General features: G+C 35.7%; 2 protein-coding genes, 2 non-coding genes and 2 pseudogenes across 5 annotated transcripts; 2 read left to right on the top strand and 4 right to left on the bottom strand.

The window, feature by feature from the left end:
* The first annotated feature begins 5,123 nt into the window (after nt 1-5,123).
* Nucleotides 5,124-8,654, top strand: LOC142613589 (copper chaperone for superoxide dismutase, chloroplastic/cytosolic). 2 transcript variants are annotated; one of them, XM_075785996.1, is made up of 6 exons: nt 5,124-5,450; nt 5,543-5,569; nt 5,838-5,910; nt 6,039-6,173; nt 6,669-6,892; nt 8,185-8,654. In XM_075785996.1, the coding sequence occupies exons 1-6, from the start codon at nt 5,202-5,204 to the stop codon at nt 8,446-8,448; spliced, it is 972 nt and encodes a 323-aa protein (XP_075642111.1). In that variant the 5' UTR covers nt 5,124-5,201; the 3' UTR covers nt 8,449-8,654. The 2 variants fall into 2 exon arrangements, with proteins under 2 accessions (XP_075642111.1, XP_075642112.1); XM_075785997.1 differs by lacking the exon at nt 5,838-5,910 and having other exon boundaries at nt 5,340-5,450.
* Nucleotides 8,655-16,588: 7,934 nt separating this feature from the next.
* LOC142612636 (nudix hydrolase 14, chloroplastic) lies at nt 16,589-19,744 on the bottom strand. The gene is made up of 7 exons (XM_075784750.1): nt 19,483-19,744; nt 18,946-19,051; nt 18,553-18,630; nt 18,133-18,225; nt 17,881-17,973; nt 17,676-17,774; nt 16,589-16,950 (listed from the first exon to the last, which is right to left on the bottom strand). The coding sequence occupies exons 1-7, from the start codon at nt 19,728-19,730 to the stop codon at nt 16,714-16,716; spliced, it is 954 nt and encodes a 317-aa protein (XP_075640865.1). The 5' UTR covers nt 19,731-19,744; the 3' UTR covers nt 16,589-16,713.
* A 5,355-nt stretch (nt 19,745-25,099) lies between these two features.
* LOC142614322 (small nucleolar RNA R71) lies at nt 25,100-25,208 on the bottom strand. The gene has a single exon (XR_012840400.1). It is a non-coding gene; the product is annotated as a small nucleolar RNA R71 (small nucleolar RNA).
* Nucleotides 25,209-39,084: 13,876 nt separating this feature from the next.
* LOC142614327 (small nucleolar RNA Z247) lies at nt 39,085-39,217 on the top strand. The gene has a single exon (XR_012840405.1). It is a non-coding gene; the product is annotated as a small nucleolar RNA Z247 (small nucleolar RNA).
* Nucleotides 39,218-42,289: 3,072 nt separating this feature from the next.
* LOC142611879 (geraniol 8-hydroxylase-like) lies at nt 42,290-43,956 on the bottom strand (annotated as a pseudogene).
* Nucleotides 43,957-44,845: 889 nt separating this feature from the next.
* On the bottom strand, nt 44,846-46,490 carry LOC142611586 (geraniol 8-hydroxylase-like; annotated as a pseudogene).
* Between the last annotated feature and the right edge of the window lie 25,599 nt (nt 46,491-72,089).

Below are 72,089 nucleotides of genomic sequence, written 5' to 3'. Positions count from 1 at the left end.
CAGTCTATATAGTTCGAAGTGTGGCTTGAATTTCCGTAAAGTCAGTCATGATTGATAAAATTTGAGTAGAAAAAGGATTCCTCATTACAAAGGAGAGATTATCCCTAGGCTTGGTTGTTTCTGTAAGGTAGAGCTATATGTATGTAATTGGGTTTAGGCTTCTTGAGAGTGCCTTTGTGCTACTTATGAAATCTACCTATTTTTGTAGTGAAAGTTTCTCCTTTTTGTTACCCATGAATGTAGGCAATTTGCTAAACTACGTAACTTCTTGTGTTCTCTATGTGTGTGCTTGATTTATTGTCTTTTATTGTTTTGGTTTGAATCTTGTGAGTGCTATCGCATAACAAGTGGTATTAGAACTTGGTAAGGGTTTTGATATCAGCTGCTGCCCAGCTGCTGCATCAGCTGCTGTTGATGGGGCATGCCCCAGCAGCAGCAGCATCAGCTGCCGCAGCTGGGCATGCCCCAGCAGCAGCAGCATCAGCTGCTGTAGCTGGGCATGCCCAGCTGCTGCATCAGCTGCTGCTGATGGGGCATGCCCCAGCAGCAGCAGCATCAGCTGCCGCAGCTGGGCATGCCCAGCTGCTGCTGCTGGGCATGCCCCATCAGCAGCAGCAGCAGCATCAGCTGCTGCAGCTGGGCATGCCCAGCTGCTGCTGCTGGGCATGCCCCGCTGCTGCTGCTGGGCATGCCCCAGCTGCTGCTGCTGGGCATGCCCCAGCTGCTGCTGCTGGGCATGCCCCAGCAGCAGCAGCGGCAGCTGCATCAGCTGCTGCTGATGGGGCATGCCCCAGCAGCAGCAGCATCAGCTGCCGCAGCTGGGCATGCCCAGCTGCTGCTGCTGGGCATGCCCCATCAGTAGCAGCAGCAGCATCAGCTGCTGCAGCTGGGCATGCCCAGCTGCTGCTGCCCAGCAGCAGCAGCAGCAGCTGCATCAGCTGCTGCTGCTGGGCATGCCCAGCTGCAGCAGCATCAGCTCAGCTGCTGCTGCTGGGCATGCCCCATCAGCAGCAGCAGCAGCATCAGCTGCTGCTGCTGGGCAGGCCCAGCTGCTGCTGCTGGGCATGCCCCATCAGCAGCAGCATCAGCTGCATCAGCTGCTGCTGATGGGGCATGCCCCAGCAGCAGCAGCATCAGCTGCCGCAGCTGGGCATGCCCAGCTGCTGCTGCTGGGCATGCCCCAGCAGCAGCAGCAGCAGCAGTAGCAGCAGCAGCTGCATCAGCTGCTGCTGATGGGGCATGCCCCAGCAGCAGCAGCATCAGCTGCGGCCCAGCAGCAGCAGCTGCATCAGAATATTCTTGTTTGTCATTTTATTCTATTTAAAGTCGTACGCTCTATTACTTTCATAATTGACATGTCATTTTTTACTATTTTTAGACAATAGTTTCCCTTACTTTTATTTGTTCCCTCAACTTGAAAGAATTATTTTTAATATAGCTTTATATATTTTCCAAAAACAAGAAGATTATGGAAGTACCTTTTCATGCTTGAAAAGTTAATATTGCAAGTGAAGGCTGCGTAATTGCTTTGGAACAAATCCAATTGCCAACTTTTAGAATTAACTTTCTGCCAGTACTAGAAAGGGCCCTTATATATATATATATATATATATATATATATTACTCAATGTACTAGAAAGAATAGATGTAGTGATGAATAAAATATTGAGGTATTTTGGCCTTCTTTCTTTTCTCATTTCATTTCTCTTTGAATTTGGAAACTTGTGTTGTGTTGGAACTTGTTTATTTTGGATGGTTGTGTTGTGTTGGAAACTTGTGATAGCAGGGAAAAATTCTTCAGTTCTGATAACAGGGGAAAAACAGCTAAAAAAGAGGGCAGTAAAAAAAAAAAAAAAGAGAAGCTATAGCCGCGTTTTAAAAACGCGGCTATAGTTTCTATGCAAGGTTGGCAAACGAACTGACAGAGGGCTATAGCCGCGTTTTTTATGAACGCGGCTATAATCTGCAGCCTGTAGCCGCGTTAATAACCGCGGCTCAAGCGGGTCTGTAGCCGCGTTTTCCAAAAACGCGGCTATAGACCTGACGCCTATAGCCGTGGTTCAAAAACGCGGCTTCAGGTCTGGTCTGTAGCCGCGTTTTTAAAAACGCGGCTACAGACCCCGCGGGTCTGTTGCTGCGCCGCTTAGGCCGCGTTTACAAACGCGGCTCTAGAAAACGCGGCTATAGGATATAGCCGCGTTTTCGGTGTCTATAGCCGCGTTTTTGAAACGCGGCTATAGACCCCGTTTTTTGTAGTGCATTATTGATGATGACAAATGCGATCTCTGTAAACAGGCCCTTGAATCAGTTCTTCATGTTTTATGGGAATGCGGGGTAGATCAGGACATTTGGGCAGGAAGCATGAGGCGTTTGTAGAAGGGAATAACTGATCAATGCTGGTTGAAGAGTTGATGCTCAGGTTGTCCGAGGAAGAATGGGAAATATTTTGGGTGTAGTGTTGGTTAACATGGAACCAAGGAACTTGATTATGCATGGTGGTAAAATACAAGAACCAGGCCGCTTGAATAAACGGGCACGAGAGTACTGGGATGAGTATAGAGAGGCGTAATGTCGACTTGCTATTCCAACATCAACGGCTCTTGCGCATACATGGAGTCCACCGTCTGGCTCGGCTTTTAAGATAAACTTTGATGCAGCGATATTCTTCAATACATCTTCCTTTGGTTTTGGTGCTATTATCAGAAATGGGATGGGTGAGGTCATGGCAGGCTTATCAGCAAGAGGCCCCTACGTAGCTAGCAGCGAGGAGGGCGAGGTGTTAGCGTGTCGGAAAGCCCTTGAGTTCGCTTTCGATGCTGGGTTTAGGGAGATTGTGCTTGAAGGTGATAATGCTACAGTTATGAAGTCGCTCTTGTCCCTATGGGTTAACAGGTCCAGGTTAGGTCACATTTATGATGATATCCGCACCTTAGCCATGAGTTTTAGAAGCTTGACTGTTAGCTGCATCAGGCGAAGTGCCAATGCAGTGGCTTACTCTTTAGCCCACTTTGCGAACCAATTAGAATCTGAAATTATATGGCTAGAAGAATCACCACCTCCAACTATTGAAGCATTGTATTTGGATTGTATTTCTCTGAATATTTGAATGAGATGGTTTCACTTTCAAAAAATTGTTCCCAATTATTTATACATTTAATAGTTTACATTCTTTTTGTTTGTTCTTATTTTGATTTTTTTTAATATAAAATTTATACCTTTGAAAACTTACTTTCCTTTTTAAAAGATGAAAGAATTAAAATATGGCTTTTTTTTAAACCCATCAAAAAGGAGAAAAATAAATCAAATTTAGCTAAAATACAAAGTACACCCTTCAAATTTGGGTAAATAGTCATTTTTGTCTTTAAAGTTTAGTAATTGTCATCTTAGTCCATTAACTTTGACATTTTGTCAAGTTGGTCCTATATTTTACGAAATTGACAATATTTACATATATGTTGCAATGTAGTTTTATTGGACTTAATAACAATTTTATAAATGGCAACGGGGAAGGACTAATTTAATAGAGACGTTAAAGTTTAAGAACCAAATACTAAAATGAAAAATATATATAAATAAATTTTAGAAAGAAAATTAATAATTTACTCAAACTTAACTAGTATAATTTTGAATTTTTTTTAATTAGTAATTGATGATGACGAAAATTCACTAATTAGTCGCGCGGTCCTCACGTACTCGAAACAACACCTGTACAACACAAAAAGAGAAGACTTAACAGAGAGCACCGGTGTGGTGCCGGCCAAAAAACCCTCGGAAGATCAAGTTAGAACTTTTCACAACCCTAGAGTGCCAAAACTGGAATGAATTATGTGTACCTTGATTTGTGAGAGTTTTGAGATATTTATAGTAGCGTAGGGTTGACATCGTGCCTTGGCCAAGAGATTCTTTCCTTCTAGGAGAGTACCACCTCTTGGGTCTTTTGTATTTCTTAGAGATCTTTTCCTTCTAGGGAAGATCATCATCAATGGCGTATATTACGGAGTCCTTCTCAATTAGAGTTCTGCTTGTATTTGGACTTTTAGAGGTACTCGTGAGACACAAGTTATTTCCATTTATGAGTCCTTGTAGACTAGGTAAACCAGATAAATGCCACGTGGCTTCTATATCCGTCCATTAGGTATCCGTACACCTTGAACCCGTCCTTTACCAGCCAACTGGCCCAATGTCGTCCTGTTGGTTCAGACGTGTCCGTCACTTACTTTTATCATCATCTTCAGTAATTAGATTTTAACCTTTTATAATCCATTTATTTTGTTGTAAAATATTTACATTTGAAAATATTTTAATGTTTTTTGTGTGACATTAAAATTTTTCAAGTTTAAATTATCAAAATTGGTGGTGTAATCATTAGAGGTAGTGGTTTGGTGGTTGGAGCTGATGATCGGACCATTAACTATGGCAACTAAACCATTGGCACCAACCTCCAAACCGGCAACCAAACAACTAAATGGGGGAAAACCACTATATATTTTTATAAAATATTTTACCATGTTTTATAAAATTTTACAAATGATATTAAAATCAATGAATTTTTTTTTTTTGGATTTAATGAAATTTTACAATAAATTAAATTCGGTAAAATATTGAAAATATTTTAGAATGAAATAAAGGAAAGTCAAAACTAAAATGTTGACCATCGCACCCTCTATAAGTATAAGTGCTTGTGGGGGTGTGGGGAGTAAGGGTCGGGATTTAAGTCTCTAGAAGAGAATTTCATACACATATATATTTAGATAGGCAAAACTTAGGTATAGTATTTATGTGCTATTTTTTTTTTTTTTTTGAGAGAGTTTCAACTTATAGCGTCTGCTCCTGATGATAGCTCTTTATCATTAGACCAAGACACCAATTAGTTTTTGGTGTAGGCGGGATTATGTGCTGATCTTTAGGTTCCCCTTTTAAGATTTTGCCATGTAGATTTTTCTCATGAGTTTAAAGTGTATTTTTTAATTAAATACTCACATACCTCGATCTTAAGTGAAAAATTTATGGAACAACATCTAAGATATTGTTCTTAAATTTTGTAAATTAGAATTTTTATGTATTAAAAAAAAAAAAACTAAAATGTTACAAATATGTATTGACAGCACAAAAGTGGCAAAACCGACTGACAAAAACAGGAACACAACTGAATCAAACGATAACGAAGGGCTTATTACTGCTGGTTAGCATAAAAGAATATAATGGCATTTCTGAGGTCAGTGGCCACAACATCCACTGCCATAGCAGTCTCTGCTCTCCCCGCTGCCTTTGCCTTCTGCTCTCTCTCTTCCTCTCAATCTTCTCAGTTCCCCAAAACCCAAAACCTCTCATTCCTCAACTCCACACCCAATCCTTCCCCAACTCGCTTTGGCCTCGTCAAGAATTTCGCTAACACGCCCTCAGCCCTTCACATGGACGCTGCCACATCTGTTCACAAACCCACCTCTCAGGTTCGATTTTCTCTGCAACCCATTTCTTCTTTTACTTCAATATTAATGGGTCTTTATTAAATTTTTAAACTCGCCCAATTTTTGAATCGCAGGGTGATGCTGACTTGCCAGAACTACTGGTTAGTTTTGTATTTCAATATTAATCGTCGTCATGATCATGATCATTATTATTATTATTTGATTAAGTCCTATCTTGGTCCTGTTATTTGTGAATTTATTGAGATTGAGATGATTATTAATATAGGGTTTTGCTCATCTGTATCAAGATTTTGAGTTTGCTACTAGACTTATTATATTATATGAAAACGCATGTTGGTGATAGAAATTAGGTAATTTTGTTGGATTATGTGTTGGAAATTTTAAACTTGGGTATTGGTTTGGTATCAGACCGAGTTCATGGTGGATATGAATTGTGAGGGTTGTGTCAAAGCTGTCAAGAATAAATTACAAACTGTTCATGGTAGGTGATTTGAGCTAATGTTTAATTGTTCTGGAAGGTTATTTTTATTTATTTATTTATTCATTTTTTTGCCTTATTCCGGCTTAAGTTATGGTATGTTCTTTGATATTCTGGTGAATTGATTTTAGGGATAAAAAATGTTGAGGCGGACTTAAGCAATCAAGTGGTGAGGATTCTTGGTTCAACGTCTGTGAAGACCATGAGTGAAGCTCTAGAGCAGACAGGTCGAAAAGCTCGATTAATTGGGCAAGGGATCCCAGAAGGTTGCTTGCACAAATCTTTGTTGAGGTTTTATATGTTTATTTATTTTTGGTGGGTTTGGGGGGGGGGGGGGGTGTGTGCAGTGAAGTCTATTGGCTTCTGTATATGAATACTATTGCTTGGTGTGTCATTGTTGGTTTTGTTAATCATTCACCTGGACTGGACATGTGAACTATGTAGTGAATCATTGTGCCCCCTTCAAAATGCCTTCTACCCCACATTATGAACAGGGCAGCCTTGTTTACTTAAAATTTCAATAGGAATCAATTACCATTAAAAATGCATCATATACTGGACACTTTTATCTTAAATTCTCAGTTCGCAAATAATCCTTCTTCTTTTTTTGTCTGCAAAATTGTTTCTGTTTTCCTACAATTGCATAATGATCCTGGATTTCTTGCAAGTGATAGTACATTGATTTCTCCTTGTTTTTGCTTGTGGTTGTCTTCTCAAAAACTTTTTAATGCTTCTGAAAAATGTTTCTTCTTGCTCTGCAGATTTTCTAATTTCTGCTGCTGTGGCTGAATTCAAAGGTCCTGAGGTTTTTGGCGTGGTTCGCTTGGCTCAAGTAAATATGGAATTGGCTAGGATTGAAGCCAGCTTTAGTGGGTTGTCTCCTGGAAAACATGGTTGGTCTATTAATGAATTTGGAGATCTGACAAGAGCTGCGGCCAGCACTGGCAAAGTATTCAATCCAATAAAGGGAGGAAGTGCAGAAAAGGTTTGCTTCACTCCTTCTCCAAAATTTATGTGATAAATGACCATGTGATAGTAAGTAGTAGTCTAACTTTCCCGACTATAAAATGACTCAGATTGTGTTGGGTTTAAAAGATAATATTCCTTTGTTAGTGAACATATAGCTCAATGGCCTAGACATACAATATATAGGGCTCACTTATTTTTCTGCAAGTGATGATGGATTAATATGAATTTTGTATTTATGTTAACCCACTAATTTCTGCAGAAGTGTTATGTCTTATAATGAATATGTTATTGTTCAGAAATAAGATGTATGGAATCATTTAGTATGTGGGGGGGGGGGGGTATATGGAGTCATTGTAGATTTGTAAATACTATATGAAAATCAGAATGTATATTTTAATTTCATTGCTTGTGATGCTATTTCATAGGGTGTGTCTGGCCTTAAAATAGCTACCCCCTTTTATGGTTAAATTCACCCTTATCTTTGGTAAAACATACTAATCAGTCCTAGTTCATGCTGGTAAAGAATTATAGGTATGGAATGTAGATTTATAAATTGTTTGATTTTAAGCTTATACTGTGATAGCTTTCCCTGTTGTTAGAATAATGGTTAAATAATTAGATTCACCTTTAATGGTTTAAGGTTTGAGGACAAGTTGTACTTTATCATGGTATTATGGCAGGTGGTTTGAGTTTGAATCCTATCTCCACTATACCTCCCATTTAATAAGTTCAAAATCCCATGTATTAGGCTCCACTTATAAAGGGTAAATTTGGGCCCATTCAATTTACCCCTAAGCTTTTCGGAAGTGGTAATTTGTCACCTATACTAAACACTACAACAAATCATCTTATCCCCCTTTGTTTTTTTAGCTCTTCTGTGGCACTATGGAGGTAAAGCAATCAGTTAGACTAGAATACAAGTGTACTGCCAAATTTTCTTAGGATTTGAGAACTTACATCTAGTGCTCCCCTGCGGAGTTCAATATAATATACAATAAAATCTTGAATTAAAGTGTACTGCTGAATTTGCTTTGGATTTGGGAACATGCATGAGACCTTCTTTGTCACTTGTGGTAGACGTTAATGTCTACCCCAAGTGACAGAGAAATCCATTTTTTATACCTGCAGCTATTGCATGCAATGAAATCTAAACCCCCAACTACTCACCAAATGGAATAAAATTCTGCATCATCAACTCTCCAAATGCAATAAAACCTAATGTCCAACATAATAAAGAAGACTCTCTCTCTCTCTCTCTCCAATCATATTATGATAGAAATTCTAATTAAAATAACTTATTCTTTTCAGCCACTTGGTGACCTGGGAACATTAGATGTTGATGAAAAAGGTGCGGCCTTCTTCTCAGGCATGAAAGAGAAGCTTAGGATTGCTGATCTTATTGGGCGTTCTATAGTGGTATATGGAACTGAAGAAAAATCAGATCCAGGTGTGACAGCTTCAGTAATTGCTAGAAGTGCTGGGGTTGGTGAGAACTACAAAAGCATTTGCACTTGTGATGGAACCACCATATGGGAAACAAGTGACACAGATTTTATAGTCAGCAAGGTGTGAGTATCATAAGTAAACCCAACAAAAACTTCTCCTAATATCATAGGCAGCTTGGATTCCTGGTGATGACATTGTAGTTTATGTGTTGTATGTTCTAATAATTCAAAATTTCACTGTAAGAAACAAAATTTCCTAGAAAAAAAAAAATGAAACAAAGAAAGCAGTACATTTAATAAATGATAAGAGCACAACACCTCTTCCTTTGTTGATTCGAGTCAGTTATGTAAGCGGGCTGCTGAAATTTTGAGCTTTGCATGCTTATCGTGGTTATGAAATAATAGCACATTTACACTTGCTGGAGTACTTTTTCTTGGATCTAAAATTCGTTTACTTGCCTATTTTTCTATTGCTTGTTTACCTCTCCTTTCTTTCTTTCACTCGAATCCAAAAATTAGTTTTTAAAAAAAAAAAAGAAAAAAAAAATTGTTAGATATATGATCTGAACCATTGAAAACTATTGCCCAATAGATGTTGCTGCCCCTGTCTTGATTCTGGAACTTTCCACACTATTGCTGATTAGGTGTCACTAACTCTGTCACGATAATATGGATTATGATGTTTATTTTTTATTTAATCTAAATCATGAAATGATCCAAATATCAGTCCTTCTTTATGAAGTTTGTTGAATATATGATTTGAACCATACACTATTGTTGAATAGATGTCACTACCTTTGTCACAACAATAAGGATAACCATGATGTTTATTATAGAAAAATGCTATGTTCACAATATTTTCACAACAAATTTTAAGTGGTAGGTTGTTATAGGTTGTTATTGGTGGGGAAAAAAAATAATTTCAGTGGTAGGTTCAAATTAGAACCAATATCAATTAATCATCTATGATTTGTTGTGAACGTAGCACTTCTCTTATTTATATTACCTCCCGTATGTTCATTTATTAGATGTAACACTTAGGAATTAGTAACATTAAATGGATTGAGGTGAGTGCAACTGAATATTTTCCAAGAAAGCTTCTTGGAGATATCTTCTAAGTTCATTTATTAGATGTAACACTTAGGAATTAGTAACATAGAATGGATTGAGGTGAGTGCAACTGAATATTTTCCAAGAAAGTTTCTTGGAGATATCTTCTAAACTTTCCCCTCTACACCTCCATGGGTCCTCCCTGCCCCTCCGTGAGTCCGTATCTTTTGTTCCATTTTGCTGGATCTTTCTTACCTCGTGGGTTCTCTTGGCCAATCTAGCCACTGCATCACTGATCTAGCTGCTGCAGGCCTGTTCACTTTCCACCTTCCCACTCCTGTCTCTCTCTCCACCCTTTTTTGCTCTAACCTGGGGAGGTTGAATGTGATTTATTCACTCTATTGGATCAGTAATGTTGCTATTCTGATGTGATTTAATTTTTCTGAGGTTTATCCTGCTGGTTTTTTTTGGGTTGAATTTGATTGCTGAGATTGATATGTGATTATTTGTCAAGATTGATAATTGTTAAGGTCTATTGGGCCATGCTTTGTATCTAGTTTATAGAGTATTTTCTTCAGAGTTAATGCTAAGTGTGCTTTGATGGGGTACATACTGAGTTTGCTCTGTGGGGTGGATTGCTGAGTATTAGTTATTATTAAGCTGGTTTATTGAAGTTGCTCAGCTGGATAAATTTTCCATGGTTCTGTTGTGGCTGCTTTGGTGAGGTTGTCTTTGTATTGCTGTTAATCTGTGGACATGAAGTAACTTAGTTGGAACTATTGAGACATCCATAACACCTCGACAGTAAGAGCCCTCAAGTCTCTAATAAAGAGGCATCACCCTGGATTGCTTTTTTTATGTGGAACAAAGGTTGGCTAAGATCGTATGGAGAAAGTGAAAAAAGTAGTTAGATTCTCAAAAAAAATTGTGATCAATGCAAGGAGTTTCACAGGGTTTATGAATGATGTGTACTAGCAGTGTAAATGCTAAAGTTGTTGAATTTAATTGCCATATCGTAGCAGTGAAAATAAGTGAGGGTTATGGGGATTGGATGATGGTGGGATTCTATGGTCCTTGTTATGCTTCCGAAAGGCAGAAGGCGTGGACTAATCTTAGTGCTCTACTGGGGTCCTTAAGAGGATCCTTGGACCTGCATTGGAGAAGATAGGGCAGAAGATATGCATGGCAAAATGAAAGATAGGGCAGGAATTCTATTAAGGAAATGTTAGATAGGGGCATTGCCAGTATGGAGTGGAGAATAAAATATCCTAAAGCCTCAATTACCCACCCAGGGGCTGTAAGGTCTGATCACAACCCTTGCAAGAATTCCTTGCAAATTGATTCCAAAGGCCCAGATTGGTACAAACTTTTTAGAAAGGAACAAGCCGCCAGACAGCTCTAAAGAAGTGGAATAAGGAAGTATTTGTTCATTGCCAAACAAGGATTAACATCCTTACAGATCAGATACGAGATCTAGAAGAGGGATGCTACTGAGCATAACTGTAAAACTGAAGCTTCTCTCCAAGCTGAGTTAAATGAATGGCTGCTAAGGAATGAGTTGATCTGGAAACAAAATTCTAGAGAAGTTTGGTTGAAGGAAGGGGATATACAGTGAAAGAGTGAGTTGAAGAGAGGAGAGTGGTTTCAGTTGGAGAGAGAGAGAGTAATGACTAGAGGGCTTAATGGTATTTAGGGAGCAAGCTAGTCAGTTTTGAAATATCTTGAATCTGATTAACATTAGTCCAAACCTTAGGGTAAGTTAATAAAATTTACCCTTAATTCTATTTCCTAATTTAGCTAAAGAAAATCTGGATCCTAAGATAACATGGATGATAAAAGAATTCTTGAACCTAAACATTTTGACTCGTAACTGCAATTACCTATAAGGAAGATGTTAGATACCCTATAACACCAATCTTTTGATGATTTCTTGTTTTCAATACATTCCAATGACTTACTATTTGAAAGGCAACTTAAACATTTGTCATTTCAATTTTTGGAAAAGATTTATTTTGAAACTATATTAAAAGTAAAGTATACATGCTTCAATCACTTTTTTTTTTTTTTTATAGAAAAAGTAAATTCCATGTATTCTCTCCTTTAGAAAGAAAAGGGTAAAATTAAGGGTTGCTGGGACCTTGTCGGTTTGATTTTAGAGTCCATGGGTTCAATCCATTTAATCTATGGAAGCACAAGTTTTAAGGTTTTTTTTTTTTTTTTTTTTTTTGTTGTCATGGATATATTGGGTTTATTTTGGGTGCAATCCTTTTCAAGGAAAATTTTTTTCGAAATTATTTGTTATTATTTTTATCTAAGATAGAATTCTAATCTAGCCTAATTTAAGTATATACGTGTAAAGATCTCTCCTAGAGGCTTGGATTCTGGTCTCCTTCCCCCCTCCACCCTACACCCCGCACACCATAAACACATAAAGTGACCATCATGCCAGAATTGCGTGGTAGTTTGATATTATTTTTTGAGATGGATAAACTCCATTGTTATGAAAAAGGGAAGTCTACTCTAGAAGGGAAATTTTATTTCCAAAGAGGTGAAAGTTCCATGGAATTTTGCAAAAGGGAAGGAAATCTTCAAAAACACAATTGTGAAAAATGGTTGCGGACACGACTTGGTCTGTGACCGTCTAATACTACACTGGAGCCATATTCTTTGGCATGATCCTAACAAGGTTGGTGACTAATACTATTGTGTTGAATTCGTCGTTGGCCAAAGCGTCGCCGTGTGTTAGGAGCTTTGCAAGTTGCTGATGATGGCATGAGGAATTGGAGTGCTTGGACAACATTAGGCCAGTCACTTGGCTCAATGTTTTCTTAAGACACCAATGGCTCCTTATGCCTATCTAGTGAAGCTCCTAAGTGCTCTTTGAGGGTAACAAGCCCGGTTTCCCTGCTAGATTCAGATTGATGAGCAAGATGAAGGGCAGCATGTGGAGGCACCTTGCTCCACATGATGCCCCAAGGCCATGGCAGTGGTGAGCCATGGTGGGTAGAGATGGTTCGGTGATGATGGGCAGCAGTAGGTGGTGCTGACCTTAGGTGATGGTTCATGGCATGGTGGCTTGGCTGGGTTGCATTGTGTGTGGGCTTGGGGGCTTGTGTGCAAGACAGTGTTGGGCTGCTGTGAGGAAATTAGGCTGTGTAAGGAATTGGGCTGGTTGGTGCTGGTAGAATGCATGGTCTTGTGTGAGTGGGCTGATAGCAGTTGCTTGGTAGACTGCATATAGACATGTTGTGTGGGTTGTGATGCTAATGAGAAGGGCTTGGACAAGAGCCAAGCTTTTAAAACGTGATGGGATAATCATGTGTGGGTTGTTGGAGCATGGGCAGAGGCCTCATGATGTGCTGAGTGATGAGCTGGCATGTGCAGAGTGTGCAGCAGCAGTTACCAGCAGTTCCTAGTTTGCTGGATGTTCAAACTTGCTGTGTAGGGGCTAGAAACATGGAGAGCAGGCCAAGATAGCATCAGTTGCAGGTGTCTTAAGTCAAACTACATGTGGTAGCAAGTTCTGGACAGGAGGCAGTTATTTCTATGCATATAGCCTAGGCTGTTGGGGTTGTCAACAGCAGAGAGTGTATTTGCCTTAGAGAATTTCGTGTGTATTCTCTAGGCTTCCTTTGTACTTGAATATTGAGTAATAAAGGTTGAGATTGATGCCCTATAAATACTGTGTGTATGTGAATTCTCTTAATAATTCTGTTTTGAGTGTTACTGCAGTGTGTGTGGGTGGTGTATTGGCTGAGATTAAGTGAGGAACTTAGTGCCATCATAGGCAGAAAATTTGAAAGAAAAATTGACCCTGTGACATCGTGTGAGCTCCCCGATTTCAAGTGGCTTGGGGTACAGTGAGTGGCTTGGGGTATAATGATCCTACCAGAGTACATAGAGTTTATTGAAAGGTTTACAATGGCAATCTAGATCTCACTTTATATGATTTGAGACACATGCATAGTCTGTTGTATTGAGGGGTGATGTGGCTTGGGGTTTGAAGTTGTCAATTATGGGATATTGGTTTCAGGTGGTGGGGTTTTTAGAAATGCACTCATAATAGGGTAGATGAGGCTGAAGTTCTTCATGCTAGTAATGTGGACCTTTGGAGAGAGCTTGAGAGAGTCAGGGGCAAGCTGGTAGCTAGAGAGTTATCACTTCCTTTTATAGCTAGAAGTTTTGGCCGTTGAGTTAACTAGTCGCTAACCCGTGTAATGCATGGAAAAACTATTGACTCTGAAAAAAAATGAAGAAATATTTAATTTTTATACTTTTCCATAATTTAGAAGTGTTGTCTAACGTTGAACGTTATTGAGTTACAAGTGTATAGTTTTCAAAACCTACAAAGCAATTCACAATTCTTAAATTAATAAAGCGAAACTCCCAATAGTTTTATATACATGCACTCAAAACTAATATAAACTGCAAATATATAAACAAAGACTATGATATGCAGAAGATACACAAAGTTTCAAATTTGAGTAGCAATATGACTTTTTCATAGTAATAACAATATAGACAATTCAAAACATGGAACAATATTAAAATTATAATACCTAATTCCGTTATCTTTTATATTGAATCCAAACAAATAATTAATCAACCAAAAATCATAACTTTTAATAAGATAACAAAAAATCCCATGAACCTAAATAAAAAACATTTAAGGTGAATAATTAAGATCAATTTACTGAGACGCAGATAATCAAGATTTAAAACTTCAAAAAACCACCACTTCTCCTTGGTGCGGTGGTCACTCTACAAGTATAAATGCTTGTGGGGTGTGGGGGCAAGGGTCGGGGTTCAAGTTTCCAAGAGGGAGCTTTACACACATTACACTTAGATTAGGGTAGAGTATAAATTCTATCTTGTATAAAAAAAAAAAAACTTCAAAAATTTATAGAATCCCCAAATTCTACTTCAAAACCAAACCAAATTCAAAAAAATTTATACATAACATACTAAATAAAAATTTATCGTTCTCTAGGCTGGAAGATATAGGTTGCAGTTTTAATTTTTTTCCAAAAAAATAGAGATGCTTTATCTGTCATGTACAATATATAAAAAAATTAACCCAAAAACCAAACTCATGAAAACAATGTCAATATATTAACCCAAATACTCAAAATGAAATCAATTTTAAACATAACAAAAGAATAAGATAGAAAGAAAATCTTAGGCACATATGAAAGCTAATAAAAAATTTGACATGAAAGATAAAATTCATTAATAACAATATAAACAAATATCCACATATGTTGAATTAAAATTTTATTAATAATAACAATATAAACATATTCGACATAAAATTCATTAATCAAAGAAGAAAGTTGAATCAAATTGCTTGCGTTTTTATTTTTACATTAGTCTCTGTTTTTTTTTTTAATCCTAAAGTGAAGCTAAGTTTAAGGATTTAAGGTGGTAACTGCTAAGGTTTTGAGGAGGGAAAAGAGACTCCTAATAAGAGTCCTCTTCTTCTTCTTCTTTTTTTTTTTTTTGGTTAACATGAGTCTTTTCTTTTTCTTTTTTGAGTCATATTTTCAATGTGAGTCTCTTTTTTTTCTTTTTCTTTTTTGAGTCCTATCAGAATTTTTTCTTTTATATAGATTATCAACGTTTTTGTTTGAGTTTAAGTTAGACTTATTAGAGAGATAGACTTTCACTCCTTATTAAGTTTTAATTAAACAAAAATAATTTTGTTTAAAAAAACGATAATGATGAGTTTGAGTTTAAGTTGGACTCGTTAGAGAGATAGAGTTTCATTCTTTATTAAGTTTAGACTAAACAAAAATAATTTTATTTTTTATTTAAATATTGTGCTGACGTAGAAAATTGTGAGAGCTTTAGAGGTTTCGGTTTTATATACATACATATATATATATATTCCAATCCAACAGTCACTGTTAGTTCAGTGTCACCTTAACATTTACAGTTTGTAATAGCAACGATGAAGAAGATTCACTGGAAGAGGCAGCCCTGCTTGACTTCTCTCTTGTTACAAATTCATCAGAAATTTTAATTAGCGTAGCTATAAAAAGAAAGGCAAAAAACTTGTTTTACATTCTGTGATTTATAACTCAAAACATGATTTAAAGTCAAGCTTTCAAGTTATAAAGACACATTATATGTAAAACAAACACCGCCCAAAAAGAAATGCAATTGCTTAACTTTTGTATCCAAGCGTCAATGACCGTTGAAGAATTTTTTAGAGAAAAGAAGGAATTTCATCAAAGTGAAGCGTTTCTTTGGCAATGTAGGGCGCGTGCATGCGTGTGTTTGAGTGTTTTGGGTCAGAATCGGCAGTGATGGCTTTTAGCTAAGGGAGAATGTAAGTTATTTGATGAAACATGTGGCTTTTGTCTTTCAGCTCCTGTTGTAACTTTTTGTTAAGGAAATAGAGGTTATTCGGTCAATAGAAATTCTCAATTTATCTTTGTTTATTTGATGTACAAAAAGTTTGCAAAAAAAAAAAAAAAAAATCCCAGAACAAACCCTATACTTCACCTAAAATTTGTCTTAGAAGCTTAAGGCATCATCACCCAACAGAGAAAACATTCTCAATCAAAATTTTTATTCAAATCGTATCGTTGTTCACGATTACAAGTGCACTACTTTAATACGGTTCAAGAATTTCACCAATATTGAAATATCTGATTAAGTTACAATTAAACCCATAAAACCCTCAAAATTAAAAACCAAATCCAAAATTCAAAGTAAAAAAGAAAAGAGCAAATTACCATTTTGGTACCTAACATTTCCCCATATGTCAAAATGATCTCTAATGTTTTTAAATGTTTCGGTTTAGTTTAGTATTGTGTCAAAATAATCATCATCATTAAGGGGTGAATGAAAAATGCCGACATGGCTAATAGTAACACTAAAAAATTATTTGTGCGCCACATATGCTGCCACATGTACTATCACGTGGCCCAAAACTTAAAAAAAAAAAAAAAAAAAAAACCCTAAACTAAACTAAACTAAACCTAGATGTCCCTCAATCTTACCGAACCTAGTCAGACTTTCAATGCCAAACCACCAAATCGCTCATTGCCACTCACCACCACTATCCTTGCGGTGGCCTTGAACTAGTCATCCCCTTTTTCACTCCTCTCTTCTCACCCTCTCTCTCTCTCTCTCTCTCTCTCTCTTTCTCTCTCAAACTTGTTTTTTCATTAACAAGTTTTTTCTTCTGCATTCCAACTTAAAAAAACTTATTTTCCCAAAAAAACAAATTTATTGAGAAATTGGGATAAATAGTTTCCATCAGTCCATAAAACAGAATTTGGTGAGGGTTCTAACCCATCATCAAAAGCCTCTAGTGTTTAGAAATGTTAGTGGATTAGGTCTTTGATTGAAGCAGTAGCCCTTCTCTCATGGCCATTTCGTAGAGAGCAATGGCTGTTAGAACCTTTGAATCAGCAGTCATGCGCCACAGATTTTTATACAAAACCACACGGACCTTAATGAGCTCACCATGGTCACGAAGACCCGTTTCTTTTCCTTGCAGCTGCATGATGATCTCTTTATCCACGTGCCCCCGGTACAAAAAGAGGCTAATTTCTTCATCACACCCACCCTAACCATGGAAAAGCAAATGAAAATGATAAACTGAACCACAGAAAAGAAAATTCCCCGGAGGGTTGTAAGGATTGAGATGGTCGAATGGATACATGTTACCAACAATCATTTTCTTATGAGAAAGTTATAATATACAAACACACACACACACACACACACACACACACACACACATATCTCGCTCTAGATCATACTAACCAGGAACCATTCCTTTCTATATATTAACATGCAAACCTTTTCCTGCTCAATTATTTTTTGATATTTAACAAAAAAATATGCAACTCAAACACTCACGTATTATTCAGGATAGAGTTGATGTACAAATAATAACTCACTTAAACCAGATAATTCGAGAATGGAAGCACTTGCATGATTTTCATTAACATTAGATACACTAACCCTACTCAAGTAGTTATGAACTTATATCAGGACTTGATAGAATTATTAAAAGTGTAATTGATGGTCTCCTTGTTAGTTATGTCTAGATCCAACTTTTATGAGCACACGGTTCTCTTAAGCAATGACTCCTGGACTTAAATTCTTGGAATGCCAACAAAATCAATAACTTAAAGAATTTAACGTTATTAACAGTCTCCGACCATCAATGATACTTCCCTAACAAAAAAAATCTTTAAATATTTGTTTCTCTATGCACTAACTCCTCAACCCAAACTTGAAACAATGAAAAGGTATATAGCCAAACAATGACCATTGACAACATACCGGAGAAGGAAAGACTCTACATCCTGTGGATGGTTCAAGGAAAGCTGTAAGATCAATCATGTCTTCTAAATTTAATTGTATTCCAGTCTCCTCCTCAACCTGTCATAATCAGAAGATCAAAGTCATATTAAAACTTAGCTAAACTAGTAGATGTGTGTGTGTGTGTGTGTGTGTGTGTGAGAGAGAGAGAGAGAGAGAGTGAGACCTCCCGCGCTGCAGTGCCAACAAAATCACCCTTGTCATCATCCAACATTCCAGCAGGCAATTCCAAAATATGCCTCCCAACAGGGACCCTAACCTTAGACATGTGAGAACTTTTAATAAGGTCTGGGTTAAGTAAACTTAGGGTCCTTATATTAAATCAATTCCTAATGTGTGTGTGTGCGCGTGCGCGTGTTCGTTCATATGTAAAGCTTCATAATAAACACTGACATACAGCAGGGGAAAAAAATCCTACCTGTTCAGTAAGAACAGTATAAGTTTCACCCTCTGACTCCAAGAGGATCAATATGGCTACGGCTGGTCCTCGTGCAAATACGATACCTGGAACCTAATCACATTTTAGTTCAAACAGAAACAAGAGAATGATAGCACTAGATGAACCACATTAAGATTGCCACCAGAAATGAGATATATTTATTGAGGCTCCACATACAAGGCCTCAGGTTCATCTAGCTACAAAAATAAATAAATGAGGAATGACCGTTGATCACCAATGAGGCTATTCTATTGGCCTTAAGTAATAAAACAAGATGAAAAAAAGAAAAAGAAAAAAAGAGAGCCAAATTGAACATGGTTAAATATTTAAAATTTAAGTTAAAGAAAAAGAACCCAGATAATTAAGATTCAAAAGCAGTGCATGGATATGTTTAAATACCTTTTTTCCTGTTCCCTTATCAACAATGTCAGCTTTGAATTTGAGAAACCCGACACGCTCTCCAAACATATCTACTCCCTAAAACCAACAAGAAAACATCAGAATATATGTATATCTTAGTGACATATTGGAAGCATCAAAAGATATAACAAATCCCTGGGTGATTATTCAGTAGAACTAGCACGAGAATGTATTGCAAATTAGAATACATGCATGCATGCTTTTGTTTTTTTAATCGGTAAATTACATAGACACACACCTAGTGGGTTTCGAATTCACAACCTCACTCTCCACCCATTTCTAGTGGAAGGATGAAAGTGCAATTTGAGTCAGAACTCATGAGAATACTTACATACAGAAAAAACAAACAGACATATAATTGAGAATAGCTACCTGGAGAAGTACACGTTTAAGAGACATGGCATTGTTAGCTAAAATTCCAGTTTCAGTTTGCAAGTTCTTTAACCACTGCTTGAACAATGAGGAATTAATAGCAGTCCTGCAACATCAAATCACACCAAACGCCGTACATTAATAACTAAGGGCCCATTGTTGGCAAAATTAAATTTTAAAAAAAAAATGAAAAGAAAAGGAAAAGGGGTCAATTTGGCAACTTTGCAAAAAACTAATTTTGTCAAATATATGGGTTTTCTCTCAACAGTTGTAAGTCCAAGGTAATGTAACGATCTAAATAAATCCTTCATATATAGCAATTTAAACATCTTAAACTAAAGCTTCGTTTGGTTGCACGGAAAATGATTCATTCTAGTAATACTTTCTTGGGAAAAAGATTATCTTCTTTTTTCTTTTCTTTTTCTTTGAGGCGAATCAACAATAACGAAACTATTGAAAATTAGCAAACTTTTCAATAGTATTATAAAATTAACAAATAAGTAAAAAAAAAAAAAGGGTAAATAGAGAATGAAAGACCTGAATTGGGAGTCGGAGATGCCAGGTGCGGCGACAATCTGGACGGGTTCAGCGAGTTGAGTCGGGAGGGTGATGGAGTGAGTCAGAGGGGATGACGACTCGGTCTCGGTCGACATTTTGCAATTGGAAGAGAGGGATCTGAGTCGGTAAGGATGAGAGGAAAGGGATAGTATTTTGGAGAGAGTGCGGAACTGTTGATGTATAGACATCGAACTGGAACTGGATACTTGAACAATGTGCAACGCCATTTTCGATGCGTGGATTGACCATTATAAGACATTTATTAAAGAATTGTGTCAATTATTAAATAGTAGCACAATTTTTTATTAAATGATTATTATTTTTTTTAAATTGATATATTTTTTTTATAGAAAATATAAAAAAATTAGTTGATTTTTATTTTTTATATATAAAGTTTTTAAAAATTAATTAACTTTCACTGGTACTATTGGATTTATGTTCATTAGCATGTGATTCTGTTTTGGATTTATGTTCGTCATTAGCTGATTCTCAATAAAAAAAAAGAAAAAGAAAAAAAGTTCATCGCTAGCATGTGATTCATTGTTCTAGAGTTTCAACCATATACATGTAGTTAGTTCTCTTTTGTTTTATAAATGTAGTTAGCTATACTGCAAGTCTTATAATTTCGTATTTATCTTATGACTTGGCTGCTATCATATGATGATTAGCTATTAGATTAGTTTCCTTTCAGTTATTAGAATCGGTTAATTAGGTTTTTGTTTCCTGTTTATATAACTGAGATAGTCTTGACAAAAAAATTAAGAGAAATGATATGTTCACAACATTTTTACAACAAATCCTAAGTGGCAAGTTATTACTGATTGTTATTGTTGGGACAAAAAAGTAATCGTAGTACTAAATTCAAATTTGAACCTATAATAACTAACCACCTATGATTTGTTGTAAAAATGTTGTGGACGTAGTATTTCTCAAAAATTAATCCCTATTAATATAGTAAACTGTTAATAGTAGATAAAAAGAAGTAATGTTAATAGTTGGCTCGAACTAGAACTATTGAAAGCGTGTCAATTCAATATGCATGAAAAATTATCAGAATTTTTATCTATGTTGCAATGCTCTATAAAATTAGAGTATTGTATCATTATCCGTGTGAATGAAGAATTCAGTTTTCACTCAAGCACAATACATATTCTCTATTTTTATATGGTATCAAAACACAAACCAGCACTTGTTTTCCTCGGTAATCTCTAGTTTGTTTGTCTTTATTTTCTTTGATTCCAAACAAATCTTTTCTGTTCTTTCTGATTCAATTTCATAATGCTTTCCCATTCAGCATAGTAGATAGTTTTACTTGCCCTTTCTTTTGAATCAATTTGGTTGTGGTTTGTCCCTTTATTCATTGTAACAAGTACATAAGGTGTTGATTTTACCTTCTGTTCCTATTCTTTGATTGAATTAGCACAAGTTTTACAATTGATTGCAGATTTCCTAATTTAATTTTAATACTTCAAGTTTTTCCTTGTTGTTCCAAACCTTAATTTTTGATTTCTTCCAAGTTACTTCCTTTTCAATGTCTTCTTCAAAATCTGAATCTGCTTCAAGTCCTAACAATCAGTGTGGATGTTTCGAGTCACTCTTACTTGCAAAATGGTTATAATCTTGGTATTGGGCTCCTTACTCAACCTTTTACGGAGGAGAAGTTTAATACATGGAGTCAGTCGTTCTATTCGCGTGGCTTTAATTGCTAAGAACAATATCGGATTTGTAGATGGAACTACTCTACAACCCACAGACCCTTCCAATCTGCTCTACAATTCCTATACACGTTGTTATACCATGGAATTGTTTTTATTGCATGTAATGAATTATGTACATTCTCTTTTAAAATGTGTACCTATTTTTTTTTGAGGGACCTTAAAATGTGTACCTTGAATTTATAAAATTGGTACATTTTTTGAGAAGTTGTGTATGTTAACATTGAATGTATAAAAGTTATGCACATTTTTTGATAAAATTGTGTATGTTGAATGTACAGAATTGTGTATATTTTTTGAAAAAAATGTGCATTAAAATTACATAATTGCATACATTCTTACAAAATGTGTACATTAAATGTACAAAATTGTATATATTCTTTGAAAAATATTTGGGATGATAGTGTTTGGAATGATGTTGAATTTACTATCTATGGACACAAGGGGGAAAAGTGTCGAAGTCGCCACCTAGTTAAATGGTCTAGGAACCATGAATATAGCGTCCTTTTCAGGAAGGACCTTTGATCTTACTATCAAAGTTTGGGTTCAGAGTTTAGGTACGTTCTTGGAAAGGTGTTAGGCACCCAAGATCGCCCAACTTTAAGGTTGTCCTTCCATCATTGTGTCTCATGTCTTAACCCTATTAAAAGCACGTTCATACGTATTCAGATCATTACCCAGAAAACCCAAAAAACACAAAAACAGAGTAGAACTTCAAAACAACAAACTAACAACCTACGCACATAGAAAATGAAAAGAACTAAAGGGCTAAACTAAGCAAACATGTATGAACATAAATCAAACCAAAAATGAGACTAAAACAAGAAAAGAAGGACAAAAAACAAGAAGGAAAGCTAGAAAGATACCTTAAAGCAAAAGCTCCTACACTTGATTTTTTACCATTCTCCTCAATCAAATCTATCACAATTAAACTAAAAGGATTGGGGTAAGAAAAGGTTCCAATCAAATAAATAAAAAATGACTTGAGGGTATTTTGTGAAAAACTTCCTTTTGATTTACTATTTTCTAGTGAATCTTAGGTTTTTCCCGTAGGATTTCTGTGTGTTTTTAAAATGTACCATGTAAAGCTTTTTATAGTGGAAAAAATAGGGCTTGGAACAGCTCCCTGACGATGTGAGATTCGTTTTAAACCTCAAGCATTATTGCAAAAAACTTGCCTTTCTTATGATTCTGAAATCCTAGTTGCGTACACAGAAATGTGTCTGCATACGCATGCTTTGGCCCACGTACGCAAACTGAGAGCTACTTTGGTCATTTTATTTCCAAAAATAGATTTTTGCTTATTTAAAAGATTATATTTTCCATTTTAACACTTCTCAAGTCAATTTAATATCTTATTGGGCTCCAAACTGGCCTTGGGCCTTAGAGTTCGAGCATCATTGGAGAACAAGGGCCCGAGTCGTAAGGAGTACAAAATGTGATGTCTACACTATCTAATACTATATTTTTGGTCAGCACGTTTGATCCGAAATCAGATGCTATTCAAGAACTAAAGGAGCTGATTTGGAGAATACTGGAGCTTGCAGGAAAGCCTAATCTTTCAGATTATTTTCCTACTAATCGCTAACCCATGCGATACACGGAAAAACTATTGACTTTGAAAAAAATTCAACAATAGGTAAATAGACATTCTGAAAAAAAAAAAATTAATTGGAATTAATCCAAACAAATAATTAACAACCAAAAATATAGCTTTTAATAAGAAAACAAAAAATCACATGAACCTAAATAAAAAGCATTTAAGGTGAAGAATTAAAATCAACCTACTGAGACGCAAATACTGATGTGCATTGATAATAGCTTAATTTTGCATATTTATATCATTGTTAGAAAGCATTATCATACTTATTTTGAGGTAATTCATGCATTTTATATTTGGTTTTGGAATAATGGTGAATAATCAATTTTGTGCTTAATTGAATCTTATTACGTGAATTTATCTTTTGTAGGAGAATGGAATTAAATAAGTGGATTTGTGCAAAGAAGAAAGCTAATGGACTTTACTTTTACAAGGGCCATGATGAAGTTAAAGAAGACCAACCCAATTAAATTTAAGTCCAATTGGAGCAAGGAATCAAAAGAAATTTGCATCAAATCCAAGTTCAATTCGGATTAGGATTCCAGCATGCATATCAGTTAGTATTTTTAGCATAACTTTCAGCTCAGATGTCCAATTGAGATGATTCAAGTTGGGCTGGAAATTTACTTAAAGGGCTACAACTTTGTAGTTTATTAAAAGTCAGAATTCTGACGTTAAATGGGCCAAAATTGTCGGTTAAGTGAAGCCTAAAAATCTGGAATTTTCCCCAAACGGGAATTCAACTTGTAATAGGATTCCTTGACCTATTTAAAGGCTCTTTAGGGCAAAATTCAAGGGGCGAGTGCTAGGGCTGGGGGCTGAACATAGAGAGTGCGGCTACTTCTTTGGTTTTCTTCCATGACAGTTAGTTTTATTTTATTTGTCTAGTTTAATGTTTAGTATTTTATTCTTGTGTTTTATTTTAATTACTATGAGTAGCTAAATTTATAATTAGGGTTGAGGATGAAACCTTGTTAAGGATTATTAGTAATATTTATGTGATTTGATTTTTTCCACAATAGTTGTTCTTTAATGATTTAAATTGTTCTTGCTTCATATCAATTGACTAAGATGAGATTCTAGATATGAGTTCAATCATGTTTTTCTCATGATTTAGGATTTGTCTTAATTAATTGAATACTTGGTTTATTAATTCTTGATTATAAAATTGGATATCGCTTGTGATTTATCTGTCAATGGATACAATTTATGATTTGATTTTTAGAATTGGATATATCTTGTGATTTGTTTGGCTATAGATACAATTCATGATTTGATTTTATACTTAAGAAGCGAAGAAGAACATGCTTTTGATTTTAAAATAAGGATTTTAATGAAAATATTTTCCATGATAGCAAGATTGATTTCTAGATTATCATGTAGGGAGTTTGGAAAAATTAATGATCATAAATATATGCTGATATGACTTACAATGCAGATTTCAAAACCTTAATTCCTTCCCCTTGATTGTTTACATCTTTTTATTACTTAGTTTAACTATTTGCTTAATTTTATCATTTGCTTAGTTTATTTAATTTCAAAACAACCAATTTTTATTAAACTAGATTAGGATTAATTTAGTTGAGATTTAATTAATTTTCCTACATTCATTTAAGTCTCTGTGAGTTCGACCTCGTTCTTGTCAAACTATACTTCGGTACGGTTCGTACACTTGCGAGTATTTTAAAATTTCACAACAACTTTTTGGCGCCGTTGCCGGGGACTTGGTTAGGAAAATAAATTAAGTCTTAATTGAATTTTTTCTTCTACTAGTTGTAGTTAAATTTTATTTTAAAAAAAAAACAAAAAAACAAAAAAAAATTATTTCTTTGTGCATGGTGTATGAGAACTTGGATACATGATAAAGAAAATCGTCTTGTTAGTTTTGATTATTCATCCACAATGGGAGAAACAGGAGATGATTCAAAAACTCTTAGGGAGTTGTTCTCACCCATAACCACCAACCCTCCATCTTGCATAGTCTTGCCTGCAACCACTGCTGCACATTTTGAGTTAAAGTCACAGATAATCCATCTTCTTTCTACCTTTCATGGATTGGATAGAGAAGATCCTTATATGCATGTGAAGGATTTTCTTGAGATTTGTGCTACTTGTAAGTTCCAGAATTTCACTGATGACTCTGTTTGCTTGCGTTTATTCCCTTTTTTCTTGAAGGATAAGGCAAAAGCATGGCTTAATTCTTTGTCACCTGGATCTATCACTTCATGGGAACTATTGGTCACAAAATTTCTCTCTAAATTTTTCCCAATGGCCAAGACCGATGCTTTGAGGAGAGAAATTGCAGATTTTTATCAAGATGAACAAGAGAAATTTTATGAGAGTTGGGAGAGATTTAAGGATTTGATCTTAAAGTGTCCCCATCATGGTTTTGAAACATGGAGACTAGTACAATATTTTTATAATGGTTTGACTCAAGCAAATCGTAACATGATTGAGTCCATGAATGGTGGTGGATTTTTGAGTCTTGTAGATGATGAGGCATATAAATTTCTTGAGAATTTTTCTGAAAGTTCACAGTAATGGGATTTTTCCAACCGTAAAGAGAGATCTGCCCCTGCAATTAAGAAAGGAGGATTGTATGAAGTCAGTGAAGATTTAGACATAAAAGCTAGGTTGGACAATCTCACTCGTAAGGTTGAGGCTTTAGCTTTAGGTAGAGGGATGAATTCTGTCAATCAAGTTCAAAGTGAAACATGTTCTATTTGTGCAAGTCCTATGCATACAACACAAATGTGTCCTTCTATAGCTGGGTACCCTGATTTTTATACTGAGTAAGCAAATTCACTGAATAATTATGGAAAACCATTTGCTAGTCCATTTTCAGAGACATACAATCCAAATTGGAGGAACCATTCTAATTTCTCATGGAGGCAAAATCAGCCTCCCACAAATGTAGGTGGACAACAAGTGCATCAACAAAGTCAATTTCATCCACCTACTCAAGCATATCTTCCCATTCCTCAATCACCTCCTCAGTTTGTAGCACCACCAAGACAACAATCATCTTTGGAGGAGTCTCTCAAAACTTTCATGCAATCAACTAGTCAAGCCATTCAAGAGATGAAAAGTTCCACCCATTTGCATACTCAATCTATTTCAAAGTTGGAAAATCAAGTTGGCCAGTTAGCAACCCAAGTTGGAGAGAGGGAAAAAGGAAAGTTTCCTAGTCAACCTATACCTAACCCAAAAGGACAGTATGCCATCAATGATTCTTCTAGTTCTACTCATGAACAAGAACATGTTCAATCTATTACTACTCTTAGGTCAGGTAAGCAAGTTGATAATCAAGTAAAAATGCCAGAAGTGGAGGATGATGAAAATATTGTGTTAAAAGAAAAAGGAACTCATAGTTCACATGATGATCATAGAGAAAAGAAGGACAACCTACCCGCCATTCCAATTTAGGATATTAGTTCCCCCCTTGATAAGAGGTTTGTTCCTAAAGCTCAATTTCCTTAAAAGTTAATCAATCATCAGAAAAGTGCACAATTTGGAGACATTTTAGAGGTTTTTAAGCAAGTGCAAATTAACATTCCATTTCTTGATGCAATTCAGCAAGTTCCTACTTATGCCAAGTTTCTAAAAGATCTTGTAACAATGAAGAGAAAGACAGATGTCCCTAAAAAGGCATTTTTGACAGAGCAAGTCAGTTCAATTATTCAGAATAAATATCCAGTGAAATGTAAGGACCCAGGATCTCTTACAATTTCATGCAAGATTGGAGATCGCCTCATTGAGCGAGCTTTGCTAGATTTGATGGCAAGTGTGAACTTAATGCCATATTCAGTTTATTTATAGCTAGGTTTGGGGGAGTTAAAACCAACAACCATGACACTTCAATTAGCTGATAGGTCTGTGAAAATCCCTAGAGGTATTGTTGAGGATGTGCTGATTAAGGTGGATGCATTCTATTTTCCTGTTGATTTTGTTGTGTTAGACACTGAGCCTGCTCTAAATGCCAATACACAAATCCATGTCATTTTGGGTCGCCCTTTCTTAGCCACATCCAATGCTTTGATCAATTGTCGAAGTGGTGTGATGAAGATTTCTTTTGGAAATATAACTATTGAGCTTAATATCTTTGACATAAGTAAGCAAGTACCAGATAATGAGAATATATGTGAGGTTAACATGATTGGGAACCTAGTCCATGATAATCTTATACAATCAAGCTGTGAGGATCCCCTGAAGGATTGCTTAACCCTTTTTTATTGCAATTCAGATATTGAAAAATCAATTGAGGAAGTCAATGCATTGTTGGATTCTGTTCCTCTCTTAAGTACTGATAACTGGCAGCCAAACGTGGTCCCTTTTCCACTTTCTTCATCCCCACTCCCATCTATTGTAGAACCACCAAAGTTGGATAACTTTTGGGAACACCACTTGATAAGTATACCTCAAGAACACAAGGAAGCTATAGGTTGGAAAATTGCTGATATTAAGAGTATTAGTTCTTCTATGGTTATGCAAAGAATTCACTTGGAAGACACTACAAAAGCTTCCCAACATGTTTTTGATCCAGGTAAGTTACAATCTCATTGGACTAGTCCATTCATAATATGCATTATTTATCTCCATGGTGTTGTTGAGGGTTGGATGGTCCTGTTTATCAGGATTGATCTCTAATTGTGTTGAATTTTTTTGCAAAAAAAAAAAAAAACTTTTTCTTGTTTATTTTCTGTTTTTAGATTAATATTTGTGTTTATTTTCTTGTTTAGTGTTATTCTCTTTTGTTCTAGCTGATATTTGATAGAAATTAAAATTTATAACAATCAGCTTGATCAAGGTATGTCTCCTCCTTCTCCTTACCTTACTTGTTTCTACTTGGGTCTCATGTTGCATACTATTTTTTTGCTCTCCTTTTATTCAAGACATATATTTGAGAGTATCATTTTTAACATTGAGGACAATGTTTGGTTTAGGTTTGGGAGGGATGTACATAGATTTCTATCTTTTTGTTTTGTTTAGTTGTGTTAAAAAAAAAAAAAAAATCTTTTGCCTAGCTTGAGGTCTATGTTTTGAGTTTGTTATACTACTCCTGCTCAAATAATTTCAGTGCTTTCATGCTCAATTCATTGCACATGCACGTAGCCACTCAAACACAACTTGTTGTTGAAGGATAAAAATGATTAGAAAATCTTGATGATAACAATGTGGAGACTGTAACCCTTGTGAGTTTTGAGCCAATCATTATTTTTTGAGGGCTATTTATTGTTTTTAATCTTAAAGTTCATTTGGAAGTGAATAACATGTTTCCCTTGTTGTAGTCTCATTGTTCTTTCTTTTGGCCAAGATGAAAAAATCTAATTTTATGCCACACTTGAATCTTTTGAAGTCATTGATGTTGAATGAACTATACTAGTCTTTGAGAGATGAGATTATGCCATTTTTGTCTACTTTGAGCCATATATGTGTTTTTCTTTTTCTTTCTTGATACATTATCGCTAGTCACCCCGTTGAGCCTTTTAATTAGCCATACTTTCTTAAAGCCCTTATCCATAGTGTTTCAAGATAAAATTTGATCAGTTTGTTTCAATATGGTGGTTTGTGTGAGAATTCAAAGAAGGAAGAAAAAAGAAGTCAAAGAAAGAAAAAAAAAATTCAAGAACAAGGAAAAAAGAAAAAAGAGAGGAAAAGTGTCAAAAAAGAAGAAAATAAAAAGGGTTCTCATCAAATTTTGAGAAGTGAGATGTAAGAAAGGAGTACTACTTTGAAGAAGAAGAGTTGAAAAAAAAATGTTGAATGGAAATTCCAAAAAGTGTTGACATTCCAACTATCTTGAAAACACTTCTTATATTTACCTTCACCCATTTTTATTTCATTCCCTTTGCTTTTACCCTACATTACGTCTTAATAAAGTCCTTATTTGATCTTGAAGATTGTGTAGTTCAAATATTGATATGACTGAGAAGAAAAAGGTGTGGTATAAATTCTTTTTGGCATCCTTTCATGAGACTACTTGTTCTTTCTTGATTAAGCGTTTTTCATGTATTTTATATGTGAGGTATTTGATTTTGCTTACATTATTCTGCTCACATATGTTGTTGAGAGTGTTACACCACATTTCAGAGTGATTTCATTTGTTGAGTGATAACACCGGAAAAATTTGAGTTGAAGCATACTTTCAAATAGAGATTCGAGTCAAGTTTATTCTAAAACTAAGAGTATGTTTGGGTTGGCTACCACTTTTCACTCACATTGAGTTTTGATGGCATGAGAAATTTCTTTAGCATTTGAAGTGTTTTTGAACTTGAACTAATCCTCTTTGCAAAAGGCAATTGAAAAAAAAAAAAAAAGTTTGATTTTCTTTGTTTTGTTTATTTTAGTATTCATTCTCAGAATTTTGTGGGTATATTCCCTGCAAACCCTCACGAGACTACAACTCGTCCACTAGTGTAAGCTAGAGGTTTAAAGGCTTGTTGCATACGCTAAATGCAATCGAAATTTCCAGCGAAAGTGGATTAGTTAGGATTTTCTTTTTCTTTGTTTTTTATTTCTTTGTTTTGTTTTACTCTTTATCTGTTTTGCTCGAGGACTAGCAAAATGTAGGTTTGGGGGTATTTGATGTGCATTGATAATAGCTTAATTTTGCATATTTATATCATTGTTAGAAAGCATTATCATACTTATTTTGAGGTAATTCATGCATTTTATATTTGATTTTGGAATAATGGTGAATAATCAATTTTGTGCTTAATTGAATCTTATTACGTGAATTTATCTTTTGTAGGAGAATGTAATTAAATAAGTGGATTTGTGCAAAGAAGAAAGCTAATGGACTTTACTTTCACAAGGGCCATGATGAAGTTAAAGAAGACCAACCCAATTAAATTTAAGTCCAATTGGAGCAGGGAATCAAAGGAAATTTGCATCAAATTCAAGTTCAATTCGGATTAGGATTCCAGCCTGCACATTAGTTGGTATTTTTAGCATAACTTTTGGCTCAGATGTCCAATTGAGATGATTCAAGTTGGGCTGGAAATTTAACTTAAAGAGCTACAACTTTATAGTTTACTAAAAGTCCGAATTCTGAAGTTAAATGGGCCAAAATTGTTGGTTAAGTGAAACCTAAAAATCTGAAATTTTCCCCAAACGGGAATTCAACTTGTAATAGGATTCCTTGACCTATTTAAAGGCTCTTTAGGGCAAAATTCAAGGGGCGAGTGCTAGGGTTGGGGGCTGAACATAGAGAGTGGCTACTTCTTTGGTTTTCTTCCATGACAGTTAGTTTTATTTTATTTGTCTAGTTTAATATTTAGTATTTTATTCTTGTGTTTTATTTTAATTACTATGAGTAGCTAAATTTATAATTAGAGTTGAGGATGAAACCTTGTTAAGGATTATTAGTAATATTTATGTGATTTGATTTTTTCCACAATAGTTGTTCTTTAATGATTTAAATTGTTCTTGCTTCATATCAATTGACTAAGATGAGATTCTAGATATGAGTTCAATCATATTTTTCTCATGATTTAGGATTTGTCTTAATTAATTGAATGCTTAGTTTATTAATTCTTGATTATAAAATTGGATATCGCTTGTGATTTATCTGTCAATGGATACAATTTATGATTTGATTTTTAGAATTGAATATATCTTGTGATTTGTTTGGCTATAGATATAATTGATGATTTGATTTTATACTTAAGAAGCAAAGAAGAACATGCTTTTGATTTTAAAATAAGGATTTTAATGAAAATATTTTCCATGATAGCAAGATTGATTTCTAGATTATCATGTAGGGAGTTTGGAAAAATTAATGATCATAAATATATGCTGATATGACTTACAATGCGGATTCCAAAACCTTAATTCCTTCCCCCTTGATTGTTTACATCTTTTTATTGCTTAGTTTAACTATTTGCTTAATTTTATCATTTGCTTAGTTTATTTAATTTCAAAACAACCAATTTTTATTAAACTAGATTAGGATTAATTTAGTTAAGATTTAATTAATTTTCCTACATTCATTCAAGTCTCTGTGGGTTCGACCTCGTTCTTGTCAAACTATACTTCGGTACGGTTCGTACACTTGAGAGTATTTTAAAATTTCACAACAAATACCAAAAACCTCAAGACTTAAAATTTCAAAATTTATAGAATCTCCACAATCTACTTCAAAACCAAACCAAATTCAACAAATTTATATATAACATAACAAATAAAAATTTATCGTTCCCTAAACTTGAAGACATAGGTTGAATCTTTGATTTTTCTCCAAAAAAATAGAGATGCTTTATCAACCATGTACAATAAAAAAAAAAATTAATAGAAATTCCAACCCAAAACCCAAACCCATGATTACCAACATGAGTCTAACATATCAAATAAAAATTTATTGTTCCTTAGACTGGAAGACATAGGTTGCATCCTTAATTTTTCTCCAAAAAAACAAAGATACTTTATTGGCCATGTACAATATAAAAAAATAATTAGTAGAAATTTTAATCCAAAAACCAAACCCACGATTATTAACATGAGTTTACTTTTTTTCAATGTTAGTTTTTTTTTTTGAGTCCTATCATAATTTTTGTTTTTATATAGATTATCAATGTTTGAGTTTAAGTTTAAGTTGAACTTGTTAGAGAGATAAAGTTTCACTCCTTATTAAGCTTTGATTAAACAAAGATAATTTTATTTAAAAAAATGATAATGATGAGTTTGAGTTTAAGTTGGACATATTCAAGAGATAGAGTTTCACTCCTGGTTAAGTTTTGATTAAATAAAAATAATTTTATTTTAAAAAAAATGATAATGATGAGTTTGAGTTTAAGTTGGACTTATTAGAGAGATAGAGTTTCACTCCTGGTTAAGTTTGAACTAAAAATAATAATTTTATTTAAATAAAATGATAATTTTATTTATGCTAACCTGAAAAATTGTGAGAATTTCAGAGGCTTCGGTTTTTTATTTTTTATTTTTTATAATGATAATGATGAGTTTGAGTTTAAGTTGGATTTATTAGAGTGATAGAGTTTTACTCTTGGATAAGTTTGAACTAAAAATAATAATTTTATTTAAATAAAATGATAATTGTATTTAAATATTATGCTGACCTAAAAAATTGTGAGAGTTTCAGAGGCTTTGGTTTTTTTTATATTTATTTTTTATAATGATAATGATGAGTTTGAGTTTAAGTTGGATTTATTAGGGAGATAGAGTTTCACTCTTGGTTAAGTTTGAACTAAAAAAAATAATTTTATTTAAATATTGTGCTGACTTGAAAAATTGTGAGAACTTCAGAGATTTCGGTTATATATATATGATAAAGCCATTTGATCTTCAAGGCATAAGGAGGACTATCAAGGTTTCTTGTGATTGACTTCATAGGTTGATTGACAAACTGATTGGTAAACGTTTGAAACGTAGAACATCTAGGTTGTACGTTTTTAGATCTCTTAAATACAAACAGATTAACCTAGTTATTTAGCCAAGAGATTAACTTAGGTAAATTATTCAGATCTAGGTTAATATAAGTAAATCATATCATTGAAATAATGCGGAAAGTAAATAACACAACGATATGAATAAATGGGAATTCCCATATTTCTTTGATGAGAAATGTGAAAGGAATAAATAAATAAATAAAATAAGAGAGCATTCCCAAGGGGAATGAAATTCTGATAACCTAGGAAAACCAAACTAGTAAAAAACTTGGGGAGAATTTAACCTAGCTATCCTCAAGGTAAAATAGATCCATTATGAAAGAATTGAAGTTTTACAACAGCGACTTAGACCACTAACATCCTATTGCTACCTTGAGTAGAAAACTTACTACCACGACCACGTGATAACTCCGAATCCACAGACTACTTTTTTCTTAGATCCACAGCATTCACAACTATACCACTTATTTTTCTTGACGCTCTTTATGTTACAACTAAAACGATCACCAAGCTCTCGACATCAATCTCGATTTTGATAACCTTAAGTGTGTATAAAGGCAAACACCTCTAAATCTCACAAGAGATTCACACACATGGCATAAACAACAACATCAAAACGTGGCTAGGGTTTTTCCTTTTATATTTAAGGCAAAACTTAAAACCCTACACGTCATATGGGCTTGGGTTGAGTTGGAAATTCTGCAGAAAAAATATTCTGCATGAGCTTTGATCAATCGAGTCTAATTTTCGATCGATTGAGCCTTGTAGAAATTGAACAGTAATTTTTTGCAATTACTCGATTCCAACTCTACACATACATCACTTTAAGTAGCCTAAATCTAAACTCTAAGTTTTGATCATGGTTTGCCAACATTACATATTGAAATTCTAAAACATTTAGATCCCAAATCCTTAGAACCTAATATAGGTCACCAAGGTGTAATGACTTTTTGAATGTCCTCCTTAATCTCAAAATAGAACAGGGCCATGAGGAATTTTGCCTTGAGTATATCAAAATATTGCTAAGGGTAATCATCACTAAATTGTGCATATGACAAAATACAACTACTTTGGAGGTTATAAAAAAGTAGGGATGGCAACAGAGCCGGCTCAACAACTTTAGGGACCTTAAGTGAAAATTTTAAGTGAGGCTTTTTTTATATATTTAATATTAATTAAATAATTTTTATTGAATTTATTTTTATTTTTATTTTCATTATACATTTATAATGAGAAAAGATTTATAGATAAATAAAACACAATTTATAATTAAAAAGGATAATTTAACTAAAAATAAAATTTAAAGAATAGAATAATAGAATCTGGTTATTGCAATTTTTTAAAAGTTGTGACCACTTTATACTTTAAAGTCTAAACCTATACAAATAAAATTAATTTATTACACAGTTTAATAAATTAGTATCACTATAATACAAAAATGAGTTTATTTGATATACATCAATTATTAATTGGTGTGATAACTTATAATAAATTAATAATTGATAAAGTAAAAGTTTGCATTAAAAAAAAAAAGGTAAAAGATATAGTGGGTGTGTGCATATACGTTGAGTGTGAGTGTGAGTATGGGTGTGGGTGTGGGTGGATTAGGGTTTGTTTGAATCACTATAATTTTAAGTGATATCACTCATTTTTCATCACTGATTTTCCAAAACACGTGGGTCCTATCGAAAAAATCTTGTTTGGCTTGCTTTTTGGGTGATGTTTCCATCACTCAAAACTCAAAAATTTGAGTGATGGATGATGGAAACTGAAAATAGAATTTTAGTGTTTTCAGATTCTGAAATATGAGTTATGGTGGCAGAATGTGAGTTATGTGACCAAACAATAATTTTGGAGTTTTTGAGATAAAGTGAGGTTTGGATTATGAGTTATGGGTTTTGAGTTTGAGTTATGAGTCATGAGTATTGAGTTATGAAAACTGAGTTATGGTCAAACTAAACGAGCCCTTAGTGTGTGGTCGTGTGGGGGCCAACTATGAAGTGTGAAGAGTGCACTATGGGCTTATGGTTAATGACTTGTTAGAATCAGCATGTGCTTATGTGTAGGTGTGCACCGTGCAAAGTGCAGTACTGTGGGCAATGGGTTGTGCAAGAGAGCAAGACTAGCGTGTTGTCCTATCAAGCTATCAATCAAGCAGATTAAAAAAAATATAATTTAAAATATTTAAATTGAATAAAAAGAAAACTTTTCAATGTTAAATATCAGAAAGATAGATAGGGAGAGAGGGGTTATCTCTGCTATGTCCATACAACCCCACTTCAATCTTGAATCTATTGTGAAGGGCAATGAAAAAAGAAGGACTGAAGTTATAGAAAAAGATCAAGAATCAAGATGAAGAAAAGAAAGGTAAGAATATAGATGGAGGGGCATAGGAGAGATGAGAGATTTTTTCTTTTGTTTTAGAAATTTATAATCTCTATTTTATAATATTTCAAGACAATTACGTTGTATTATTAATGATTTTGTTTCATATTAATTTTGACTTTAGCATATTTTAAGAATGAGTTAATGAATTTGTCTCCTAAAATACAATTTTGTTAGCTGAAGTTTGACTATTATTGTTTTTTCCTTATTAATCTTTTGCATTTTAGGATACAATGAGGCATTTTTAATGCATTTTATTGACCAATAAATGTATTTAATTTTTTTTTTGTAATTAAATATATATATATATATATATATATATATATATATATATATATATATATATATTTACAAGTGGGGCCTTAGGCGATTGCATAAATTGCATCTAATGTTCAACCGACCTTGGATGGGAATTTAGACCCCTCCCTACTTGCCTCACCCACCCCTAGGGTTGTCCACAGGTTAGTTTGGGTCGATTTAATTTGGACTTAACTTGGAATCGACCTACACAGATCGGGTGGAAGATGACAAGACTCGCAACTGACCGCAAATCACCATAGGTCAAATTGGATTGGTCTTGGGTTGATGATTGGCTAGTTCGGGTGAAACCATTTAAGGAGTGATGGTGATGAAAATCTTTAAATCTTCATAGAATTTAAGCAAGATGTCATCGGAACTAAGTGAAGAGCATGACATCCCAAATCTAAGCTAAGGGGAGCACAACGTGGCCAAATTTAAGTAGATCTTCTCCAAATGTGGCTGAATCTAAGTGGATTTGCACCAAATGTGGCTAGATCTTCGCAGATCTGTGCCAACATGGTTGGATCTTAGTGGAGGAAGACCAAATTTGGCTGGATATGAGTGAAGGAGGCTTCATTGTTGTCAGATCTAAGCGGAAGAGGCTTCATTGTTGCTAGGTTTGGGTAGATTCAGCCTTAATTTGAAGGGTTTCTCGATTAGGTCAAGTAGATCAGGTTTTAGAAGAGGGAACCCGCCACTTGACCCATTGGAGTCAGTTTCGGAGGGTTGAGACTTGTCACTAACTGCCGGAGGAGTCGAATCAGGTTGCAACGAGTTGGTTCTAGTCGGGTTGGCTGGTTTGCCGAGTTGCTTGGATAGCCCCTACCCATCCCTAATGGGATGGGTTTTACCTATCCTGTTTGGCAAATGGGATGGGGACAAGGTTAACTTCTTCTTCCTTGTATCTCCCCTTATACCTGTCTCGTTTATATTTAAACAATTAGGGAAAAAATTATAGGTTTTTTTATATGTGTTTCAAAATTTAAATTTTATGTTTTCTTTTGATATTGTATTATTGAATTCATCTTTTATTTTTGGTTTTAAAATTTAATTTGTTTATCTTTTTCTTGTTGTTGTATAGTTATGTTTGAAATGTTTTTAAATACTTGAATTGTTGTATTATTATGCTTTGAGAAGATTTTATAATATTAGACTCTTTTTTAAATTTATGTTTTAAGATTTTTAATTTAATTTATGAATTTTGTTTTATATAAACTAATAAAAATTGAGTGTGGCAAGAGGAGGTAGGGTTGGTGCCAGCAGGGACAGGGCAAAGGAGAAAAAAGAACTTGCCCATACTTGCACCATTCTCTCTCTTCTATTTTACATCCAAACATATATGTAGAGAGGAATTTTCTTTTTATCCTTTCCCTTACTCATTTATCTTCTTTATCCTTCCCTTGAGTGCAATTAAGCATGTTTTAGAATTGCAAGGAGTTGGTTTAGTGGTTTCTTAAGGTTTTATGATATCTATGAGATTTTGAGTTTGGAACCTCTTGCTAATATCTGGGGGTCACCCCATGGGATTCCTTCTTGTAATAACCTAGTGTGTGTGTGAGATAAATGGATTGCATACTCTTGAGCAAATAGTCAGATACTTGAAAAGGTCCAGATATCATTGTTTGTCAAGAAAATAAAACAAGTTTAGATACAAACTACATAATCTTCTCAACTCAAAAAATGAAAAATGAAGATACAGACTACGCTATATACTGGTATTGGGTACATGTACTTCTTAATACAACATGTTAACTCAGTACACTTAGTGTTCATTTGTTAACAGCTTATTTGCTAAAAACTTTTTACAAAATATGCTAAAGTATACTTGTACTTTGAATTTTTTTGAAAAAGTAAGAAAAAAGGGGGAAAAAAATGAAGTTTAAGATAAAAACTAAAAACTAAAAGTTGAAACTTGAGACTAATGGCAAACAAAGTCTTAATTTCATCCTAAATGTATAACTCAGTGGACTTGTGGACTTATGACTTCTTCAAGAAAAAAAAAAAATCTCCTTTTTGAATAATATAACTTAAAAAAAAGGTTCACATGGACACTTAAAAACCAAATGATCAATTAGTGTCTGAAAAGCAATTTAAGTATCGAAGTTAAAAATAAAAGTAAGGAAATCAATATCTGAAAAGCTATTCAATCATAATTTTTTTTTTTTTGCGAATTTAATCATACAAATCTTGAATGCAAGTATTACAACAAAGCAAAAGAAAAGAATGCATTAAACTGTCTTCAAAATTTAAAAAAGGGAGGCTTGAGTTAAATTTGGTTTGTTTTGAAACTTAAGATGTTTTCCTAATTGGTTGTGATCTTGAAATGAATAGAAAATATTTTTCTATTATTTGGTTAAAAAAAAGTTATTACTATTTCTTGTAATTCTCAAATAACTATATGGATAAAAACTTTTATTCACAGAAACTAAGTGAAGATGAAATAACATTTTCTACTTTCTGGACCATATGGAGAATCTCATTAGAAATTAGACACCAAAGTCGAAATTTACTTAAAAAATTAAGTGAGAAATTGATTCTTTCAAGAAAAAAAATTATGTCATTTAAGAAAAAAAGTCAATGATCGTTCAACAAGTGGTCAAAGATAATTGTAAGGAGAGAAAAGTTGCTATTGGGACAGATTTCATTGTGTGGAGTCTGTGGACATTATTTGTGGTGTTTTATTAAGTATATATCATTTTGAAAAAAAAAATTCTGCTCCATTGGGTTTGTTTTGACTTTTAAGTTCACCACAAAATATTTTTGTTTACTTAATTTTTCTGTTGAACCAAAAACCATAAAATGAGCCAAAGAAGGCATCATTAAGAAAAACCAGAAAAAAGCCTTGTAATCCTTCTTAAACTCCCTTATGTCTTCTTCTTTCTTCAGATCATCACACAATCTTTATATATATATATATATATAGAGAGAGAGAGAGAGAGAGAGAGAGAGAGAGAGAGGATTAAGTTCCAGTTTTACACTATCTTAATAAACTCCTCACTCAAATATTCAGAAATTGGAGACCCCTATCGCATTTTTTTTGTTTAAATACATTGTATCAGGACTTGTTCATTGGTGGACCTGATACAACTACCACTACAATGGAATGGGCAATGACTGAGCTTCTTCGCAATCCTGACATAATGGCCAAGGCAAAGCAAGAACTTGGTGAAACAATTGGATTTGGACAAAGCATCAAAGAGAAAGATATCCCACGACTTCCCTATTTACAAGCTTTGCTTAAAGAAACAATGCGGCTTCATCCAACAACACCTCTTCTCCTGCCTCATCGTGCTGAGATGGATGTAAAAGTTTGTGGATACACCATTCCTAACCACACCCAAGTGTTTGTGAACGCATGGGCAATAGCCCGAGACCCTATGTACTGGGACAAGCCAACACAATTTATACCAGAAAGGTTCATGGGCAATGAAGTGGATTTTATAGGCACAAATTTCTCTTTTATCCCATTTGGTTCTGGGAGGCGGATTTGTCTGGGTTAACTCTTGCTATAAGAATGTTGAGCTTGTTGTTAGCTTCTCTCATTCACCGCTTTGATTCGAAGCTTCTTGATCAAATGGCATCAGAAGGTATTGACATGAGCGACAAATTTGGAATTACAATGCAGAAGGTTATTCCACTTGTTGCCATTCCTGTGGTCATTGCTAAAGCGTAATAGTTCATATCTCTCACACACCGCCTGTTTAGAGATTTTTTTTTTCTTTTTTTTTTTTTGGGTTTGAGAAGAATTTTTTTTTATATATATATAAAAAATGTATTTGGTGTTTTTTTTTTTTGGAGCGAGAGTTTTAACCTATGGAGATTGAGCCTCAAATCTCTTATTTAATTATTAGAGACTTTACCAGTTTAACTAACTGGACTTACAAATGTAATTAGTGTTTGTGGACCTTTATCTAAGTTATCCTAATTTTTTTTAATGGAAATTATCTTAATGTAGACTTATCGTCAGTTTGTATTTTATACTGAGCCTCAATTGATTGTCTTGGTTTTATCATCTCATACTTTTGGTGATTTGGGTGCCTTGTAGGAGTGTCTCTAATAAGTAGGTTGTGTCATTTTGTACATTATCTACTTATGGACTTATATGGAGACTTGCCGTTTTACACTAGTATCATACAAGGAGAAATTGATGTTGACTCACATCCAACTATGTCAATCACTTGGTGATTATGAAATTAACTCTTATATTCTTGCTGGTCTTCCATCAGAATATAATTCTCTTGTGACCTCTGTTACTAGCTGGTTGGAATCGGTTTCTCTTGATGAACTCTTTGGACTTCGTTGCAATTTGGCATGACTTTAGCAAATTTTAAATTTTGGACTTTGAAACAAGTAAGTTCCTATTTGCAATTTTGGACTTTGAAACAAGGAGGTTCCTTATGTAAATAGTGTTTGATAGGTAGATAGTTTAGTTCCTTGTGCCATTCCTTACGTAAATTTTCAATTGCGCCCAATGTGGAGCCCACATGTCAGTAAGAGAAATGTCTCATACACATCAAGCACATGATACATTCATGGTAGTTGAAGGAAAAATAAATTTATAAATAATGTACATGGTAGTTGAAGGACAAAAAGAATCCAAAAATATGATAATGATTACAAACATGGATTTTCAAAAATATGATTGTTCAATTAAAAAAATTTCTCATTAAAAAAAGTCGGGTTTTAAAAAATATGCTTGCTATGTTCAGATGATCAAATGAAGATACATTTGGAAACTTTTTGATGTTTTATAGAAAACTATTTGATCAAATGAAAAAATATGCTTGCTATATAAAGAAAACATAAAGAACGAATAAAAAAAAAATGAAGTGGTAAAATAATAGAACGTTTGATGTTGGGTGTATTATAAAGTGAGTTGTTAAAATAGATAAAGTAACTTTTTGAGATGCTAAATGCTATATTTTATAGCATTCTTGATATGAATGCTCTTATAGTCAAAGATTAAAAACTTTTTTTCAATGAACAACAAATAATAGAAACAGGAAGAAAAAAGCATAGAAAATGAAGAAGGCAAAAGCGGTGCATGTAATATCTACGCCAGCAGTCAATTTGTGCCTTTTTTGCATTATTGCAGTGTCATTGTGATCTGATTTGGACGAGGCCAAGCTTTTGCCATTTGATATCAATTTTAGTCTCTTGCAAATGAAAGTTGTATCTTGCTCTTGCTTGGTTGGTTGAATTTTCTTCATTCATGAAGGAAAATACACATTTGTCTAGGTTTTTAAAATTTTTTTTTTTTATATACAATGATAGAAATTCTACTCTATCCTAATCTAAGTGTATGTGCGTGTGAAACTTCCTTTTAAAGACTTGAACCCCGACCCTTATCCTCCACACCCCACAAATACTTATTCTTGTGAAGTGACCATCGTATCAAGGATGTGCAGTAGCAGGGCCGGCTCAACAACTTTTGGGGCCTTAGGCGAAAATTTTAAGTAGGGCCTTTTTATATTTAAAAATTAATAAAATAATATATATTGAGATGTGAGATGTAATATATATTGCTGTGCGCCTGTGCAGTGTAGATGTGAGATGTCTAGCCCATACTCCTATGGCTAAGTGTAAAAGAAAAAGACGTGTCCTACTCCTATCATAGCAAGGGTCCAATAAAGAGAGGGGCAGAAAAGGGTCCTATCATAGCAGAATTTAGTATCAATATTTTCCTAGCATGTCCTATGACTAAAAACGTGTGCCATCAATCAATTGTGCAGTGAAATAAACTAAAAATATATATAATTTAAGTTAGATAAATAACAGATTGTAGACTTATCATCTTCATTTTCGGAAAGATAGTGTGAGTTTGGGAAGCGCGTTTTGCGCATTAAAGTGCGGCTGCGTTTTTTTTAGTGGGTCCATGGGCACTGTTCATAGGACTCACAAGTACGGAAAACAGCAAATCTAAATTTAAAATTGGGTCCCATGACACTATTCACACATTTAAAAATTATTTTGCTATAGTGTTTTCAGTTTTCAACAATAAGCGGTATCCAAACAGACCCATAAAGATGGGAAGAAGATTACCTCATTTTTAGTTTTGAATTTGCTGTGAATTGAAGAGAATCAACAAAGAAAGATTTCAAGTTAGACTGAGTTTATGGAAAAAGATCAAGAATCAAGATGAATTTGAAGAAAAGAAAGGTAAGAATATAGATGGAGAGGTAAAGAGATAGAGAGATGAGAGATTTTTCCTTTGTTTTTGAAATTTATAATTTCTATTTTAGCATTTCAAGACAATTACGTTGTATTATTAATGAATTTGTATGGTATTAATTTTGATTTTAGCATATTTAAAAAAATGAATTAATAAATTTGTCTCCTAAAATTTAATTTTGTTAACTGAAGTTTGACTATTTTTGTTTTTCCGTTTTTAATCTTATGCATTTTAGGATACAATAAGGCATTTTTAATGCATTTTATTGACCAATAAAGGTGCTTAAATTTTTTTAATTAAAATATATAGATAAATATATTATATATATAATTTTTTTTTACAAGTGGGGGCCTTAGGCGATTGCATCACCTATTGAGCCGGCCTTGTGCGGTGGTACATTTGTCTGTTTTGAACTTTAATCGGTGGCTAACTACGTAGAAGATTCTAAAACAATCAAATCCTTTTTTATTTAGAGGTAAATAACTAAATATTGTTCCAGAATCCTTTTTAATGAATTATTATTGGATACTCTGGAAGTATACTTCCTCTCTCTCACATGGGGTTGGAGTATACTCCTGAATTATTTAATAAATTTTCATTTTTCACATTTGTACCAACAATCTTTAGAATTGTGTGCATTTATGCAAATGTTTTAAAATCCAAAAATGTGATATTTATTTTACACTGAAACGTGAAAATGTTTTTTATTTTATTTGTATTTTTATTTAAGATAGAAATTCTACTTTAGCCAAATCTAAGTATATATGTGTGTGAAGCTCCCTTCTAGAGACTTGAACCTTGGCCCTTACCCCCCACACCCTACAAGCACTTATACTTATGGACTGATCATCACATCAAGGGTGTGCAATGGTAAAACGTGAAAATGTTAGTATGTACAAAAAATGTGCAAGAAGCTAGGTATGATAATTATTACAATTTTATTGAATAGATATTGCTCTCTTGTATGATAATAACGTTGAATTTTAAGCCCCTTAGATAGGCGAGAAATAATAATTACTAATTAAAGGAGGCTGGTATGTGTAAGAGAAGTTAGGTGGGATAACTTTACACTTTTATGGAATAGATATTGCTTTCTTATATGATAATAATGTTGAATTTTAAGCCCTTAGAAGGACAGACAATAATAATTACTAATTAGAGGAGGTTGGTTTGGATGGAAGGAGGGGAGGAAGAGTACATCAAATTGTTACACCATGATAGGAATAGCTCGTAGGGGTTTTGCCTTCTATAAGGTTAAACCAAACTTCTCTTCAAAGTAGATATCTTCGGGTTTAAAATCACCTTCAACTTTCCAATCAAAGGTGTGTATAAGCAGAACCAACATCAAGTGTAACATTCTTAATGCCAATGGTAATCCAGGACACATTCTCCTTCCTGCACCAAATGGAATAAGCTCAAAATTCCTTCCCTTGACATCAATTTCTGATCCCATGAACCTCTCTGACTTAAATGAGTTTGGGATTTCCCATATACTAGCGTCCCTGCCTATAGCCCAGATATTTACAAGCACTTGTGCACCCTTTGGGACTAAGAAGCCTTGAATTTCTACATCTGCTCTAGCTTTACGGGGAAGCAACAGCGGAACCGGGGGTGTAACTGAAAGGTTTCTTTAACTATTGCTTGTAAGTACGGTAAACAATCAATGTCAGATTCCACTACTGCATTTCCTTTGCCAATGATTTGCTTGAGCTCTGCTTTTGCTTTTGACAAAACCTCAGGGTTGTAGAGTAGCTCCACCATTGCCCATTCCAATGTGACCAAAGTTGTATCATTGCCCGCAAGAAACAGGTCCTATTCAATCAATAAAAAGAATGCGATTATAGATCATCAGATCCATTCACGAGACCACAAGCCACAATAATAGAATGTACATAAATGGATAATTATCCAAAGACAAAGTGCATAAATGAATAAATTTGTAGTTATTGAAGAAGAATATAAAGAAATTGCTACCACAAACAAACGTTCGATTTGAGTTTTGTCAATCTCCCCTGTGCTTTCTTCACTGATACGGAGAAGGGTATCTAGCATGTCATTGTTTCTGATAGAACCAAACGTTTTTCTTTGCAGCAACCTTTGGCTAATAATGCCGCTAAAGAGGTCTATCATCTTCTCGAAGTAAATTGTCATCTGGCGCCGTATGCCTTGAGGATCAACCTTCTTAAGCACAAGAAAATAGTCGGCCAAGTTTGGACGTGAACCCACTTCTAGGATACTATGGACGAGCTTGCTTAACTCTCTTCCTGTGGCAAAATTGGGGCCAGCCAAGTCTACTGAGAAGATGGTATTAGATAACAAATTAAGGGAGGTTTTAAAAGCTGCTTTGCCAATATCAACTGCATCTCCATTTAGACGGTTATTTTGGATATCGGCAAGGAGCTCTTGCACTTTCTTTCGCCGGAGGTTTTGGTTTGCATCAAGTATTTGATTAGCAAATAAATGGGACTTGCAAATCCTTTGAAGGTTTCTCCATTGGGCTGAAACCGGTAGCCAAGGCAAGCTTAACTCGTGCTCATTGCCAGCTACGATCGACTTTGGAATGGTACGGTTGCAGAAGAATTGGTCATGTTGTTGGAGAACTTCTTTCGCCCTGTCTGCTGAAGAAATGACTACTGTGGTTTTCTGGCCTAGCTTTAGAGTCATTAAGGGGCCATGTGTATTGGCAAGTTTAGCCATGGACTTTTGGGGTTTGTGACCAACAAGCTCTAAAAGGTTTCCGATGATTGGAAAAGGTTTAGGTCCCGCTGGAAGCTTTTTGGAAGTCACTTTACTTCTTCTTGCAATTGAATAAAAAGCTTGAATTATGGTCCCGGTGAGGCAAAGACATAGTATAAAGCTCAAGAAATAATCCATCTCTCTTAGCTCTTTTTGCCCAAGTGAAAGCAACTCCTAGGAACCATTATGTTGCTAGATATATAGCACGGATTACTTCAAAAATAAGGTTAGGATATCAACTGATGTGTCATTAATAACAAAATAATAATAATAATTCAAACATTAATTTATTAAACTTAACCCGACCAGCCAAACCTAACCTGACTTGCCCATTCTGCCACAATTAAATTTGACCAAGTAGATTGATTGTGTACTCTAGGATTTGTAGATTCATCATCTCTTATGTCTTCTTATTTGTTATTGATATTTAAAAAAAATATTATTTTGGTTTTTAAATTTTTTTCAAAAGTTTATTTTTTGTCCTTAAATTTTAAAAAATTCTTTTTTTGTCCTACAATTAGTGAAAAATTTGTTTTTCTTTCCTAAACTATTGAAAATGTTTCTTTCGCCTTTAAAATCTACAAAAAATTTGTTTTTCGCCCCTAAATTATTGAAAAAAGTTCTTTTTTTATTCCTACTTTTGTCTATAAAATATTTTTAAAAAAAACTCTTTACAAAATTTAAGGATAATTTTTTTTTTTGAAGTTTAGGGACAAAACAAATTTTTAGTAAAGTTTAAGAATCGAAATAAAATTTTATGCAAATTACATTTAGTCAACATTAAATCGATCCAAACGACAAGTGGATAAAGTAGTATAATTAACCCTTTTTGGTTTGATAATTATCACAAGTGGGGAACAGATATTCAAATCATAATTCTTCTTTTAAAAGAAGATTAAGTAATGTTATTAAGTTACAAGACTTTTAATATTTCTTACGTAAATAGATTTTGTAACAACAAACCTATGAAAACAATAATTATATATTTTTATTAAAATATACCAACATGAAAAACTAGGTTTATTTGTTAAACCATGATAGGAATAGCTCACAAGGGTTGAGCCATCTGTAAGGTTAAACCAAACTTATCGACATATCCTCATGCTTAAAGCCATCTTTAAGTTTCCAATCAAAGGTGTGAATAAGCGAACCCAGCATCAAGTGCAACATTCGTATTGCCAATGGCAATCCAGGACATATTCTGCTCCCAGCACCAAATGGAATAAGCTCAAAATTCCGTCCCTTGACATCAATTTCTGACCCCATGAACCTCTCTGGCTTTAATGAGTTTGGGTTTTCCCATATGCTGGAGTCCCTGCCTATAGCCCATGCATTTACAAGCACTTGTGCACCCTTTGGGACCTTAAAGCCCTAAATTTCTACACCTGCCTCAGCTTTACGAGGGAGTAACAGTGGAATTGGAGGGTGTAACTGGAAGGTTTCCCTGACTATTGCTTGCAAGGATGGTAAACGAGAAATATCAAATTCCTCTACTGGGTTTCCTTTGCCAATGATTTGATTGAGCTCTTCTTTGGCTTTTGATAGAACCTCTGGGTTGTGAATCAGTTCTGCCATTGTCCATTCTAATTTAGCAGACGTTGTGTCATTACCTGCAATAAATAGGTCCTATTCCATAAAATTTAAACCAAAGTGAGACGATGTTTTAGACCATAATCCAGATTCATAAAAAGTACATAGATGAATAATTCATTCAAAAAAATAAGTACTAAATGAATAAATATATAAATTACTGAAGAAGAATATAGAAAAAATTGTCACCAGGAACAAACGTTCAATTTGAGCTTTGTCGATCTCCCCCATACTTTCTTCACTAATGTCAAGAAGGGTATCTAACATATCATTGTTTCTGATTGAACCGGGTACTTTTCTTGTCAGCAACCGTTTGCTGATTAAGCTATCAAAGAGTTCTATCATATTCCCACAGTAAATTGTCATTCGGTGACGTATGCCTTAGGGATCAACCTTCCTAAGCATTGGAAAATAGTTTGCCAAGTTTGGTTTTCCAACCTCTTCCATGATATTCCATACAAGTTCCTTGAACTCTCTAGCCATATTGGAATTCGGGTTTGCCAAATCCACAGAGCAAATAGTGTCGGACAATAAATTAAGCGTAGTTTTGAAGCTGCTCTACCAATATCGACCGCATCATTGGTTAGGCAGCTTTTATGGACAGTAGCAAGCAGCTCTTGTACTTTCTTGCGCCGGATGTTTTGGTTGGCATCGAGTATCTTATGGGCGAATAATTGGGAGTTACATATCTTTCTAATGTTTCTCCAACGTGAGGAAAGAGGTATCCAAGGCAATCCTAACTCGTGCTGTTTGTGGGCTCGGATTGCATCTGGAATTGAACGGTTGGAAAGGAGTTGATCATGTGTTTGGAGGACTTCTTTGGCCATGGTAGCTGAAGAAATGACTACTGTGGTTATCTGGCCTAGTTTTAGGCTCATTAAGGGTCCATTTGTCATGGCAAGCTTGGCCAGAGACTTGTGAGGTTTGTCACCAAGTTCCAAGAGGTTTCCAATGATTGGAAATGGTTTTGGTTCTGGAGGAAGCTTTTTGAGAATTGATTTCCTTCTTTTTGCAATGGTATGGAAGGCTTGAATAATGGTCAAGCTGAGGCAAAGATAGAGTATACAACTTAGTACTTCCATCTCTGTGTGTGTTTGAGAGAGAGAGAGAGAGAGAGAGAGAGAGAGAGAGAGAGAGAGAGAGAGAGAGAGAGAGAGAGAGAGAGAGAGAGAGAGAGAGAGAGAGAGAGAGAGAGAGAGAGAGAGAGAGAGAGAGAGAACTTGAATGTATCTCCCTCCCTACGGCCTATGGGCGAGAAGCTATCTTGTACCTGCGATAAAGTTTTTTTTTTTTTTTTTTACCAATCCTCAAGAAGTGGTCACCATTGTTCATGAGCAAAGGTTGCGTAATTGAATTGACCTCCACAATTTGAATGGTAAGTTAGGACATATGTGATTCAATGTTAGGAACATATGTCACTATTTTATGTAATTAACTAATCCTTTGACAAAACGCACTTTACTTGTAATTGGGTAGATCTAGGTGTGTTTAATACTTCAAGAAACCTTGTTTCAAGATCAAGTATTGAAGCCATGCAAGTTTGTCCAAGATTCAAGTGTGAAAAGTGCTGTTCATTAAAGCTCGACAACTAGCATTTATCGAGACTTGAATAGCTGTTCCAGCCCATGGCTCGACAGCAGCTCGACAGATAGGGTATTTGTCGAGGTTTATGAAATTTAGTTTTTCTGGATTGTTTTTCATATAATCCGTGATTATATGTTTGAGCTTTCTTTTTTCACAACCCTAGACATATAAAATAATTATTTTAAGGGCCGTCAAAGGTTACGGAGCCAAGAGCACAATTGCACAAGAGCAAATTGTGACCAAAGACCTAGTTTGCCCTAGTTCATCTTTCTTGTAAAGAAGCTATTGTGTTTGTGCACCGTAGGGTTTTGTAACCAAGGAACTTCTCGATCTTCATCGTGTGATGAACTGAAAAACTTTGCAGTCAACAATCCTTCTCTAGTTGGTGATTGAAGTCGCATACTGGGATCTGTGCAATTGGTTAGTCACGTATTGAGAGCCGTGCAATACAAGGAGAGATTGTCACTACAGAACAAGTCCAATTGGGTATTGGGGTAAGGGTTCAACTGTAGGTTGGTATAAGGTGGTGACCTTAAAATCACCCGGTGGAGTTTTTGCCGTGTTGGTTTTCCTCATTCGTAAAAATCACCGCATCAATTTACTTTCCGCTGCACTTTAATTTATTGGTGATTTGTTTGTGCCACCACGTGTTTGCATGTTAATTTGATTAATTAATAAACTTGGCTAATTAATCAATTAATTTATCAAAAGGGGTCAATACATTTTGGTCTATCAAGTGGTATTAGAGCAGGCACACTCTAATTAGGGTTCAATCTTTGCTGTGAGATCCATTGACCCCTGTTTGTCATGGATAGAGGATAGTCTCTTATTGTACCTCCTTTATTTGATGAAACTATGCATACTGGAAAGTACGCATGAGAGGTTTCTTGCAGTCTTTAGATGAGAAGGTGTGGCAAGCTATAGAGATTGGCTGGACCAAGCCAAAGGAAGCGTTAACCAATTGGGATGATGCTAAGATCAAAACGGCAAACTTCAACAACAGGGCATTGAATGCTTTATTCAGTGCAGTCACTAATGAGGAGTTCAAGAATATATCCTCCACTGAAACTGCTAAGGAAGCATAGACCATCCTTCAGACAACCTATGAAGGAACAGAGGCTGTCAAAGATTCAAAGCTTGAGAGGCTTACTACAAGTTTCGAAGAGATTAAGATGGAGAGGATAAGTCATTTGATGAGTTCTATGCCAGGCTCAATGACATAGTGAACTCAGCATTTAATCTTGGGGAAACCATTCCAGAACCCAAGATTGTGAGAAAGGTGCTCAGATCTCTACCTGAGAGATTCCATGCTAAGATCACAACTATTGAGGAATCTAAGGATATTGATAAAATTCCTTTGACAGAGTTGGTTGGCAATCTGCAGACCTATGAGTTGGGTTGGACAAGGATCCCAAAATCAAGCGAGAGCAAAAGCATGGCACTGAAGGCCAAGAGCAGTGACACTGATGAGTCTTCTGATGATGAAGATTCTAACATGAAGTCCTACACCACTCGGCAATTTAAGAAGTTCATGAAGAATACTAATGAAAAGGGCTTCGACAAGGACCGTAAGCAATCTAGTTCTTCTCAGTTCAAAAGCCAAGATAAAGGGAAGAAGGATGCAAGGGATGGCGGTCAATACACTGTTCTCTTAGGACCCAAGTGCTTTGGGTGTCAAGGTTTCTGTGAACACATGAAACAGGAGTGCCCCACTTATCTCAAGTCTATTGGGAAAAGAAAGGCACTTGCTGCTACATTAAGTGACATTGAACCTGAGAATGATTCTGAAAATGAGGATGATGGAATCTTAAATGCCTTCATCACCACTGTTAATCCTACTGAAGGGATTGCAAAAGAATGGGATGAAGAAGAGAACTTGGTGGAGTCAAAATTTGAGAAGATAGATGAGCAAGATGACATCCACATTGCCTTTGAAACATGAGAAGTTGTATAGGTTGGCCACCAAGAAACTCAGTGATGTGGAGCTTGAACGTGAAGAACTTTTAACAAAGTATGATGAAGCCAATCAAACTATAGGAGCGCTAAGGTTTGAGAACAACTTCCTGGCTGAGAAGACCAAGAAGCTCGAGGCATAACTATTCCAAGTCAGACCTCAGCTGGAAAGGACTTCAACCGCTAAGCTCGATGAGATGCTCAGTCTTCAAAAACCTGCTTCCAATCGAACCGGTTTAGGGTATGATCTCTCTTCTTCTAATATTGCTTCTACTAGTACTTCTGTTTTTGTTCCTCCTAGTAATAATGTTGATATTGAGAACACTAATGTTAAAACTGATTTAGCTAGTGAGAACATAGACAAAGGTAAATCTATCTTAGGAGCACCCCTTAAGCAGAATAAGAAAGAAGCTAAAAACCCTAGGGCTAAGAAGGCTAACTCTCAAAAGTTTAAATAGAAGAAGCAACATCTCTGTCGTCACTGTGGAGCAGCTGGTTATACTCGACCTAATTGCTATAAGTGGTTAGCCACTCAATAGAGCAACGACATGATCGCATCAAGAAACCAGAATCAGTTTCCATCCTCTCTTGCACCTTTTGGAGATCTTCTCAAAGCCCTCATGTTCCTTTCGAACTTGAACGGTTTCAATTCTTCCCCCTCACCGCCAGCTCAAGGCTTTGCTCAAAGGAAAGGTTCTTCCAAGGTGTGGAAGGAAAAGGGCTCCAGGTGATTTTATCACTTCTTTTCTCTTTCCCTCCATGTTTTTGATTGCATTACTTGTGTGTTTTTGCTTTCTTGTTTTGAGCTAGTCTAGTTTTATGCATTGCTTTGCTTTGTTTAACATGTTTTTGTTGTTTATTTTCAGTTTGTTTTATTTTGTTTTTCATAAAAAAAATAAAAAAAATTGAAAAATACAAAAACAGTGTGTATTTGTGTATATTGGTGCTTGTGCACCTTGAATGGCTATTGAAACAAAATTTTCTAAACTTTGTATCTCTTGTAACTTAGATGAGCATTTCTGTGCACAACTAAGTAAGTGAGCTTAGTGACTCTTGTTTGTGATGAGTAAGGTTAAGTAATCTTTTGTACTTAATACTCGTATCACTCTTTTTGACAGAAAATACTAGAAAATCCTAAGAGAAAGGCATAAATAACCATCTTACCACTGTTGTCTGCCAATCATGAAATGACATCTGTATGCTTCAGCATAGAAAAAGTGCAATGTCAAATGCTTAATATAATTGGGTATTTCTTTTCTATCTCTTATATGCCCATGCATGGTTTGCTTAAAAGAAAAATATACAAAGAAAAATAAAAAAGCAAAAGAAAAATCAAAATGCTTTATATATGATTGCAAGCGTGTATTCAAGGAAATGTGGGAGTTATAGGATGTACCTCGAAGGTGATAGTCCCCATCAAACAGTTATAATTGTGTGTGAGTTAAATTGATTTTCTCATATCTCAAATCGTTATAACATGTATATACTTATGCAATCTTGCGATATTTTTCACACACAACATGCAATATTCTTTGCTACTTTTGATACATGTGCAAGTACAATGTGATTTGGCCAGCACAAGATTTACATGTGTTAATGTATGCTCACTAAACTGTCTTAACGTGTTTTTCATATATAAAATTGGTTAGACTTGTTTAGTGTGTGTGTGTGTGTGTGTGTGTGTGTGTGTGTGTGTGTGTGTTTTGGGATCTATGTGCTTAACATTTTCGTTGAGAGATGATTTTGAGAGCTTAAAATGTTGTTTAAATCTTTGGTTGAGTTACATGTTTGATTGCATTCATGTTTGTGTTTTTCTCTTCTTTGAAAAACTTTTTTAAGCTATCTTGATAGTTCCTTGACACCTCTCGACACTTAGCTTATCTATTAAGCTCCTCAGTTGATTTCTAATTGCAATCTCGACACCTCTCGACAGCTAGGTCTATCAATCGAGAATATTTATGTCCCCTCGATAGCTCCTTGACAGATCCTCGATCCATCGAGCTTCTTTTTGCCTTGGACACCTCCTCGATAGCTGCATCTGTCGAACCCTTTAAAGCTCAACACCGCTCTATCTGTCAAGATTTATTGAGCTTCTATATAAAGGGTCTTCGCAATCTTAGTCGTACTTTCCTCGATCTCTCTCGACTGCTCTCAACCATTTCACCTCCTAAACACACTTTTCTCTCTCTAAACCTCTTCCTCAAGGATTCTTCGACCTTAATCAAGTTATTCTTCACTTGGTAAGAGTCTAAATCCTTCATTTTAATGCATTTCATCTTTTATGACCTAACTTTTGGGGTTTGATGAAAAATTTGGGGTTTTTCGAAATCAAAGAAGTTTTTGCCAAATTTTTGGGATGGGTTTTATAGTTTTTATCTTAAAACTTCATGCATTGCATCTCATTTGCATGTTACCTATATTGTCATGCATTTTAGATGTGTGCTATATATGTTACCGAATTGTGTGCTGGTAGGATTGGATTGGGTTGAGCTCATGATGCAATTATCTTTGCCTGTCACATGTTCATGCATTCCCATGCATACTTTATTTCTATTCAATATATCTTGATATATTTGAATTGCTTGGGACTTTTCTGATTGTCTCTTTCTCTCTCTCTCTCTTTGCTGTTTGTGTTAGTCTGCTTCTATGGCACCCAAACGTAAATCTGTTTCGTCTCAAAACCCTCTTCATTCCGAGGCATCCTATTCCCATGTCTGACCACTTTTCTGTCATGGGTGCTATAGATGCCGCTACCTTTAAACGGAGCTAGGAACTAATGGAAATATAAATGTACGCAGCGGAAAATAAACGGATCTACTTCATTCGCAATTGATAACATGTGCTAAGTAAATGTCAGAATACTAGAACAAGAGAGTGTACCTTGGAGCAGTGAATTTCAAAACGGAAGATCAAAATCACTTAGAAATACTTTTAATTTTCACTCCAATTCCACTAACGCCCAAGATGTGTGATCTCTCAATCAGTTCCAAAGGGAGAATGTCCAAGTGTTTAACACTTACTACACACCTTTTCATAATAGTGTTCTTACAATTCTCTACGAAAAATTCTGTATGTTTCTCTCTTTGTATCTAACTGATTATCTAATTGGACTGGCCTTTTGGGCCTTTCCAATTAGGCTTAAGTGTGTGGCTTAGAGTGGGACCAAAAGGGACCAATAAGACACTAGCTCCAATGGGCCTTGGGCTTTTCTGTCAACTCTTGACAAGTCTAAAATTACCATTAACTATATTTAATACCACTATATAAATATAGTTGCACTCTAGGCCTTATTTATAAATTATATCCCAAGACTTTATTGTATATGCAACCTCTTCATAAAATATTCGTAGTAACACAAAGTCATGAATGTAGACTGTCACTTTGTAAATTACTACATCTTATCCTAGAGTATCCGGTTTAATCCTTTAAAGTTATTCATCATATATTTATGAAATCCAATTTCATAAATACATACTTTAGTAACTCCTTACTAAAGTAATTAGGTATAATTCTCTTAATAACAAACCCATTAAACTTATCTCAAAGGAATATTTTATATCTCCGTTCAGAGACTATGAATTCTATCTTGAGAATATATGTTCCATCAACACTAAATGTGGCTGCCCAACATACTGAGGTTTTGATTGTTACATTATATCTCACTCCTGATATATCAAAGCAATCTACACCTCATGATCAGATCCATTATTCTCTCAGGATTAAGAGTTCGTGCAAATAGAAGTCATGAGATTTATTATTCATTTGACAGTCGTTGGAAGAATAATAAATTTCACAGCAGTCCAGTTCAATATATTTTAACTCTTAAAACATATGAACATACCAACTAGAAATCTCAATTTCCATGATCAAGACAAATCATTTTAGTCGATATGTTATAGTCTTCGCAGATGAAATGCCAATTTCATCACTAACTACGAACTCCATTTTGAGTTTGCAAGGAACTTGTGATTTACATCTTCTGTGACTAAATCACATAAATTACATACAATGCATCTCATGGACTATATGATAATATCCCATATTCATGTTACCATTATTTTAGATAATAATAAAACAATTTTATTAAACACAACATTAAGTCATACATAATGTCATAAATAATAACATACACAGCATCATACAATAGGATTTAAGGGCACACATCCTAACAATCTCCCACTTGCCCTAAAGATTATTGTGCACTAATCTAACTCCCATCTCCTCCAAATGTGACTCAAAAGTCCTTTGGGGCAAAGCTTTGGTAAACGGATCCGCTAGATTCTTTGCACCATCAATCTTTGCTACTATCACATCTCCACGAGCAATAATGTCTTGAATGATGTGATACCTTCTCTTTATGTGCTTTTATTTCTTGTGATTCCTTGGATCCTTGGATTGTGCAACCGCTCCACTATTGTCGCAGAATAATGTAATAGGAACTTGCTCAATTCTCACAACACCAAGATCAGAAAGGAATTTCTTGAGTCAAACAGCCTCCTTTGCTGCTTCACAAGCAGCAACATATTCGACTTCCCTGGTGGAGCCTGCAATGCAAGATTGCTTAACACTCTTCCAACTTATGGCTCCACCTCCCAAGGTGCAAACACAACCCGACGTGGATTTTCTGAAATCTAGATCCGACTGAAAATCAGAATCTGTATAGCCAATGGGAATCAAATCCTCACAATGGTAAGCAAGCATATAATTTCTCGTTCTCTGTAGATACTTGAGAATATGCTTTATAGCTTGCCAATGTTTTGGTCCTGTATTTGATTGATATCAGCTGACCATGACAACTGAATAACAGATATCTGGTCTAGTACAAAGCATGACATATATGAGACTTCCCACTGCAGAAGCATAAGGAACTTGTCTCATTATATTTTCTTCCTCTTGAGTCTTAGGCCTTTGGTCATCAGATAAAGGAACTCCATGTCTAAAAGGAAGTAATCATTTCTTGGAGTTTTGCATGCTAAACCGTTCTAGAACCTTATCAATATGTCTAGCTTGTGACAAACCCAACATCCTATTCTTTCGATCTCGCCAAAGCTTGATCCCTAGAATATAGTTAGCTTCGCCCAAGTCCTTCATATCAAATTGGCTTGACAACCAAACTTTAACCGATGACATTACCCATACATCATTTCCAATGAGTAAAATGTCATCTACATAAAGCACTAGGAACATTACTACTTTGTCTTGATGTCTTTTATACACACATGATTCATCAAGATCTTATTTAAAACAAAATGATTTGATTGCTTGATCAAATCTGATGTTCCATGACCAAGATGCTTGCTTAAGTCCATAAATGGACCTTTTCAACTTGCGTACCATATGCTCTTGGTTCTTTGCTATGAAACCTTCCAGTTGTAACATATAGATTTCCTCTTCAAGATTGCCATTACGAAATGAAGTCTTGACATCCATTTGCCAGATCTCATAATCATAATGAGCAGCAATGGATAAGAGAATTCTGATAGATTTAAGCATGGTTACTAGCGAAAAAGTTTTATCATAGTCAATGCCTTCTTTTTGTATATACCCTTTTGCCACTAGTCTTACTTTAAAGGTTTCAACTTTCCATCTATCCCTCTCTTCCTCTTGTAAACCCATTTGTAACCAATAGATTTAATTTCATTAGGCATCTCTACAATATCTCAAACTTGATTGGAATACATGAAATCTAATTCAGATTTCATAGCTTGGACGCAATGATGTGCATCTATATCATTTATTGCTTCATCATAAGTGTAAGGATTTGATTCAGCCTCTTTTGAGATAACTTCATAAGTTTATCCCAAACCTATAAATCTCACAGGAGGCTGAACAATTCTCCCACTACAACGAGGCACTTGTGTACTAGATATCTCATGAGTAGTATCTTGTGATGTATCTAATACAACCACATCATCCCTAATTTCATCCATTGGTTGTTCAACTACAATTTCATCTATTTCAGCCAAAACAACTTTACTGCTATGATTAAAATTACTCATATAATCATCTTCCAAAAATTTGGCATGAGTGCTAACAAACACTTTGTTATCCTTATGATTATAGAATAAATAATTCTTGGTTTCCTTTGAATACCCTAAAAACATGCGCACTTCTGTTTTAGATTCCAACTTATCAGACTTCCCTTTCAACACATGTGCTGGACATACCCAAATGTGGAGATACTTCATACTAGGCTTGCGCTCATTCCACAATTCCTTGGGTGTGTTAGGTACAGATTTTGATGGAAACAAATTCAAAATATGCATAGCAGTTTTTAGTGCATATCCCCAAAAGGAAATCAGTAAAGTTGAATAACTCATCATGGACCTAACCATTTCCAAAAGAATCTTATTCCTTCTCTCCGCTACACATGACGAGTTCTAGGTGCAGTCAATTGGGATACAATCCCATTTTGAATTAGATAATCCTTGAAATCTCCAAGAAGGTATTCGCCACCTCGATCAGATCGAATGACCTTTATGTGTTTGTCTAATTGATTCTCAACTTCAGCCCTAAAATTTTTGAACTTTTCAAAGGCTTCGAACTTCCGTCTCATTAAGTACACATAACCATATCTTGAGTAATTATCCGTGAAAGTGATGAAATACTCATAACCTCCTTTTGCTTGGGTTGACATAGGACCACATACATCTGTATGAACTAATTCAAGTAACTCTTGGGCTCTTCTACCTTTTGCATTAAAAGGTCGTTTGGTCATTTTACCTTCCAAACAAGATTCACAAACTGGAAATGCATCAAAGTCTATGGGCTGTATTAGTCCATCTTTGATTAGTCTTTGAATCCTATTTGAATTAATATGACCCAAACACAAGTGCCAAAGATATGCATTATTTGAAGGAAACTTTCTCTTTAATGATTTTATATGAGAGTTACTATCTAATTCAAAATTGTATAATTCATGCTTATTAGGAGTTAAAATATAAAGACCATCTACAATATTGCCAGAACAGATAAACATTTTATCCTTCTTTATTACAACATTGTCTTTTAGGATAATACAATACCCATGTTTACCTAAATAAGTTGTAGAAATTAAATTCCTACGAACATTAGGTACAAACAGACAGTCTTCCAATATTAAAACCTTAGAACTGAAACACAAATTAAGCACTCCAACAGATACAACTGGAACTCTACTCCCATCCACTACGGTAAGAAACAATTCTCCTTCATTCAGCTTTCTAGTCTCCTGGAACCCTTGCAAAGAATTGCAGATATGATTAGTACAACCTGAATCCACACACCAGGAATCCGTGGGATTCTGTACCAAACATATTTCAAGAAGAAAAGAACTTTTCATACCCTTGTTCTTGGCAGCTTTAAACTTTGGACAATTTCTCTTCCAATTTCTTTTCTCACCACAATGGAAACACTTTCCTTTGAGCTTCTTTCTTTGTCAGCAACCCCTAAGGCAATTTGCTTACCTTCTTGGTTAGTGAAGTCCTTCTTCTTCTTCTTCTTACCTTTGCCTTTTGACTTAGGTTGAGAAGTAGAAGCTTCACCCACATTGGCTTTAACACTAGAAGTACCAAGGATGTCTTCCGCCGCCACTAACTCATTCATTAATTCAGACAGAGAATAAATCTTTTTGTTCATATTATAATTAAGTCTGAATTCCTTGAATGATTCCGGTAATGACTGGAGTATCATATCCACTTGGAATTCTCCATCAATGTCGGCACCTAAAATTTCCAATGTATTCAGATTAAAGATCATTGTAAGACAATGCTCTCTCACTGAATTACCTTAAGCCATTTTGGTATTATAAATTTGCCTCATGGTTTCCTACCTTACAGAACGGTCTTGCTCACCAAACATCTCCTTTAGACTATGCATAATGTCCGAAGCTAGTTCTACATCCTGTATTTGATGCTGTAGAACATTTGAGATAGATGCTAGGATGTAACACTTGACCATCTCATTAGATTTTTGCCAATGATCATATCGTTGTTTTTCCTCAAAAGGAGTATCTAATGAAGGAAAGCTAGGACATGGTTGAGTAAGCACATACTTGTGCTTTTCAGCTGTTAAAACAATGTTCAAATTTCTTTTCCAGTCTACATAGTTGGATCCAGTCAGTTTGTCTTGATTAAGAATAGAAACAAGTGGGCTAAATGATGCCATGTTCAAATTTGAAAATAATAAACATGAATATAATAAGTAAACTGGACATTATCAATTTAGCATATACACATATAATATGGAACCTTAATTAAAACCATAATATAATATATGCAACGACAACCCAATCCCATGTTTATAATTCTTTGGTAACAAGTTTATTATAAACACTATGATTGATTGATAACTATTCTCATTATTAGTGATATCATGATAACTCTTATCAAACACTAATAATATGTGTATTACCTTTGGCCTCTAAGTAATAATGACATAGCTCCTTTGGGAGGTTAACATTGCACTTAGTCTAGTGTACACCATTATCTGGAATCATGTGTAGCCACATTTCATCTCCCTTTATAGTGTTTAAACTTGTAGTACCATGAAAACAAAACACCCTTTTTTGGGATCGTGAGGCATATACGCCAAGACGAGGTGCTTGTCCACACTACTTTAAACAGGTAAGTTCAATCTCGTAGTATTATGAAATAAACACCCTCCTTTGGGATCGCGAGGCATATACGCCAAGACGAGGTGTTTATCCCACACTACTATGAACCGATAATAGAGGCCGTGAGCCCTTGTATCTCTCTCCCACTAGATGTTTTAAATAAAGGTTTTTCGTTTAAAACATGCATAAACTAATTACACACAGCCTTGCACTTTATACATTTGAAAACATTTAGAAAAAGTTTAAAATTCTCTTCAATGGCATTTTTGCGGATATCTCACGACTAAGCTTTTCCCGCAAAAATGAATTAAAGCAAAAAATGAAAACACAGAATTTCAGATAGAGATTTTTGCTATTGTCTCACGAGTGTTTCGCGAGTAAAGCTTACCCGCGAAAGTTTTTGCACAAAAACAAAATTCAGACAGAAACTTTCACAACTGTCTTGCGACTAACTCGCGAGTAAGGCTTACCCGCGAAAAACCTATGTTTTCAATTTTTTAAAGGGAAGATTTGAAACATTTCCAATGGTTTTCCATGAACATACAACCACCATATAAACATAAAAGGACGAAATTGATATCAAAACTGAATTCCATTGATGCTATAGCCTTAAAGATGAATTTAACTTACTTAAATCCAAATTTAAACAACATCATAGCATCAAAATCAGTTTTTATCAAATCATAGTTTCAACAACAATGCAGAAAATTACATATATAATCTTCTAACATCATGAAACTATTATCTCTAATTATAAAACTCACATAACATGTTATACAGATTCGAATTGAAGACCGCTCTGATACCAATTGATGGAAATATGCATGTACGCAGCAGAAAATAAATGGATCTACTTCATTCGCAATTGATAACATGTGCTAAGTAAATTTCAGAATACTAGAACAAGAGAGTGTACCTTGGAGCGGTGAATTTCAAAACCAAAGATCAAAATCAATTGGGAATACTTTCAATCTTCACTCCAATTCCACTAACGCCCAAGATGTGTGGTCTCTCAATCAGTTCCAAAGGGAGAATGTCCAAGTGTTTAACACTTACTACACACATTTTCACAATAGTGTACTTACAATTCTCTATAGAAAATTTTGTATGTTTCTCCCTTTGTATTTAACTGATTATCTAATCGGGCTGGCCTTTTAGGCCTTTCCAATTAGGCGTAAGTGTGTGGATTAGAGTGGGACCAAAATGGACCAATAAGACACAAGCTCAAATGGGCCTTGGGCTTTTCTGTCAACTCTTGACAAGTCCAAAGTTACCATTAACTATATTTAATACCACTAATTAAATATAATTGCGCTCTAGGCCTTATTTATAAATTATATCTCAAAACTTTATTGTATATACAACTCCTTCATAAAATATTCGTAGTAACACAAAGTCATGAATGTAGACTGCCACTTTGTAAATTGCTACATCTTATCCTTGAGTATCCGGTTTAATACTTTAAAGTTATTCATCATATATTTATGAAATCCAATTTCATAAATACATACTTTAGTAACTTCTTACTAAAGTGGTTAGGCCTAACTCTCTGAATAACAAACCCATTAAACTTATCTCAAGGGAATATTTTATATTTCCGTTAAGAGATTATGAATTCTATCTTGAGAATATATGTTCCATCAATACTAATTGTGGTTGTCTAACATACTGAGATTTTGTCCGTTACATTAGATCTCACTCCTGATATATGAAAGAAATTTACACCTCATGATTAGGTTTATTATTCTCTCAAGATTAAGAGTTCGTGCAAATAGAAGTCGTGAGATTTATTATTCACTTGACAGTCGTTGGAAGAATAATAAATTTCACAGAGGTCTAGTTCAATATGTTTTAACTCTTAAAACATATCAACATACCAACTAGAAATCTCCATTTCCATTATCAAGACAAATCATCTTAGTCAATACATTATAGTCTTCATAGATGAAATGCCCAATTTCATCACTGACTATGAACTACATTTTGAGTTTAGAAGGAACTTGTGATTTACATCTTCTGTGACTAAATCACATAAATCACATACAATGCATCTCATGTTACCATTATTTTAGATAATAATAAAACAACTCTATTAAACACAACATTAAGTCATACATAATGTCATAAATAATAACATACACAGCATCATACAATAGGATTTAAGGGCACACATCCTAACGGGCACAGCTTCGGTCGAGGTGGTCCAAGTCAGCAGCTCCTCCCACTCCTTTCGCTCCATCCACATCCGCTCCCTCTTCTTCTATGAGCGGTGTGACTCTCGACACTCTTAGTGATGAGTTGTGTCAGGTGAACACCCGTATTGGTCGTATTGCATGACGATAGGCGGTCATAGGTGAGAATGATGTTGATGATGCTACTGCTTTCGATGATGAGGATGATGGTGATGCTAGCTCTTCTAGTGCTGACGGGATGTCTACTTGACACTCTTACCCTTAGTCACTCGTGACAAAAATGGGGAGTAGTTTTGGTTATGAGAGTAGTCATAGTTAGGGGGAGAGTTAGTATAGGAGATTTTTTTTAATGGGAGTGTTGATATTGAGGGATGTAGTGAAGATACTTGTATCTTTTCTTTTCTTTCTACTTTAGATACATTATCTCTTGTACATGGGTTTTGTGACCATTTTGACTTACATTGTACTTATTTTCTTTATATTTTGATGTATGTTTTTCACCTACCCTTACATGTGTTGTTTCTTTTCTCTCTTTATGCACATGCTTCTTATTTATTGTATGCAATCTATTATTTTTGTTTCACACAATGATACCTTGATAAGTTTTGTTTAAGTATTTCAGAAATACAAGTTGTCAAAATTTACTTGCCATGAACTCTCTTCTTGCAAAGTTTTTCAAGAGTTTGTGTTAGGATAGATTTTGTTGTACTTAACAAGTGAGTATAAGTTGAGTGATTTATGACTCCTCCCATATGTTCATTTGTTTGTTATGGTTTTATCACGGATTTCCAAAGGGGGGAGATTGTTAGGACATATGTGATCCAATGTTAGGAACATATGTCACTATTTTATGTAATTGGCTAATCCTTTGACAAAATGCACTTTACTTGTAATTGGGTAGATCTAAGATGTGTTTAATACTTCAAGAAACCTTGTTTCAAGATCAAGTATTAAAGTCACGCAAGTCTGTCCAAGATTCAAGTGTGAAAAGTGTTATTCATTAAAACTTGACAGCTAGCATCTATCAAGACTTGAAGAGCTGTTCTAGCCCGTGGCTTAACAACAGCTCAACAGATAGGGTATCTGTCGAGGTTTATGAATTCAGTTTTTCTGGGCTTTTTTTCATCCAATCCGTGATTATATGTTTAGGTTTTCTTTTCTCACAATCCTTGACATACAAAATGATTATTTTAAGGGCTGTCAAAGGTTACGAAGCCAAGAGCACAATTGCACAAGAGCAAATTGTGACCGTAGACCTAGTTCACCCTAGTTCATATATTTTGTGAAGAAGCTGCTGTGTTTGTGCACTATAGGGTTTTGTAACCAAGAAGCTTCTCGGTCTTCATCGTGTGATGAACTGAAGAACTTTGCAGCCAACAATCCTTCTCTAGTTGGTGATTGGAGTCACGTACTAGGATCTGCGCAATTGGTTAGTCATGTACTTGGAGCTGTGTAATACAAGGAGAGATTGTCACTATAAAACAAGTCCAATTGGGTATTGGGGTAAAGGTTCAACTGTAGGTTGGTATAAGGTACTAGGATTCCTTTACTTGTAACTGCTTGTTTTAATAATAGTGGATTCTCGGGAGTGGTAACCTTAAAATCACCCGGTAGGGTTTTTACTGTGTTGGTTTTCCCCATTTGTAAACAAATCACTGTGTCAATTAACTTTCAGTTGAACTTTAGTTTATTGGTGATTTATTTGTGCTACCACGCGTTTGCATGTTAATTTGATTAATTAATAAATTTGGTTAATTAATCAATTAATTTATTAAAAGGGGTCAATACATTTTGGCCTATCATGGTATACGAACTGTGTTGTTATCCCTGCAACAACTATTTACCCTTTTCAAAATTTAACAAATTAAAATTCATTTTTGCGTCTAGATTTTAGAGTTAAGAGTAAAATGTAGGCACGTGTTTTATGACTTTGTATGACCATTCTCTTTCAGAAAGATGCAATGGGATTTATTTTAGTGGTTCATGCCAAGACAAAAATTAACTACATTTTGGCCTACAATGTGGGCTTTACATGGGAGAAAGAATAGGGGTTTTAACACCCAAGGAATTAATACTCAATGTAAGGTGATTTACTAATAATTTTTCTAAGAAAAAGTGACTTACCAATGATGTAACAAAGTTCACAATCGTGTTTTTCTTTTTTTGGTACAACTAAGAACCGTATGTCAGCTCCATACTAGCTTAATAGTTAACTAGCCTCATCACACGCGCTTCGCGCGTGCGATAAGACTTTTTTTTTAGTAGTCTTATTTTGTAGCCAAAAAAAAAAAAGTGTTTTTATTTTATATATATAATTTTTATTTTGAAATTTTAATTTATAAGTGAGGCTTTTTTTTAGGGATCCTATTTTGTAGCAAAAAAAAAAAGCATTTTTATTTTATATATATAATTTTTATTTTGAATTTTTAATTTATAAGTGGATAAATCAATTTGAAAATCAACAGGAGAATGATCCTATTTTTTAGGCAATGTTTTAGTAGATGTTAGAGTTATATTTTTACTGAATTATCCTAATTTAGTTTTGTCTCTACTTAAACATATGGATGTAGGGACATTTTAGAACCATGAAAATGAGGAATCCAAACAGGAAAAGCCCCTTAAATAATAGCGTGTGCGATGAGACTTTTTTTTTTAGTGGTCTTATTATTTCGCAAAAAAAAAATGTGTTTTTATTTTATATATAATTTTTATTTTGAAATTTTAATTTATAAGTGAAGCTTTTTTTTAGTGGTCCTATTTTTTAGCAAAAAAAAAAAAATTGTTTTTATTTTATATATATAATTTTTATTTTGAAAATTTAATTTTTAAGTGGATAAATCAATTTGAAAATCAACAGGAGAGTGACCCTATTTTTTAGACAATGTTTTAGTAGAAGTTAGAGTTGTTTTAGTATAGATATAGTTATCAGTCGCCTCCTTCTCCAACTTCTGTACTTCTGTGAGCACCAGTTTTAGGAGCAATTTTAAAGTATATTTGTTTGAATATTCATTCTTTAGCTGTCATATGGGGATTGCATGTTTGGAGAACCTCTGTACCCTGTTTCGTTTCTACAAGAAGAATGGCCTCCCTGAAGCCTAGTTTCCAAGTTGCATATAACACATCTCAACAAGTTTGTCGCATCAAATAGTTAGCTTCTCTATTTTTGACATGTTGAGAGAAACATTTTCTACCGATTGACTTGGTGCTAAGTGATTCTTGATCACAAAGGCTCCCTATCACAGTTTGCTTGTCAAATGTGATTATTGGTTCCAATAATTATATGTGATTGCTGCTTTATAGTGTATGGATCTCACAAACACATGAAATTTATATGTTGTGAAAGGGTGGATGCATATATTTGATGCATGAGATGCATTCTTTTTTAATATAGATGGAATCACATTTATTTTAGTGACTCGCATCTTAGTCTAAAATAAAAATAAAAAATTAAAAAAAATGTTATGCACCCATGGAATTATTACTCTATGATGATGTGATTTACTAGTGTTGTGATAAAGTCTACAATCATGTATGACCTGCTATTGTTTATACAATGTGTGTGTTTGGAAAGATTATTTTTGCCAATTTATTTTACTATTCAACTTATTTTTGCTACTATTCATGGGTCTCACTACATTTTTGGTATATTTATGGATCCCAATGTACTATTCCAGCTAACTTTTACTTTTATCTACAGTATTTTCAACAAAAAGTTTTCAGTTTCAACAAAATAAGTGGATCTTAAACAGACCCAATGTATAAAAAGGGTTTATCCCGGAGGAAAATGAGCATGTGTTCCTAATTTACAAACCAAGTAACAAGATGCGCCCATGTTTTGAAACTATTATGCAAAATATCCTTATTTTTTAAACTCAATCTTAACAAAATTGAGTTACAAGTGGAATTTGACATTAGCAATGTCGAGTTCTATGCATATTTTGTCATTTAATTTTTTTTTTTTTTGAAAATTTAAGTGGAATTCAACATTGCTAATGTCGGATTCCACTTAAATTTTCAAAATATACAAAGAACTCAATTTTGAGAATATCGAATTTTGCACAGAATTTGATTTTGTTAAAATTGAATTTAGAAAACAAGAACATTTTACTAAATAATTTCAAAACATGCGACTGCATAGTTTATAAATTACGGATAAATACCCATTTTCTCCTTTATCTTGCAATATATGTGGTGAAGCTAATCATCAGTTTTCAGGTAACCATTGTCTTAGGTACATCTTATCACAAATGAAATCGATAGCTAAGAAAATAGTGAATCCATGAAGGAATTGACGAGCGAGTTCATTGGCCGTGCTGGCTGTGAAGAAATGACTACTGTGAATAAATCTCCTAGTTTTGGGCACATCAAGGACCCATTTGTCATGGCAGGCTTGGACAGAGACTTGGGAGTTTGTCACCAAGTTCCAAGAGGTTTCCATTGATTATAAAAGGTTTTGGTCCTAGAGGAAGCGATTTGGGAATTGAGTTGCTTCTTCTTGCGATGGTATGAAGGGCCTGAATAATGGTCCAGCTGAGGCAAAGATAGAGTATATAGCTTAAAGCTTACTTCCATCTCTGTATGTGTTCCAGAGAGAGAGAGAATCAAAAAAAGAAAAGAAAAGGGAACTTGAATGTATCTCCCTCCCTATGGCCTATGGGCCTGAAGGTATCTTATGCAAGCAATAAAGGCATGAGCAAACGTTACGGAATTAAATTGACCTCTACAATTTGAATGGTATACGAACTGTGTTGTTATCCCATTGGAGTTTTCTTTATGAAAGTCCCGCCACCAAGGGGCTCTGACCTTTATCCTTTCAAGGCTCTATAAAGCAGTGTTCGTGGGCAACACATATTTCCCCTCTTCAAAACATGACAAAAGGTCAATTTTACGTCCAACTTTTATGATTTAGAGTTAGAGTAGGATGTGTTTGTTTGGAGGTGAAATGGAGTGGATGGAAAACTTTGGAGAAAAAATAGGAAAAAAAATGGGGAAAGGTGTTGTTTGGTAAGGAGGGAGGGAGGGAGGGAGAAATTTTTTTTTTTGGAGAGGTCCAGGCATTTTTCACAGGAGCCCACCCAAAACTTGTCTCTCCAAAATGGAGAGAATACATGGTGGGCGGAGTTTGATGGATAAATGACAAAATTGCTCATTGTACTAATTTCGTCCAGTTGCCTAGGTTTTTTTTTTTTCCCCCTTAAGGAATTTATTACTATTATTATTATTACTTCCTAGGAACATTGACTCCTTCTATTTTCTTTTTTAATCCTTTTTTCTTTTGATTTTTTGGGCTGTATATGGTGCTATGTTTAAAAAAAAAATATTAGACATGATTTTTTTCTTGGACATAATTTTTACTATTTAATAAATTTAGGTGATTGCCTCTTTTTTTTTTTTTTAATTGCTTGTTACTATTTTATTTTAATTGTGCATCATTTTTTAACAAGGGTATAGAAGTAAATATATACAAACTCATTTTTTCTATCCCTTCCTTTTTCACATCCAACCAAATAAAAATGAGATTTTTTCTCTCATCCCATCATTTTCTATCCTCCCACTTTTTCACCCTTTCAATCAAACACACTCTATAAGAGTGTCTCAGCAAAAAAAAAAAAAAAAAGTTTTTTTTATTTTTTTTTTATTGGGTAAACTAAGAAAACATGCATTAAGATATAAAGGGTCATTACAAAAGGGCCTACAGGCCTATAAGGGGTTTAGTCTAAATGAGTAGACAAGGAACTTAGTAGCTCTTATAGCTAATTGTGTTTACCCAAAATATGATTATTGGGCTCAACCTCTACTTTGGGCTCACAATCTATTTGTATTGTGGGCTTAGGATTTCCTACTATGGGTGGTCCTGTGCTCGGTAACCCAAATACTCTCCAATTTCTACAATCCCTCCTCTTACACAGTTGCTCTCCTTTCTTAGTTTTGTCGCTCTTTTCTATCAGTTCTCTCTCCAAAGTTTTCTTACCCCTTTACTTCTCATCCTAGTCTCTTATTTATAGTGTAAGGTCAGTGGGAATGTCATGATTATTCTTGATTATTAGTGGAGATAGGGGTCCAATTCCATTGTTTCGAAGTGGATGTTTCGTTTGGAGTGGTAGTAGTGGCATTGGAACTGGTTCCCACCTCCCATAGGCTGTTTGGTAGCGATATTCCCAAGACCAATGTGCCTTGGGCCAAGCACCTCGGTATAAGGCTCAGGCCCATGGCTTTGTGGGCCTGGGGCCTTACCCCGTACAAGGGGCTGGGCTAGGGACCATACCATAGGGCCGGGGTTGGAGGCCCAAAGGGCTTAGGGATCCTGTACTGTACATTAGCCCCCCCTTGATTCATGTCCAGCTACTGAGAATGAATCAAGGATGCTAAGAGCCAGAAACTCTTCGGGAAGTTTAATAGTTAATCATTGAATGAATGGGATGTTCATTAATGCACTCTTAAAAGGCGCATTGTGCCGACCGTCAGATTCAGTCGTTATCATAACCTGATGTTTCGTAAACCGAGGCGGCATGCGTGGCAGTTAGCAAAGGAATTTGTAAAGTTTTCCCGCCCTCCATTTTCATTAATTGCTCTTAACTCCCACTAGACCCTATAAATAGTTCCCTTTGATTTCTCCCATCACTTTTTGCATCATCTCTTCCTCAAATTCCTGCTCTGTTGAGCATACCTCTCCCGTGCACATATTCTCCAGCCTAGATCATCGTTTTCTAGAGCCCCCAGTAAGTTTTCTTTACTCTTCCAATTTCTATCAACTTTTCTTCACTACATAGTTTAGGAATGGGTTATTCTCATCTTCTCGCACCTGGGGCTGCCTTGGCTTAGCTTTAGAGAAGCCTATGGCGTCCTTGGGGACGTCGATATCACCAATTGTCACGAGGGCGAAATCACTCTTGCGAGGGACTCTCGCCCAAACGTAGCATTTTTCCCTTTGATGGCTATACTAGAGGGTGGCAGGTTTCCTGTAGACCCTCTCCTTGTAGGCACCCTTAGGTTCTATGGCCTGTGCCCCGACCAACTCCCTCCCAATTTTTACCGAGTGGTGAGTTATGTTAGTAGATTAAACCATATATTCGGTCTACAACTAAATCATCATGACATCAATTTTATGTACAATTTGTGCAGCAACATTAAGACCGATTACTATTTAAAAGTTAGGGATGTGCGGATACGACTTATATCATGCCTTCCTGACTCCAACAGAAACTCAGCGGGAGAATTCGTCTGGGTGAGCGACAATTGGCTTGCCAATGAGCTCCCCTGTTCGCTTTTACCGCGTGATGTTGGTCGGTACTGAGTACTTTTACTTGTTTTAAAATTTGATACTTTTTTTGGGTTCACTTACGTAGGTACTAACCGGCCCATTTATTAATTCATTGCAGAATGGAAAAGATTTAAACCGGACCATAGAGTCGTGCACGTGAGGGACCTTAACTTCGTACTAAGGTTAGAGATCTTTGTGCACACGAACAAACAGCTCTGAGCATCCCATCTAATACTCTGCTGCAACCCTGTGTACTCTACCTGGCAGCCTTTCAGCCAAGCTTTGCTGGTGGACAGCTCACTTCTGTCATATATCGATGTTCGGCACGCCAATTTTCTTCTGCCCTCTTTGACAGTTTGTGAAGCTCAGGACCTCGGCTCCAGATATACTACAGTAGAGGATCTTGCACCGGTGAGGGACGAATTGGCTGAACGTTTGTCTCAAAGCCGTAAAGTCCACGTTCTTGTTAAACAGCCCGAGGCTCAAGCCTGAGCAGCCAAGCCGAAAGCAGCTAAGGCTGATCAAGACACAGATATAGTGACCAGGCGAAAAATGACCGTTGACCGATTCTTGCCTAGCACTTGTCCTATAGCTCAGCCTCAACAGCCTCAATGCAAGGACCAGACTCCTCCTCCTCCCTTTACCGGTCGTGCCAAAAAGAAGCAGCGGGTTGTCGATCAACCGACTAGGATTCCAAGTGGTGCTCCTTCGAAGACCCTTCCCCAAATATCGAGCGGATCACTATCTGGGAGCCAGCGGGTGATGTTTGGCCAACTCCCCAGATTGGCACCGACGTGGCGTCCTCGTCTCGGCCCTTGGTGAGTTGGCAGCCTACCTTTAAACTCGGCGTTGGTTCTCTGCCAACCTAAGGACCTAGGCCTAAGGCCAAGGGGGACTGGTCACCATATCTATGTCTTGATTGGCCTTAGCTGCTTTCGGCTCGGCTGCTCAGGCTTAAGCCTCGGGATGTTTAAAGACGTTCACTTTTTCTCGGAGGGAGACGAAGAATAGCTTGCTAGGTGGTCACAGTGGCACACCATAGCAGTAATTTTCCATCTTTCACGTTTATTTTAATACATGCGTACTCTTTTGACCTTCATACTGACCTCTAGTACAATATCAGGCCGCGCAACTGACCTACGTCCTCGACGAGAGGCACACGGGAGAAGGCCTGAAGGACATCGCTGCTGCCACTGCAAAAGAAAAGGGCAAAGCTGCGGAGGCCACCGAGGAGAAGGCTCAGTCTTCGAAGAAAGTTCGGTTGGCGGCGGAGAGAAAATTGGTCGAGGCGGAGGACAAGCTAGGGGAGGTAGAGCTTAAATTGGTGGAAGCAGCCAGCCTAAACCTGGCCCAAGCTGACGCGATAGCTGATCTGAAGGTGTCCTTTAAAGCTTGTGAGGATAAGTGGTACGATGAGGGCTTCATGGATGTTGAGAACTCCGTGGAGCCTATTGTCCACCAAGCTCGGTCTCATAGGTTTAGGGAGGGGTGGCTTGCGGCCTTTCAAGCAGGGGGAGTGCCCGAAGATTCCCCTTTGAGGAATCCAGACCAGATCCCATATTCGGCTCCTACTCCAACCGTTTAGAGTCAAGTTGGTACTGCTGACGAAGAAGATACCCCCAGTATGAGGGAGCTGGTCCAAGCGATTGACACCCATGTAGAGACCGTTGATCTCGAGGTCACCAGCAACCTTAACACGGCCGAAGACGCACAAGTCCAGCAACCGCCAACCGAGGACATTCCAAATCGGCAAGCCGGTGACGCAGTCCATCTCTCGCCCACTGATCCATCTATTTGATAGTTATGGTTCTATCTTGCTTTTATTATTATTTTTTTATTTGTTTGGTTTGCCTAATGTCATCGGGCTGTGGTGACAAAACAATGATTTGACTGTTATTTTCCTAAGTTTTATTTTCCTACAGTCACTGGGTCGTTGTGATGAAACTTTGGTTTAATTTTTATTCGTTTGCTTTATCTAATCTGGGTATGGTGACCGAACGTTTGTTTTACTCAGATTTATGGATGATAATCTCATTACTATTGAGTTGTTCTTTTGCCTCTGATTGGTGATTAGAACTACTCATCTGTTTCTAATAGGCTATATCTTTACATGCATAATGACTGGGACCAACCTGGAAGAAGTTTTCTATACCTTAGGAGTTGACTCTGATAATAAGAACTGAATTTGATGTATGCTCACTTAACGAAGAATTTAGTGTAAGTTTCTTCGTTAGGAGAATTTAGTGTAAGTTTCTTACCTCCCCAATGATTAAGGCTGGACCTAGGAGATCAGTTTTTGTTCTTATAGCGATTGAGTGCAAGGTTTTCTCTCATCCGTGATGGAGATCGAACAGGGAATAGGTTTCTGTCAAATAGAATTTGAAATTAGGTTTCCACCTATCCGGTGATGGAGATCAAACCGAGAACAGGTTTTTGTCCTTAGATAAAATTTGAAATTAGGTTTTCGCCTGTCTGGTGATGGGGATCGAACCAAGAATAGGTTTTTGTCCTTAGATAAAATTCAAAATTAGGTTTCCACCTTTCCGGTATTGGAGATCGAACCGGGAACGGGTTTCTGTCCTTATGATAACTAGCCTCAGTTCCTCTCGCGTTCGTTGACCGGGGTTGATGAACTAATAAACAATGGAATTATAGGTACAAACACACCTGCATGGATAAACATCACCTTCATATTAATTAATAATATGCACATACAACATTATACTAAATCGGTGCTCCCACGTATTGATAGTCAGTGGTAAAATTTCTTCAAATTGTGGGCATTCCATGGCCTGAAAAGTGGTATTTCGTCCAAATCTTCCAGAGAATACGCCTCTGCGCCCGCAACGGTGGTGACTCTATAAGGTCCCTCCCAAGTCAGCGCAAACTTCCTTGTGTTGACATCTCGCATATTCCCTACTACCTTCCGAAGTACTAGATCTCTTGCTCCAAATTCCCTTTTCCTCACATCCCTGTTGTATCTCCGGGCAAGTTTTTGTTGATATTCTGCCAGCCGTATAGTCACTGATTCCCGGCGCTCTTCCAACAAGTTAAGCTGCTTTAGCATCAATCCCGAGTTCTTAGCGGGGTCGAATTCCGAAACGTGGGCATTGCACAGGTTTATCTCTGCCTGTATAACTGCTTTCGCTCCGTATGCTAAAGAGAATGGAGTTTCCCTTGTGGACCTCCTTGGAGTTATTCGGTATGCCCATAGAACATTAGGTAACTCCTTTGCCCACCTGCCTTTAGCACCTTCCAATCTCCTCTTCAACCCGTTCACGATGGCCTTGTTGGTAGCCTCGGCTTGGCCATTGCTCTGCGGATATGCCGGAGTTGAATACAGGTTTGTGATGCCAAATTGCCACAAAGCTCACAGAAAGCTTTGCTGTCGAACTGCAACCCGTTGTCTGATATTAGAGACTCTGGTACCCCAAACCTCATTACTATGTTTCTCTATACAAACTTCTTAACATCCACATCCTGGATGTTCGCCAACGCCTTGACCTTCGCCCATTGGGTGAAATAATCTTTGGCTACTAAAATGAACCTTCGATTCCTTATAGCTTAGGGGAATGGATCAACGATATCTAGCCCCCACTACACAAAGGGACAAGGGATACTAATGGGATTTAAGCTCCCTGCCGGTTGGTGGATTAACGGGGCGTGCCTTTAACACCGCTTACATCTCCGTGCATACTTGGTAACATCCCTTTGCATTCGCGGCCACCAAAATCCCTTAGTCATTGCCCGATGTGCCAATGAACGTCCTCCCATGTGACTGCTGGACACTTCTTCATGTAGCTCGACAAGGAGTTCTTCAATCTTGCTGGGGTGCAAACACTGTAGGTAGGGCCCATCAAAAGATCTTCGATACAGCTTACGATCAGCTGACAACCAATACTAAGTAGCTGTCCATCGTACTCTTTTTGCTTCCCTCTCGTCAACAGGCAATTTATCCTCGGCTAAAAATTCGATGATCAGATTCATCCAACATAGTTCAACTATTGTCACCTGTGAAACACCTACCCCTGCATTGATGCTCGGTTCTGCTATTAACTCTACTTTTATTAATTGAGGAATTTCGTCGGTTGACGATGACGCCAATATGGCCAAGGAGTCAGCATGCCAATTCTGCCCCCTAGCTACCAGAACCACTCTAACGTTCAGGAAGCGGTCCATAGTTTGTCTCATTGTCCGTAAGTACTCCATCATCCGGGGATCCTTGGCCTCAAAGCTTCCCTGTACCTAATTGACTACCAACCGAGAGTTTGAGTAAACCTCTACTTCTTTAGCACTTAGATATGATACAACTCTTAATTCGGACAGTAGGGCCTTATACTGGGCTTTGTTATTAGAAGCCTTAAAGCCTAACCTAAAGTAATGCTCCAATTTTATTCCTTCTGGGGTGATGACTCCTATCCCAGCTCCAGCCCTAAAGCGCGGACGCACCATCGACAAATACCTTCCACGGGATTACTTCTATAGTGCAAATGACCTCCCCCCTCCTCGGGGAAAACTCTACAACGAAATCGGCGAGGACCTGACCCTTCACTGAGCTTCTAATCCTATACCTAATGTCAAAAGAGCCCAGTCGAGTTCCCCACTTAGCTATTCTTCACATGAAATCAGATCTTTTCAATAACGACTATAGAGGATACTCGGTCAATACATCAATGGTATGAGCCTGAAAGTAGGGGGATAGCTTCCTTGTGGCATGGACTAATGCTAGCACTAACTTCTCCAAAGGCAAATACCTCGTCTCGGCATCGACTAAGGTCTTGCTGATATAGTATATAGGCTACTGCACACCCTGATCTCTTAGCAGCACAGCACTAACAGTGTGCTCGGACACCGAGAGATACATGTATAAGTCCTCCTCAGGCTCTAGGGCTATCAATATAGGGGCCCGTGTAAAATATTCCTTCAAGCCTTGGAAAGCCCTCTCACACTCTTCGTTCCATTAGAATCCCTTCCATTTTTTTAAAAGTTGATAGAATGGACGGCATCAATCAACAAATTTGGAAATGAACCGATTAAGGGCAGCTAACATATCGGTCAGTATTGGACCTCCTTCGGATTGCTCAGCGGTTTTAGGCAT

This window comes from Castanea sativa, chromosome 10 (assembly GCF_040712315.1).
Source record: "Castanea sativa cultivar Marrone di Chiusa Pesio chromosome 10, ASM4071231v1".
Lineage (NCBI taxonomy): Eukaryota > Viridiplantae > Streptophyta > Magnoliopsida > Fagales > Fagaceae > Castanea > Castanea sativa.
Note: the sequence above shows the minus strand (reverse complement) of the source record. Positions and strands in the feature narration are given on the sequence as shown.

Excerpts from the sequence above, each read along its gene's own strand:
- LOC142612636 (XM_075784750.1), bottom strand. The coding sequence starts at position 19,730 with ATGGCGTTGCACATTGTTCAAGTATCCAGTTCCAGTTCGATGTCTATA. Across the intron at positions 18,631-18,945 it reads TTAAACGTGTACTTCTCCAG|GGAGTAGATATGTTTGGAGA; the intron begins GTAGCTATTCTC and ends TGTTGGTTTTAG. Across the intron at positions 17,775-17,880 it reads TTGGCACTGCAGCGCGGGAG|GTTGAGGAGGAGACTGGAAT; the intron begins GTCTCACTCTCT and ends TGATTATGACAG.
- LOC142613589 (XM_075785996.1), top strand. The coding sequence starts at position 5,202 with ATGGCATTTCTGAGGTCAGTGGCCACAACATCCACTGCCATAGCAGTC. Across the intron at positions 5,570-5,837 it reads CTGACTTGCCAGAACTACTG|ACCGAGTTCATGGTGGATAT; the intron begins GTTAGTTTTGTA and ends GTTTGGTATCAG. Across the intron at positions 5,911-6,038 it reads TAAATTACAAACTGTTCATG|GGATAAAAAATGTTGAGGCG; the intron begins GTAGGTGATTTG and ends AATTGATTTTAG.